General features: G+C 35.1%; 3 protein-coding genes, 1 long non-coding RNA gene and 2 other non-coding genes across 7 annotated transcripts; 4 read left to right on the top strand and 2 right to left on the bottom strand.

The window, feature by feature from the left end:
• The first annotated feature begins 17,706 nt into the window (after positions 1 to 17,706).
• Positions 17,707 to 17,813, top strand: LOC144999039 (small nucleolar RNA R71). The gene has a single exon (XR_013660566.1). It is a non-coding gene; the product is annotated as a small nucleolar RNA R71 (small nucleolar RNA).
• Positions 17,814 to 22,892: 5,079 nt separating this feature from the next.
• Positions 22,893 to 22,965, bottom strand: TRNAA-UGC (transfer RNA alanine (anticodon UGC)). The gene has a single exon. It is a non-coding gene; the product is annotated as a tRNA-Ala (tRNA).
• Positions 22,966 to 22,992: 27 nt separating this feature from the next.
• On the top strand, positions 22,993 to 24,405 carry LOC145044901 (uncharacterized). Its single transcript, XM_078993251.1, has 2 exons — positions 22,993 to 23,480; positions 23,929 to 24,405. The coding sequence occupies exons 1-2, from the start codon at positions 23,084 to 23,086 to the stop codon at positions 24,279 to 24,281; spliced, it is 750 nt and encodes a 249-aa protein (XP_078849377.1). The 5' UTR covers positions 22,993 to 23,083; the 3' UTR covers positions 24,282 to 24,405.
• A 5,489-nt stretch (positions 24,406 to 29,894) lies between these two features.
• LOC144998855 (uncharacterized) lies at positions 29,895 to 32,131 on the top strand. The gene is made up of 2 exons (XR_013660459.1): positions 29,895 to 30,092; positions 31,270 to 32,131. It is a non-coding gene; the product is annotated as an uncharacterized LOC144998855 (long non-coding RNA).
• A 4,130-nt stretch (positions 32,132 to 36,261) lies between these two features.
• Positions 36,262 to 39,853, top strand: LOC145045682 (uncharacterized). Its single transcript, XM_078994003.1, has 7 exons — positions 36,262 to 36,688; positions 36,805 to 37,103; positions 37,595 to 38,222; positions 38,301 to 38,977; positions 39,171 to 39,422; positions 39,505 to 39,603; positions 39,794 to 39,853. Exons 1-7 carry the CDS (start codon positions 36,262 to 36,264, stop codon positions 39,851 to 39,853), a joined length of 2,442 nt encoding a protein of 813 aa, XP_078850129.1.
• Positions 39,854 to 54,029: 14,176 nt separating this feature from the next.
• On the bottom strand, positions 54,030 to 62,570 carry LOC145047635 (uncharacterized). Of its 2 annotated transcripts, none has more exons than XM_078995959.1 (17): positions 62,359 to 62,570; positions 61,145 to 62,263; positions 59,752 to 60,639; positions 59,471 to 59,586; positions 59,270 to 59,354; positions 58,914 to 58,985; positions 58,644 to 58,742; positions 57,161 to 57,202; positions 56,989 to 57,069; positions 56,852 to 56,902; positions 56,684 to 56,765; positions 56,498 to 56,592; positions 55,786 to 55,857; positions 55,555 to 55,677; positions 54,699 to 54,767; positions 54,488 to 54,554; positions 54,030 to 54,359 (listed from the first exon to the last, which is right to left on the bottom strand). In XM_078995959.1, exons 2-17 carry the CDS (start codon positions 62,042 to 62,044, stop codon positions 54,256 to 54,258), a joined length of 2,946 nt encoding a protein of 981 aa, XP_078852085.1. In that variant the 5' UTR covers positions 62,045 to 62,263; positions 62,359 to 62,570; the 3' UTR covers positions 54,030 to 54,255. The 2 variants fall into 2 exon arrangements, with proteins under 2 accessions (XP_078852085.1, XP_078852084.1); XM_078995958.1 differs by having other exon boundaries at positions 62,384 to 62,570.
• Between the last annotated feature and the right edge of the window lie 9,519 nt (positions 62,571 to 72,089).

Below are 72,089 nucleotides of genomic sequence, written 5' to 3'. Positions count from 1 at the left end.
TAACTTTAAGTTTCTTTGAGAGACAAGCTTATAATCTCCGATTTGACTTCAAACAAGCTTCTAGTTCTCCAGTTCTCTCCAAATCTTTTGTCCCTCTCTTCTCTTTTTTCAAAATTGTTGCTAATAAAGGAGAAGAGGGGTTTAAGGGGTGTAAGTCCAAAGTTTAGTGATTTAACAGATTAGGTCCCTTAAGTTCTTAATTAATTAATTTAGCCCCAAATTAACCCTAACTTCACAAGTAGCTTTTGTTTTAGAGAATCGCAACCCATTAAGGCTCATCTGTGATTTCAGTGGTTAGATTGGTCATTTCTTAATTTTTTGCTTTCTCTTTGGAAAATATTTAGTGAATTTGGAGATTTATCTTAAATTTTATCATTTCAACCCTAACTAACTTATGCATTAACATATGTAGTCATAGAAGAGTAAAATGGGTTACATAGAAACCGGACATAGATTAATTTGACCACAAATAGGTGCTCTTTGTTTTATCATTCCCTTTCCATAACTTTGAATCTTCTAAAAAACATATTACAACACAATCACACTAAGTTTAATGAATGAGTTGCATGCAACTAAGATACTTGAGCCATATTTTGTTTCTGATTTAAGCCATATATGATTTCATAAGGACAAGATGCCATTCTACAAGCTTTTGTGGCTGAGAAAATTCTTGGATATTAGACAAAGTATCTCGGTTTTGAGTTTATCAAAATATTATGAGTAAGTAACACTACAACATATATGTTTATCCACAAATAATGCATGAGTACACAACATATTGTATAAATTAATGGAAACTGAAAACATATAGAGCATTTAATACAAATGGAAATATTGTTGTTCAAACCGAAAACCAAAATACAAATACATTTTGGTATTACAAAATTACATGAACTTGAGACATCCTGATTAGTTGAAAAGAGAAACATATGGCATATGAAAAAACATTACATTAAACATAACATGCTTCTCCTTGTTGACAAACATCTAAAGAAGATGAATTAGTTATAGAGAGAGTGAGAGAGAAAGAAACATTGACATTGTTGGCACTGGAAGCTCATATTCGATACAAATATAGTGAGTGGTACCCATTCCTATCCCTTACACTGTATACGATTAAAAAAAACACTAAATAAAATAAAATAAAATAAAGAGCCAAAGGCCTGAAGAAAATAACTAGTTGTCAAAATCATGAGCTCTGCCTCAAAAAAATGTAACTGTACAGGCTTTTGTTTTCGCCATATTAGATTGATGATTGCAAAAAGCAAAAACCAAAAAGAAAAAGGATTTTATATCGTGAATAATAATGATAATCATGATAGTAGTAGTTCCATCAGGCATTCAACTTGGCTAAAAATTGGGTCAAATTGTATTCTTCCGTGTACTGTGATTGGTCCCAAAGCTCTTCCAGCCCACCAAGGATTGCTTTTAGGCCTTTTCCGCCACCTGGCACCTTTGCCAATCCATCCATGTTTTCCGAAGTGGACGCACCCTGGAAATAAATAAAAACATATATATTTTTTGAGAGAGGGACAAAACTGTCTACAAAATGGTTTTCAAAAAGGTTTTCGAAATAAGTAAATGAGGATGCAGAGGGTACGATCAGCAAGAGCCAGTATGTAGACCCCAAAATACCACACCAGTTATTTGATTATGTGATATGTTAGAACAGCATGCTAGTACTAGGCTAGGGATCTTCAGGAATTGCATGATAGAATTGCCTGGTTTCATGATTCCTATTAGCCTAGGGTTTTCCTTATATGGAATTGACATCCTTACTGTAGTTGTTTAGTGTATGCATCACGGATGTGCATAATCAAGATCTTATAGCCTGAGAATGTTTGATTCGACCTTAGGGTAGAATTGGATATTCGAAAGTCTATCGGGTCCAGCGTTATGTGTGGCTAGTATACACTAATGTTGCAGGGTCGATGGAAGTTTCATGGATTGGGTGGTTAATGAGAGGCCGGGAGCCCAGATATGATATTTTTAGCATTCCTCTGGGAGTGAGTATTTAATCGCTCGCTAAATTTATGTATATTGTTAGGGAGTTGTGATGATACTTGAGACAAATATGGGTAGGTGTGGAAGGTAGTATGGGCGCATACTACTGAAAGCACAGGACCCATACGCGTGGCGAGGAAGTCACAACCCCTAGGGTTAGGTTTTGGAGTTGTTTCCCTGTCATTATATAGGTTATTAGAGACCTTTTGGTGTATTGCCAGAATGGTGGTCACAAGACGTCTTGTGATCGGATCCAGGTTAGGATCGAGAGCTGGCAGCTAGGATAGGCCAGCATTGTCAAGGGATCGTGTCAGGGAGATCCTCCGGGAAGAGACGATCGAGATTGTTCGGGGATAAATTCTGAAGATGATTGGGTCTTTCAAGACCACCATGTTTGAGTATTTTATCGAGCGTCATGCAGACATTGCTGATACAGTTGCCGCGACAGCTTTGTTAGCTGTAACGACGACAGGGAGAGGAACTAGAAGAGCTTTCCAGGACCAGGACATGTTATCGGTACATAATCTGATGAGCAGAAGGATACAGTTATCTGGGAGCAAGAAGATGACATGTACTCGTTATATTTATGCGGCTTGAGCGGGAGAGTCTAGTTTGTGGGTTAATAGATTTGAGGCTCGGGGGTTTGCTCGAGGCCGGGTTATGGGTCGTGGGAACTTCGGAAAGGAGCGATGATTATGTCCAGCTGGGGTTTTGCAGCTTGAAGTGAAATGGTTGATTGACGAATTGGATCATCGTTTGGTAGGGCAAGGATTGCACCCTCTCAATTTCCAAGCTCGAAGAAGTGAGCAGGCTTGTGACCCCAGGATCACGCGTATTCCAGATCGGGGTCAGTTGGTTATAGGAATAGGCAACATTATTTCAGCGCCGGTGATCTCAGGATGGTCGACATGGCATAAGTGTTGTGAGGTCCAGTTTTGTATCGGATGGAAAGGATTGATTATGCGGTCTATTGCACTTTTGGGACTGTAGACTATGTCTTGGGAGTGGTTTGTAGCATGGTTTAGGGTAGAGGTTGTTTCAGTTGTTGCCGTTCAGCTGTGGGCATTTGAGTTAGTGAGTGAGTCAGGGTGTGAACCCTGAAGAGAAAATTTTCTAAAGCCCAAAGCGGGAAGCTTGTTCGGAACACCTTTGGAAAAGGGGTTTTATGTGTGAGGACTGTGGATGGAGTCCTACAAAAGGGTAATTCATCATTGTCAGGATTCAGTGGTTAGCAACCATTAGTGGTTGACAGATTAAAAGCGCCAAGAGAAGTAACTTGTTGCTGAGGTATTAGTTGGAGCATCTATATGGTCGTCTTCAGGAAGTGAGTGGGGAGTCATTCACGCATTAGTGGTTGTCGGTTTCACTGGGATTCAAGAAGTGATCATCTGATTCTTAGAAGTGTGTGATGAGTCGGGTCTAGCTAGCAATGGAACACTAGTGGGAAAAAGTTGGTTGTCATCTAATAAATCGTTGGGAAGTGAGGAGGATTGAGAATCCTCCAATATTCATGTATTATGAAGGCTTAGTTGAATCTAAGTGGGGGGTGTTACCCTGAGATGTTGAAGTGGAAAGGTTTTGAAACGGGGATAAGTTTCACAACCCGACAGGGAGAACATAGGCCCTATTGCCTGCTTAGTTGAGGGTCGTGTTGTTTGGGGGTCGGCAAAACTCCCCAGCATAAGAACACGTCTTTTGGATGCTTGATAGTAGAAGTTGGGTAACCATGTTGGGGTCCTAGTCAAGAATCGAGTTTAGTTCGAGTTTTCGGTCGAGGGTGTGCTCGTCTCTGAGGGTTTTGTTAGATGCCAGGGATCAGCAGTGCATTCAGCACGGGAGTGCGGGTTATTTAGCGTGTATGGTAGACACGCGGGCCAGGGAACATACCTCAGATTTTCGAGAAGGTGAATGATTGACTGAAGGCCTGGTAGGGCAGTCCAGTCATGCTGAAGTCTCTGTTTATGTTGTAGATCTATGTTCGGGCATTGAGTAGGATGCTACGCATTAGCACTCAATAAGTCTGTTCCACGTTTTGGGCATGCTGCTGGAGTAGGTTGAGGACTCCGGTGTATCTTGGTTGATCGGAAGTTAATATTAGGGTTCGGACGGCGTTCAAAGAATCTTGGTGATCTCATCCGTTTGGAGTGTCTCGGAGGTTTCATCTTCTTAGATCGGGTAATACTCCAGTTGGGGACCGAGAATGGATCCGAATGGGTGTTTTAATTAAAATGTTGGATCCAGCGGTGTTGTTAGCCGAGAGTGTGGCATGATTGGAGCAAGTGATAGACAAGTGGGGCAGGGAACAAACCATGGTTTCAGGAAAGGTAGTTGGTCGATGTGAGGCTTGGGTTTAGGCCATGGAAAGGATTCTGGGAACGGAACTGGAGTTTGGAACCCTAAGAGCGCTAGAACAGACTGCATGGGAGAGATTCCCAGGAAGGATGGTTCAGGGTGACATACGATAGTTTTGAGCGGTCCAGATAGACTAAAGGCCGGAAGGCATACCAGTCAGGTCGAAGGCTCAGGGAACGGTCCAGACAAGCTGAAGGCCCGGGAGGGCGGTCCAGACATGCTGAAGGTTCTAAGAGTGGTCCAGATAGGCTGAAGGCCTGGTAAGGCAGTCCAGTCATGTTGAACACTTTGTATGTGTTAAGTGGATCTGTATGCGGAGAATGAGTGGATATGTCGCCATGCAATAGTAATCGATATGGTCTGGTCCCAAGTATTGATCATGATGATGGAGTTGGCTGGAGGCCGTGCGTGGACCTTGTTGGTTATGTGATCGGATTCGGGGTATGTAGGAGTTCGAGAATAGCAGTTGTTCAACAAGGATAGTGTAGAGTGGAGTTTAGCTCAGGGGAACTTATAGGTGCGGTAAAAGTTGTTAAGTAGACTTCCTGGAAAGGAAAGGTATGTAGCTCCGAAAGGAGTGTGAGTCCTCTGAAAGGAAGGCAATAGAGTAAATGGATGATCAAAAGTGCTCCAGTTGATGGTGATAAGCACTGAGATTGTACCAGATGTGTGGAAGCATATACGGGTTGGATGCCCGTTGAGATTGTGGAACGGTTAGCACTGACGCAAAGTCAGGGGAGATCGGATGTGATGCACGGGTAGATCCTTGGTTCCCGAATTATGGCTGTGGTCATGAGTTATGTATGTAGTGGTGTTTCATCCTAGGGATGGTTGGACCATCGTAGGCGTGCGTGGTCTTCCAACCCGAGGCTGAGTGGGCCAGGTATGATGTGTATGAACGTTATGGATGGATGTTTAGGAGGGTTGCTCGGAAGCTGTGAAATGTTCCATCATGTCAGCGCGGTAAGGGATTTGATCTAGGGAAGAAACAGGATGAGTTTCCATCGGTGCACGTTAATAGAAATGGCACCAGATGGGCGAGAGATAGCGGGATAATACTGGGTCAAGACTCGGTGGTTTAGAATGGTATCTATTTTTCTCAGGTGGCGAATGAATACGTAAGACGAAAGTAAGGTAGTGTCTTCTGGTGGCACTTAGTGATGAGTGTTGTTATCAGAGAAAGGAAGTCGGTGGCCAGCTTGAAGCAGTTATCAGGACCCTGCAAGGGAAGAGATGGATCTTAGGGATTTGATAGTAGTGTTTGAAGGAATCTGGGTCGGTTTGAGATCAGGTGATGCATTGTGGGAATATCATCCGGAAGTTTGTGTTACACCAGGCTTCGAGGATGAAGCCTAATTTAAGTGGGGGAGAGTTGTAACATCCTGAATTTCAGAAGTATGATTTAAGAGTATAAAGTGTATTTTCCAAGAAGGGACTCGGCGAGTAGGTACACTTACTCGCCGAGTCGGAGCGGGTTCAGGTCGTGAATTAAGTGACTAACTCGCCGAGTCAGAAGTTGGACTCGACGAGTTGGTGATGGGATGAGAAAAACCCTAATCTTAGGGTTTGCACCCTATTTAAAGGACTTAATGTCCTCCCTTCATCTCCCTTAGCCCTCTTTGAGATCCAGTAAACCCTAGCCCATGTGTATAAGGACATTGGAGGGAGATCGAAGCTTTAAGAGGTGTTCTAGTGGAAGAAACTTGAAGATCAAAAGGGTTTGTATCAAGGAAGTAGTGTAGATCCAGAATCTACTACAGTTTTGGGAACATCGTGGAGGTAATGAGTTGTTACCTTTCCTTTGTTGCTTCTAGATTATTCTTGAATGAGATTTGGGGCCATTCTAGTATGATTGAAATCCACACCGGGTTTGGAGTCCAGATCTGAGGTTACTACTTGAGATCTAGACTTGTATTGGTCCAGAAAGTCATAAAGCATCAGTTATTGAACTGTTGGTGAAGCCCTTTTGTCTAAAACCCAAGCCCTTGTGTGTTTGGGGCCCATATCTCTTTGGTTTCACGTAAAGTTTGTGACTTTATGTGAAGGATAGATTGTAGAAGGGTGGATCTACGGATTGGAGCCTCAGCATGGCTCGAAAAGCCTCTGAATGGATTGAGAACTGGAGAGACTCAGCGAGTCACATGGGTGTACTCGACGAGTTGTATGAACACGTGCATGGATTCGACGAGTTAGAAGAACAACTCAGCAATTCTGTTGAAGATTGCCTTGGACTCAGCGATTCTGTTCTTGGACTTGGCGAGTCAGGTCGCAAACCCCAACCTCTTTTGGTTAAAGCCTTGGCTCAGTGAGTCGGTTGGCGACTCAGTGAGTTGGACAGGATGGGACTCAGAGATCGTTGGACTCGGCGATTCTTAGGGTGACTCAGTGTGTCAAGTTGTGTCATGAGAGTTTTCTAGGTAAAGGAACTCAGCGAGTCAACAGGGTAACTCGACGAGTAGAGTCAACCAGGAAGGTTGACTTTGGCTGAGGACTTTGACCTTGACCAATAGTTGACCAGTTTGACTTCCAAGGGTACTTTGGTAATATTGGTATTTATGGAATTGGTTCTTTGGTAGTGTTCAGTGGCGGCGATCGTGTCGGAGGTCGGAGCAGCTTGGTCTTATCTATTCAGTCAGCAATTTCAAGAGAGTTATCCTCACTATATCGACAGGTTCTAAGGCACCAAGGCCGACCCTTTATCGGATGGGAATCCGGGTAGTTGTTTGTCATGTTATTGCTTTGCTATGTCTGCATCCTGGTAGTTAGGATGGTATATGTTAGGGGCCTGGTTAAGGTCGGTATGCTAGTAGTTAGGATGGTATATGTTAGATACCTGGTTAAGGTCGGTATCTTGGTATATAGGATGATGCTATGTTAGTGACTGGTTAGGTCAGTATCCTGGTTAGGATGTTGCTATTTTTTGTGATCTGCTAGATCGGTTGATTAGTTGTGAATTGCTATATGATTATATGTTTATGTGCACATGGTTGTTGGACTAGGGTTGGATTGAAGCGGGTCCTGCTTTGTGCTGTAGGCCAACATACCTAGGGCGGACCGGTTAGACCGAAGGCCCGGCGAGCGGTCCGGATAGGCTGAAGGCCCCAAGAGGGCGGACCAGACGTGCCGAGGCTAGGAGAGTAGACCAGACATACTAAAGGCCCGATGCGGGCGGACCAGTCATACTGTAGACTTAGAGAGTGGACCAGGTGGACTGAAGGCCCGGTGCGGGCAGACCAATCATACTGTAGACTCGGAGAGAGAGTGGACCGGGTGGACTGAAGGCCTGGTGCAGGCGGACCAGTCATATTGTAGATTCGATATGCATGACTGTTCTGTTTATGATATGATATGATATGTGTATGGTATTGTGGTTGGTATTTTGGGGGTAACTGATGTGTGTAAATTCAACTAGTTTTATCCCTACTTTTTATTAATGATTTGAGCACACAAAGGCAGTGAACCTGTCTTTAAGTGGTATAGATTGATAAGTAAGGTATCGAACTCAGGGAACGGAAATTAAACTAATAGCTAATTTTATCTAAACAAATAATAAAAGTAAATGGTTTTTCTCTAGTTTTGCAAGACTAGAAACTTAAGCAAGCTGAATTTAACTAATTAACTAAAGCAACAACTATTCACCAAATTTGGTAAGATGTTTCTATTTAGGTTCAACCAATTCACTCCTATGGTTATTTAAGTTAAGGTAGATTAATTGCTATTGGTTACCAAGAATAATAGTTAGGTTCATGTTCATTACTCCTAACCCTTAGACAATTAACTAATTTAAGCGTTGATCAAGTGTTTAAACTAATTAATTCCCTAGATTAATTATTTGGATTAAACAAGATTTGTAATGGTCAATTAAGTTATCAATTCAATTAACCTCTTGCTGATGGTTTCTCAACAAGCTCACACATTAATCTTCCTATTTTCTTATTAATCTTAGTTTCATATTCATTACTTCCAAGCATACGTTTTAGCATTCACATAGACATATGAGGTTAGCAATTAGGTGATGTTCATGCAACCTAATTACCTTCCAATTAACAGAAGATAGTAGTGATTAACACATAAGGTTCTTTAACAAACTTAATTTAATAAATCACCAATAGACAATTAAACAAAATTCAATAATTAAACCATAGGAGTTCCTTGGTATTCCCCAAACAGAAACAAAAACGAGTTTAGCTCATAGTTGCAGTAGAAACAAGCATAAAAACAAAGTGTATGAAAGCAAACATGTTTAATTCCTAAGTTTAAGTGGTAGAATCAACCTAGTTACTTGAATTCTTCCAACTCTTGAAGCTTAGGGTTTTCCAACGCCTTCTGAACCTTTTAGTCGCAACTAATCCTCCAAAATTCGCCAGGGGTTCTGTCCCATGTGATAAGGATTCGTCTTATAAAGATATCTCAAAATAGAGGGTACTCGGCGAGTAGCAGAATCAACTCGCCGAGTATGTCAATACTTATCCGTCTTCAGATTAACAGTCGTACATATCTTCTAGCATCTCATCGTGTACTCGCCGAGTAAGGTCGATGTACTCGCCGAGTATGTCTTTCTTAACACCCTTTAATCTTCTCTTGCTTTCCTTTTCTCCTTTTTGCCTCCAAGCATATCTTTTGGACTAAAAACACAATTCAAAGCATTTTAAGTACCTTTTGTCCAAATTATTCTCATAACTGACCAAAAATAACTAAGAAAATATGTTAAATGATTAACTAATTATGCACATATCAAAATACCCCACACTTGACTTTTGCTTGCCCCCAAGCAAAACTATATTTTAAACACATTAAAATCACATTAATAACTCCAATCCTTCCCAGCCATTACGCCAAGACCGCAACGAATGCATTTGTGTCTAATTCCTAAAAACCCCCCATACTCCAAATACTCACAATCCTCATAAACATTCGCCCACTCACCCCGAACTATGCTCATTTTATGCAACCCTCCGAATCCATCCTCAGAAAACCTCTTTACCCTCAAGGTATTTTTAATTGAGCAACCCAAGCATACATAATCTAGATAATTACAATTTATGATACCACATTGGAGCTCTTGGGAATTCTTCACTTGCTTGATAATTTGATCTTGGATAACTTTGAATTCACCACCTTTGTTGTTTGATTTCTTTGGTATCTTCAACTTTTTGAATTTTTTTGAGTTTTTGATCTTCATATTTGACATTTGACTTTGATGCTCCAAAAATTCTTCAAACTTTTTCTTGTAATTCTCTCTTTTTTTTTTACATGTACCTCACTTTTTTCATTCAAATCCCTACATGCTTAAGCAGGGGCGCTCAATCTCAACCTTTATTAGCTAACGATAAAAATCTTCCTGGATACATTTCAGGTTTAGGCTGCTAAACATATTGCATCCCTCAGGCTGAGCAAGGTCGTGTTTTTGTCTCATGATTTCACTGAAATAAGGAAGCCACAAATGCACTAGAACGTATATAGGCTCAACTAAACATTTGGGTTGTCATGCAATTATTAACACAATTCTAACATGGAATCCTATTTTTTACCAAAATTTTCTAATTTAATACCTAAGCATTTTAAATATTCAACAAGTTTTAAAAATTTAGCCTAAATTAAGATTCTAAGTGTTCTAAGATGTGACAACCCCCTACCCCACACTTATTTTATGCAATGCCCTCATTGCATATTATAACAACTAAAAAATAATGAAAATAGAGAGAAAGTTGGAACAAACTCCCCTGGGGTAGCAGTCGCTAGGTTGACAATCTCGTCTTCAACTCCATCTTCTAGTGACTTTAACCATGGGAACAGCTCATCCATGGCACGGGTGTCATATGTCTCGTGTGGTTGATAGCTCGAAAACTCCAAGGAAAATTGGTTGTTGCACAAGTCTCAGTAGTAGTGCATAAAGAATGTATATATGGCGCATAAACAATAACCAGAACGAATCAATAAATCCTCCTGCAGTAGGATACTCGGCGAGTAGGCGAGTAAACTCGGCGAGTATGAGGTATCGGACAAGCAGATCGTGCAGAAATAGATGTACTCGCCGAGTAGTATTAGTGCACTCGGCGAGTAGAGCATATAATTCCAGAAGTTTTCTAAATGCTGGCTCTCTTTACTCTAGTGTTGTCATGCAAATATAAATGCACTCTCCAAGAACTCTCTAAACAGCAACACTTTAATAAACTCTCGATTAGTACGGACTCGATCCTAGGAACAAAACTCCATAAGCATTCCTAAAGGCTCTCATTCCTCGCTTGACCATTCCTAAATAGCATGCATCCTAGCTTCAATACCTGAAAAGAAAACTAACAGTAACACTAAAATTGAAACCACTTCACCAAGTTCACAAGTTCATAATTGTCTTTAAAACAAACATCACAAACAAACAAAACAAATAAATTCTTCATTCCTCCTCGTCCATCCCGGCTCCCCCAGCTCCACTTCCTCCTTCTCCACTCCTTCGGTGCATCCGTTCGTCCCAATTCATAATATACGGATAACCGCGTCCCGGCCGCGGGGTAATATGCATTTGTTGGAAAAGATAATCGAAGGATTGATTGGTGTAATTAACCCCTCGGCCAATGTCATCCAAGTAATGTCTATACTCCACTTGGTTCCAACTCTCGTTATCCTCCACCGGGATAACCGGTGGGTCGTCCCGCACCCGCTCACTCCTTTGCCTAACCCGCCTTCCCGGCTCCTCGGGAACCGCCGGCTCATCCTCATTTGGGACAGTAAAGGAATCACCAAATTTCTCCACTATCCGAGCCCTCCTATAAAGTGCAGTGTTAAACGGAGGAGGGTGGATGATCGTCAACGCTTGAGCTTGCGGCAAATCCAGGATCCCAAACGACTTCGCAAGCCGGGTAATGAACATTCCCCCATTTATCTTCGAGTTTATCTTCTCCTTAACCGCCCCCTCCGCAAGAAATTTGGCCATGCAATACGGAAGGTTGCAGAAGACGTCGGGGTTGATGATACTCCACAAGTAAAAAATATCAAGGGTGGGAACTTTGTCCCCATCCTTCCGCATGTTTATTGTGCTTGCAATGAACCGGTGAAGGAGTCGGTGGATCGGAGAGCGGATATGACCTTCTTGAGTAGTAGAAGGTATGTAAACTCGGTTGGCAATTGTACTCCACCATGTCGATGCCTCCACTTCCTCGGGAAGTACTTTGTAGGTATGCTCCAAGAAAGCTTCAAAGTAATCCGTCATCACCATATCTTGATCGTAGATACCCAACCGCCAGGAGAACTCAACCATGCTGCATTGACGCAGCTCCCCACCCAAAGAAAACGAGATCGTGTTTGGATTGTAAAACTCACTACCACCTCGGAATGAGATGGTAGCGAAGAACTCCCAGCACAACTCTGCGTATACTGGCTCTTGAATCTTGAACAATTGCAGCCAACCATCACAAGTGATGTTGGCATAACCCAAATTACAATCTTTCACTAAATATGGGGTGAGTTCCTCCTCCAAGCCGACATTGCCCAACCATCCCCAATCCACTGCATTCGGTAGATGGATTTCTTTCTGTCGAAGTGCTTCCAACCTGTTTAGCGCTCGAGTTTTGGAAGATTTGGAGGTAATTTGTTGAAAGGATAACCATGGCATATCACCATGGCTTCCCCCGCGTGATGATTGACCTCTTCTTGCCATTCTAACTGCATGCACATATCAAAAACACAGCAACAAATATCACCCAGCAATTAAAACAGAAAAATTATAGCCTGGCTGTGACCTACTCGCCGAGTACGCTAGCATACTCGCCGAGTACAATGAACACTCGGACAGATCGAAACCGGATCTGTGGAATTAGTGTAATACTCTAATTTGTTCAGTGGGGTTTGTGGGAATTGTGTATCTAACCGTATGTCTTGAAGAATTTTTACCAAACAACATCCAATTCATGCTTAAATTAAAGCCCTAAAAATTGGGAAAAAATTCCCAATCCGAAAATGTATCCCCAATATGGAGAAATCTGTGATAAAGATCGGACCTTTCATAAAATTAAAGAGCAAAAATGTTACCTTGGTGGTTGAATCAAGAGAAAAAGAAGGAAAATTGACTGGATCTTGAAGAACTCTTGAGAGATGGCTGAGAGAAGATGCTCGGCGAGTGTGGGGGTTGAAATGGTGAATAAAAGTAGTTTTTTACAGATTTGAATTTATTGAGTTTTAACCGTCTACTCGCCGAGTATAATGGTTCTACTCGCCGAGTAGACACGCGTGTCATGCATTTTTGGCTGTACCCGAGCATTTACTCGCCGAGTATATCCGATGTACTCGCCGAGTAGATGTCTCAGGTTGAAAATTTTTAAGTTTTTAGCAATGCTACTTTGTGAATTTCTTTATTTTAGCCTTTCCACCCCACACTTTCAGTAGAGCTTGTCCTCAAGCACTTAGAGAAGTAGAATGAATGAAGAGAAATGAAAAAAAACAATATGAAAAAATAAAGAAAGGGAAAGAAAATGCAAACGTGAAACCCGGGTTGCCTCCCGAGAAGCGCTTCTTTTGATGGAGTCATTAGCTGGACTCCGCCCCTTCTATTTCGTTGCACTTCCGCACAGCAGGAGCTCCTCCATTCCTTCATTGCGGGGGACTCCTTCTTCATATTTCTTCACTCGATGGCCATTGACTTTAAAAGGCGTGCCATCTCTTGAGATCAATTCAATAGCCCCATGAGGAAACACCGTCTTAACCACAAATGGACCATCCCACCTTGATTTGAGTTTGCCCGAGAAAAGTTTTAGGCGGGAATTGAAGAGTAGTACTTTTTGGCCTTCATGGATGTCTTTGCTTTTGATTCTTTGGTCATGCCATCTCTTGGTCTTTTCCTTATAGAGCCACGAACTAGAATAGGCCTCATTTCGAAGTTCTTCAAGGGCATTCATTTGCATTAAACGGTTGGTCTTCAATTCTTCCATGTCAAGGTTGCATGTTTTTAGCGCCCAATATGCCTTGTGCTCGATTTCAACCAGTAAATGGCATTGCTTTCCATAAACCAACCTATATGGTGTAGTACCAATAGGTGTTTTGAAAGCGGTACGAAACGCCCATAGCGTGTCATCCAATTTATCCGACCATTCCTTGCGATTGCTTCCCACCGACTTCTCCAAGATACGCTTCAAAGCTCGATTGGTGACTTCCGTTTGCCCACTCGTTTGCGGGTGGTATGATGTGGAGAACTTATGGGTCACCCCATATTTCTTGAGCACCTTGTCCAATTGATCATTGGCAAAGTGTGTGCCACGGTCACTAATTAGGGCCTTTGGAACACCAAACCGGGAGAATAATCTTTTCAAGAACCGTACCACTACCCGTCCGTCATTTGTAGGTAAAGCTTGCGCCTCCGCCCATTTCGACACATAATCCACCGCCACGAGGATGTACTTGTTTCCTTTGGATGTGGGGAATGGCCCCATGAAGTCTATGCCCCACACGTCGAACACCTCGCACACTTGAATGCTATGTTGAGGCATTTCATTACGGGAGGAAATGTTTCCCACCCTTTGGCACGCATCGCATTCTTTGACATATTGGGCTGCATCTTTGAAGATTGTCGGCCAATAGAACCCAATGTCAAAGATCTTCTTCGCGGTATAGTGTGCTCCATGATGTCCTCCCGTGGGTCCACTATGGCATTGCTCTAGTATTTTTCGACTCTCCTTTCCGAGCACACATCTTCTTATAATCCCGTCCGCGCAGCTTCGGAAGAGGTATGGATCGTCCCAAAAGTAATATTTGATCTCCGAAAAGAATTTCTTCTTTTGCTGACTACTATAATCCTTCGGGACGTAATTAGTAGCTAAATAGTTAGCTATATCCGCATACCATGGCTCCTCTCCCACGGACACCATAATGTATTCATCCGGGAAGTCGTCTCCATCCTTATCTTCTTGCAATGTCGGGTTCTCGAGCCTAGATAAATGATCGGCCGCTACGTTCTCCATTCCTTTCTTATCTCGTATCTCTATATCGAATTCTTGAAGAAGCAGCACCCATCGTATTAGTCTTGGCTTGGCATCCTGTTTGGAAAACAAATACTTGATAGCCGAGTGGTCAGTAAAAACAGTGGTTTTAGATAAAACCAAATAAGGGCGAAATTTATCGAAAGCGTAAACTACGGCTAACAGTTCTTTTTCAGTAGTGGTATAATTCTCTTGGGCAGGATTCAAGGTCTTGCTGGCATAATAAATGGGTTGAAAATGCTTGTCAACCCTTTGTCCAAGGACCGCTCCTAGGGCATAGTCACTCGCATCACACATGATCTCGAAGGGTAAGTTCCAATTCGGTGCTATAATGATTGGGGCATTAGTTAATTTTTCTTTTAAAAAGTCGAATGCCTCTAAACACTCTTTATTGAAATTAAAGGGTGCATCTTTTAATAATAATTGTGTTAGAGGTTTCGTAATTTTGGAAAAATCTTTAATAAAACGCCGGTAAAAACCTGCGTGTCCCAAAAAACTTCTAATGCCCTTCACATTAGTTGGTGGGGGTAATTTAGCAATGGTGTCTATCTTTGCCCGATCCACCTCAATTCCTTTTTTAGAGACTTTATGTCCCAATACTATACCCTCTTTGACCATGAAATGACACTTTTCCCAATTTAGTACCAAGTCAGTTTTCTCACATCTAGCAAGCATCGAGTCCAGATTTGTGAGGCAGTCATTAAAGGAAGATCCAAATACAGAGAAGTCATCCATAAAGACCTCCATGAATTTTTCCACCATATCATGGAATATGGCGGTCATGCACCTTTGAAATGTCGCAGGTGCATTGCATAGGCCAAATGGCATGCGTCTATAGGCGAAGGTCCCACTGGGGCATGTAAAGGTGGTCTTTTCTTGGTCCATTGGGTCTATGGGTATTTGGAAATACCCGGAAAACCCGTCTAAGAAGCAATAGTAGCTATGGCCCGAGAGTCTCTCTAACATTTGGTCTATGAAAGGAAGGGGAAAATGGTCTTTGCGAGTGGCATCGTTTAGCTTGCGATAATCGATGCACACACGCCAACCGGTTACCGTTCGCGTTGGAATTAACTCGTTCTTCTCGTTGGTAATGACCGTCATTCCTCCTTTCTTGGGCACCACCTGGACCGGACTCACCCATGGGCTATCGGAGATGGAGTAGATGATTCCTGCATCCAAAAGCTTTACCACCTCCTTCTTGACGACTTCTTGCATGTTCGGGTTTAATTTTCTTTGATGTTGCACCACTGGCCTGGCTCCTTCTTCTAAGTTTATTTTGTGAGAGCAGTAGGATGGACTTATTCCCTTTATGTCGGAGATGCTCCATGCGATGGCTTTTTGTCTTTTCTTCAATACTTGTACAAGCTCTTCCTTTTCTGTCTTGGAGAGATCTGAGGCTATAATTACTGGCTTCTGATTTCCTTCTTCCAGAAAGGCGTATTCTAGATGGTTAGGCAGTGTTTTGAGCTCCAATTTAGTGTGCATAGTGGTGGACTCGCCGAGTGCAGGTATGGTACTCGGCGAGTTCATGGCGGCATTCGCGACTGCTGACTTTTCTTCAGGTGTACTCGGCGAGTAGATCGGGTCTACTCGGCGAGTAGGGCTTTCAGCTTGGTTTTTGAGTTCTTCATATTCTGCTTCCTCCAACAGTCTTTCAATCTCTAATAAGTCTTTTTCTGGATCAAACACTTCTTCCAAAGCTGCAAACTTGCTGGAATCTTCAGGTATGTCTTCTTCCAATAACTCGTCAAGCATGTCGATTGAGAACGTCGTGTCGTCACTACTCCTTGAGTACTTCATGGCTTGGTCTACCCCGAATGTTACTGATTCATCCCCAACTCGCAATGTGAGCTTTGAGTCTCTCATGTCTACGATGGCGCTAGCGGTGTTGAGGAAGGGTCTTCCAAGGATGATTGGTACTTGCGGATCCGCCTCCATGTCGAGAATGATGAAGTCAGCCGGGAAGACAAACTTGTCTACTTTCACTAATAGATCTTCACATATGCCTCTTGGGAAAGTAACCGTCTTGTTTGCTAAATGAATTGCCATCCGAATTGGCCTTGGCTCTGGGAGGTCCAGTTTTTTGAAGAACGAGTATGGCATAAGGTTCACACTCGCTCCAGAATCAGCTAAAGCATGAATGGCAGCCAAGTTGCCAAATTGGCAAGGTAGAGTTAAGCTCCCCGGATCACCCTTCTTCTTTGGTAATTTGTTTAGCATGGCGGCGGAGCAATTCTCATTCAATACGACCTTCTGCACCTCTTCCATCTTTCTTCTATTAGTGAGGAGTTCCTTAAGGAACTTTGCATACTTGGGCATTTGCATGACGGCTTCGATAAAAGGAATGTTTATTTGAAGAGTTTTAATATGATCAAGGAATTTCTGATACTCCTCTTCCTGCTTCTCCTTCTTGGCTCGGGCTGGGTACGGCATTGGAGGCTGGTATGGTTTTACGGGTGGCTGATCATTCGTTTTTTCAGATGTACTCGCTGAGTACATCGGTCCTACTCGGCGAGTAGGTTTCTCAGATTGTGAATGTTGGTTCTCAGCTTGTGCTTCCGTTTCTTCCTTCTGTGAGTCCTTATTCGCTTCAGTACGAATGGGGGCCAGGGGAGTAATAACCTTCCCACTTCTTGTGGTAATAATGTTCACTTGCGCGCCTCGTGGGTTGTTCTCGGTTTTGCTAGGAAGTTCACCCGGTGACCTTTGGTTTAATTGTTGAGCGAGTTGCCCAAGCTGAGTTTCTATATTATGGATGGATGCTTGCTGGTTCCTGAGCATTGTTCTTGTTTCTTGGATAGCAGCATCGTGGTCACTGTGTCTTTTCTCAGAGGCAGCTACAAATTTAGTTAGCATCTCTTCCAAGCTTGGCTTCTTCTCTTGCACCGGCTCCTCTTTTTGGTAGAATCCTCTCCCTTTTTGCCTATACTTCTCCTCCTTGGCCTTCTTGTACTATTCGTAAGGCAGCCACTCCTTCTTTTGTTTTCGCCAGTCTTCATCATACCGGTCACCGCTTGAATAGCATGCTTGTGCCTTTTTGTTGCCGTGCTCATCCAAATCACAATCTCTAGTGAGGTGAGGTCCATTGCAATTCTCGCAACCCACCCGTATGGCATGGATAGTTTGATCCATTTTATCCATTCTTCTATCCATGGTTTTTAACATGGCCATGACCGCGGATAAATCTTCAGTAGCAGCGTACGCGGCTCCCCTCGTGACATCATTCCTTGGGTTGTGGTATTCTCTAGAGTGTTTAGAGAATTCTTCAATTAATTCTTTGATCACCGGGGGTGGCTTCTTCGTAAGTGGGCCTTGTGAGTCTAACAGCTGCCGGGTCGTGACATTGACTCCATCATAAAAGATGGAAACTTCTTGTTGGCTATTTAGATCATGGTGTGGGCAATTTCGTAGCATACTTTTGTACCTCTCCCATGCTTCATATAACGACTCTCCAGCTTGTTGTTCAAAATTTGCAATGGCCTTCTTGAGCTTGGCTATCTTTGATGGTGGGCAAAAGTGATCTATAAATTCTTCCTTCATTCTAGCCCAAGTAGTGACTGACCCGGGAGGAAGCGATTTGAGCCAGTCTTTAGCAGCACCCTTGAAGGTTACCGGAAGCATCCGAAGCAGCTGAGTTTCGCGGGTGACATTTGGAATGTTAAAGTAATCAGCAACATCATTTACTTCATCCAAATGTTTGTAGGCATCTTCATGATCTTTCCCGTAGAAAGGTATCTCCTTGAGTGAAGCTAGGATATGACCTTTTAGCTCAAAGGTGGCAGTTGCGGGAATTGCGGGTTGCACAAGTCCCGGGCCATGGTCGTCGCGCATCCTCTTCTTCCATTCTCCCATGGGAATTTCATCAATGTTAGCCATTGTGAATGCTAACTCTTCCTCCGATTCGGTGTCTTGTTCGTAATTTGCCTCGTCTTCTTCCTCGGTTTCGTATCTAATCTCTTCTTGAATTGGCTCTTCAATTATTAAGGAAGCGCTTGAAGCTCCTGATTTGCTGCTCTTCTTCTTCCCGAAAACAGTCTTCAAGTTGGACAATGGTGATTTCCTTGGTGTGCTTGAACTCTCCACGTCCTTCCCTTTGTTTCTTTTCAATTCGGATTCGGGGTCTTCAAATGGGGGTACCAGTGGTGTGTTTGCTCCTCTGGTCATGAAAGTCCTGAAAATAATCAAAAAAAAGAAAAAACGTAAAAAGAACAAAAAAGATTGCAAACAACTAAAAGAAAAAAAAATCCTAAATAAGCTGTTACTCGCCGAGTAGGTGCGAATGCACTCGGCGAGTATCAGTGATTTTTCAAAAAAATTCTAAGTTTTAAACCTAACTAAAACAGATACTAAAACCTAATTACTAGTTACTAAACTGCAATAAATGAACTTTATGCAAGTAAACTCACACAAAGGATCGAAAAAAAATTAGGAATTAGCTTAATTATTTAGAACCGTTCCCCGGCAACGGCGCCAAAAACTTGATGTGTGTAAATTCAACTAGTTTTATCCCTACTTTTTATTAATGATTTGAGCACACAAAGGCAGTGAACCTGTCTTTAAGTGGTATAGATTGATAAGTAAGGTATGGAACTCAGGTAACGGAAATTAAACTAATAGCTAATTTTATCTAAACAAATAATAAAAGTAAATGGTTTTTCTCTAGTTTTGCAAGACTAGAAACTTAAGCAAGCTGAATTTAACTAATTAACTAAAGCAACAACTATTCACCAAATTTGATAAGATGTTTCTATTTAGGTTCAACCAATTCACTCCTATGGTTATTTAAGTTAAGGTAGATTAATTGCTATTGGTTACCAAGAATAATAGTTAGGTTCATGTTCATTACTCCTAACCCTTAGACAATTAACTAATTTAAGCGTTGATCAAGTGTTTAAACTAATTAATTCCCTAGATTAATTATTTGGATTAAACAAGATTTGTAATGGTCAATTAAGTTATCAATTCAATTAACCTCTTGCTGATGGTTTCTCAACAAGCTCACACATTAATCTTCCTATTTTCTTATTAATCTTAGTTTCATATTCATTACTTCCAAGCATACGTTTTAGCATTCACATAGACATATGAGGTTAGCAATTAGGTGATGTTCATGCAACCTAATTACCTTCCAATTAACAGAAGATAGTAGTGATTAACACATAAGGTTCTTTAACAAACTTAATTTAATAAATCACCAATAGACAATTAAACAAAATTCAATAATTAAACCATAGGAGTTCCTTGGTATTCCCCAAACAGAAACAAAAACGAGTTTAGCTCATAGTTGCAGTAGAAACAAGCATAAAAACAAAGTGTATGAAAGCAAACATGTTTAATTCCTAAGTTTAAGTGGTAGAATCAACCTAGTTACTTGAATTCTTCCAACTCTTGAAGCTTAGGGTTTTCCAACGCCTTCTGAACCTTTTAGTCGCAACTAATCCTCCAAAATTCGCCAGGGGTTCTGTCCCATGTGATAAGGATTCGTCTTATAAAGATATCTCAAAATAGAGGGTACTCGGCGAGTAGCAGAATCAACTCGCCGAGTATGTCAATACTTATCCGTCTTCAGATTAACAGTCGTACATATCTTCTAGCATCTCATCGTGTACTCGCCGAGTAAGGTCGATGTACTCGCCGAGTATGTCTTTCTTAACACCCTTTAATCTTCTCTTGCTTTCCTTTTCTCCTTTTTGCCTCCAAGCATATCTTTTGGACTAAAAACACAATTCAAAGCATTTTAAGTACCTTTTGTCCAAATTATTCTCATAACTGACCAAAAATAACTAAGAAAATATGTTAAATGATTAACTAATTATGCACATATCAGTAACTCACTAAGCTTTCGGGTTTACAGTTTAGTGTATTATTTCAGGTACTTCAGGAGATTGTGGCAAGTTGAAGGCATGATTGTACCGCTCCTCATGTTTTATGATTCATGTGATATGGTTCTGGGGGATACTCTGATGTTTAAACTATTTTGAAAATAAGATGTATGAACTTAATGGTTTTTGAATAAAATAAAATGTTTAAAATTGGCTCAAATTTTTGGTCGTTACATGTTTTGCATTTGTTGATATGATATGATTATGGTTATATGAGGATGGTATTCTGGGGTAGCTCACTATACTTTCGGGCTTACAGTTTCAGTTTGTTGTTTCAAGCACTTTTGGTGATCGCGGAGAGGCGAAGGCATGATCATACCGCTCCTCCTGCTGTTATGATTTTATGATTTGATATTGGGATACTCTGATATGTATTATTTTGAAAACAAACTTTGTAATTTTAAATGATTTTAAGTGTTCTGAAAAAGTTTAAATTTGGCATGATTTTTACGGGTGTTACAAGTGATTTCCCAAAATATCCTTACTTGATTATGTGCTCGAGCGGTGATTTCCTAAAATACCCTTACTTGATTATGTCTAGACTTAAACGGCTGTGAAGTCATATTGTCGAATGTGTTAAGGGTAGCCTTTGGCGGTTAAACTTTTGGGTCGGGAGTCGATCTTGTATTCAAATTTGGTGTTAAGCATTCGAAGGTACTTGGGGCTTATGTTTGCAGGTATCAGTGCATGGTTCCGATCGGTTATGGTCATTCAGTTCGGGGTCAGAGCTGAACGGTCCTGGGTTTGGTAGTATAATGGTTCTGTCAGACGGGTGGTCAGACCTAGTGTATAGTTTTGGTTTCCATGCAGATCGGCAGGTCATTCTTTTAGTGTATGAGGGATGAGTATTGAGGCTAATTCTTTAGATGGCTTCTGATAACAGTATCGGTGGTTGGTCTTCGGTATGAGGTGACCCCTCCGTTTCTTTTAAGTTTCGGTCAGGATCGATTGGTATGTCAAGCATAAGTGTTCAACAGCTGATTATGGTTAACGGTTTTTTTTCATCAGTTGCATCAAGATAATTAGGTTTGGAAGTGTTTTGTCGGGTCTGTTATTCGATGAGCGATTGACATGGTGATATTCTACATGTGCGGTATGTCGGGGGGACAGACCAATATAGATTCCAGGTTTTGGAGAGATTTAGCCACAAAAGGCTTATTATTTGTGTATGTGGTATGTTGGGGAACTCACTAAGCTTCGTGCTTACAATGTTGATTTAAATTTGTTTCAGGTAATTCTATAGATTCCGGGAAGGCGGATGCATGATTGTACACATTCGCCAACTTATAATATCTTATGGATTTTGGGATAATCTGATATTGTTTGATAAATATTTATAATTTATGTGATGACTTGAATTTACGAGTAATATTTAGTGAATTAAATAAAAAATTTGTCTTGAAATTTGAGGTGTTACACTAACCTAAATATTTTTTAAAAATACATTTTTCAAAAAGCCATAAGCCAATAAACATTTTTCTCAAAAGCACTTTTGAGATTAAAATCACTCTCAAACACGTCCTTTAAATAATATCTATACTAAACTGCTTATGCACATGGATTTGATTTTAAATTAAGATAATGAAGCTAATTCGGTTAAAAGGGAAAGCAATATTGTATAGCAAATTCAAAGTAAACCAAGTACCAAGAATGTTGTTCATCATTTGTATTTGTGGGAGGTGTTTACATTACCATTAATTCAATGGCTAATGTCATAAAAATCCTTACATTTTTAGCATTTTGTTGGTTTTTCCCAAAGTTGGATTTTATGTTCATTTATGCTTCAAACTTGCATTAATTTGTTCACTTTTATCCCCTGACCGATTTTTACCTTTAATAGTAGGTGACCCCTTAAGCTGACTAGACGAAGTTGTTGAGTTGGAAGCCAAGTCAGCATCGCTGACTTTTGTCTTCAAGTGAAAAGGGAAAAAGAATTAATGGGAGCAATGGGGATTTGAACCGAGGTCTACCACAAATATAAGTGGATGATAGAAACAAATGCGCATTATTAATCATGGTTATAAAAGACGGGTCACGACGCACACCATTACGTGATGTGTTGTGTAGTCGTTACGAAAACGTCAATGTCGGGTTTGTTAAGTGAGACGTCAAAATAACGTGTTAATGTGTGCCTTATCGCGTTATGATTTGAGTTTTTTTTTCATTGCACGAGTTTTTTTAATTTTTATTTTTGTTTTTTTATTCGAACTAAAACAGTTGAGATTTTGTTAACTTTTTTATACTAAATAATAATATATAACTCTAAAAATTTGATATATTTAATATAATTCTATAAGTCTATGATTTATCTTTTTAATATATATAAAATTGCTATAATTTGAAAAACGATATGACTTGTTAATGCTCACCATGATTTAGATTTGATATTATCATCGTACTAACGTCTCATATTATTTAAAATCTTGTTATTTAATAGACTCAGGACATCGTGTACCAATCCTGATTATTACAATTTGTTTTTTAAAAAGAATTATCAAATTCTAAAAAAAAAATCAGGTACACGTTTTAGTCGGAAAAACTTAATATCATAGATTATAATAATCATATTAAAGTAAAAAAAAAAGAAAAAAAAGAAAAAAAAGAAAATACTAAAATAATCGTAGTTTAAGAGACAATATTATTTCTAATTGTATATTGTCGTTTACAAAATGACATAAAAAAACAAAAATGGAGATGCGGGGGATCGAACCCCGTGCCTCTCGCATGCAAAGCGAGCGCTCTACCATTTGAGCTACATCCCCATTTTGTTCTTACATTCGATATTTTTCTTCAAAACAAAACGAGAAGATAAAATATGATATCAACACATCTCTATCGCGTATTCTAACATCACACTCACCATACCACCATACCAATACCATGGAGCACGACGGCGTTGGTGCCCTCCGTACTCGGTCGAAGGTGGCACCCGATTGGACAGTGGAGGAATCCCTAATTCTGGTCAACGAGGTATCTGCGGTGGAAGCTGATTGCGGCGACACCCTCGCTTCCTTCCAGAAATGGAAGATCATCGTCGAGAATTGCAACGCGTTGGGCGTGAATCGCAACCTGAACCAGTGTCGTAGGAAGTGGGACTCTTTGCTCTCCGATTACAAGAAAATCAAACAGTCTGGATCCAAAAAGGTGAGTTTCAATTCCGAGTTGTTTAAGGTGATTGAATGGTACGTGAGGGACTACGAAGGTGGATATGATACGGATCCCGATAGTGATCCTGAGGCGCTGCCGGAGCCTGTTCTTGCTTCCTTTCTACAATCTGGTATGTAATTTATGCATTTCATAGCTTTTCCATTAAGTAATTGGGCTTCAACTTTGAATGTCGAAATCGATTTCTATTCAGTTATGTTATGATGATGAAAATTGGGAATAGAAGTATACAACAAGTAGACCAATATCCGCCTCACTCAAATCACCAGAAAGTTCGTATGAATTCTAACTAAATTAAAAAAGGATTAGGTTTTGTTATGTTGCCATTCGTCGTAGCTCTTTAAATTAATTCTTCTTTTTGATAATCCCCATTGGGATCTTCAGTTTGAGCTTCTAAAACGGAATTGTAGCTCACTGAATTCTAAATTTGAACTGATTTTGCTCCAATTTTGCATTCTAATCTGCAACTAAACAAGCCTGTTGGTAATTCAGGGAAATGAGATTTTCCCATTTAGTCCCAACTTTTTACATTTTTGCCCTTTTCTTTTGTTTCCTTGAAGCTTCAAAGAAACAAAGATCAAAGATAATACCTCAAAAACGCCCCATAGAAGAGACACCAAAGCCAAAGAAACCCATCAAAACTGAAGAGAGGAAAGTGGAGGAATACAGTTCAATACCTACAAACAACACTTTGAATATAATCTCAAGACCCAAAGAAATCAACCAAGAGGATCAAGAACAAATAATGGCTGAAAATCTTAGAGAAAATGCAGAGGTAATCGAAGCTATTGTGAAACAAGATTTAATCAATGGTGGATCTAATGAGGAGTTGACTAGAGTCAATGGTGATAAGTTGATTGTTTGCCTTAGTAATCTTGTTGTTGCCCTTGATCGCCTTTCTAAATTTGTTTGATAATCTTTTGGTTTATGAAAACTTGTGTTTAGGGTTTACTTGTTTAGGTGTTGTTTCTTTTTTATTTAATGGATTTAGTATGTTATTGTTAAGTTATAAATATGGATCTTTCTGTTTTACTTAATGGATGGAGAAACAACGACTTGATAGAAAAAATAGGGATAGTAGATTTTTACATTAAGTCCTATTTTTTACATATTTGTTCTCATTTATCTTTTTTCCTTTTGAATTTCTCAAGTATGCTATTATTTTTCTTAAATATGTTTTAAGCATGATTTGTTAAGACAATATGAAAATTGTGTTGGAATGGTTTTATTATCAAAGCTTGTAAGTTTATGCCAAGGAATTGCCTTGCTTATTGTATGCCGAGCTTAGGAAGTAACACAACAAAAAAATAAAGACTAAACTGCAAATTTGGTCCATGTGGTTATCAAAAAAATGTAGATGAAGTCCAAAAAGTTTTCAACTTGCATCATTGGTCCAAAATCATAACTTTTCTGTGGATTTGGTTCATGATTAATTTGAAATGATTTTTTTACCCCTTTAATTTCTTTTTTACATTTTTTATATTTATTTTAACTATTTTTAAAACAAAATTAATAATAACAAAAAATAACCAACCCAACCCACCCACCCCTCTACCGTACCCCTTCCCATACCCCCCTCTCTCTCACACACAAACACAAAAGATCAAAAAAATCGATCGATCAAGCCCAATGTCTTCTTCATCTGCCACACCTTCTTCCTCCGGCATCCCAATTTTCATAGTTTCCCACCAATATCACAACAGCTAAACCACCACCAATCAAACAAAGTTCACAACAGTTAAAGCACCACTAATCAACACCAAGATCACACACACAAACACATCATTGATCAAACCCAGAAGGCCATAACTTTCTCTAGCATACCCCGTACCACCAACAACAACCTTTCACACACACATCCTCATAATCTTTCAAACTCAGATTTCTCCCATGTATATTAGAATTCACACAAGCATTGCATATTAGAATACCTACAACCCACCAAGATATCCTAATCCCCTTCTTTTGTGTTGTTTCTTGTTATTTTCATTCTCCCTGTACAGATAATTACTAATCACACACATATAACTTACGAAACCTACATACAAAACTATTTGTCTTTTATTTCTAACTAAAAACCTCAACAGCCACCAGATTTTTCACATCTTTCTCCCAATCTAGTAAAAAAACCTCAAATTCTCATCAAATTAACGTTTAGATGAAAAAAATCCAGCAAGCGCTATATCTGGGAATCAAATTCTTTCCTTTCTGCTTGCAAATGATCTGTAAATGGTGTAAAAATAATGTGTTATTTCTTCACTGGAAGAAACATCGCTAGTGTAGAACATACCTGGAAGAACAAAACCATCCGATCAGAAACTCCAACTATGTCGTCGCCTCTATTGGTCACATCCACTTTTTCTTGGAGTTCTTTTGCCTTGTGCTTCTCCGGCTTCACTTTTCCTAACATTAGGTTTCGATTGAATGAAAATGAGAGAAAATGGTAGATGAGGAAAATGGCAAGTTGGTGAATAAAAGAAATAGTCAAAGAAGAAAAGAAAGAAAGTCAAAGGAATATAAAAAGAAAAAGTATGGGGTGGGTACGGGTGGATGGTAGGGGTAGTTTGATTTTTTTTATTAGTTTTAAATTAAATATATATTAACATACATATAAAAAATGGAAAAAAGAAAATTAAAAGGGTAAAAAGGACTTTTCACTTTTATCAAGGACTAAAACCACAAAAAAGATTCAATTGTGGACTATTAGTGCAAGTCAGAAACCTTTTGGACTCCATCCATAATTTTTGACAAACCACGGGGATCAATTTTGCAGTTTAGTCAAAAATAAAAGACAAAATTGCAAGAATGGTCCCTGTGGTTAGGTGGAAATTACCACTTTGGGCCAAACAGCTTTTAACTAGCACTAATGGTCCAAAAGTTTCCATTTTGTTGTGGGTTTGGTCCAAAACGATTTAAAATGACGAATTTGCCCCTTTCTATTTGTTTTTTGCTTTTCCTTTTGTTATTTAATTATTTTCCTAACAAAAAAATAAAAAATAAAAAGAAGAAAGGAATCTCTCTCTCTCTCTCTCTCTCTCTCTTTCTCTCTCTCTCTCTCTCTCTCTCTCTCTCTCTCTTCTATCTCTCCCCAGTTTAAAGAACGTTAGCATCCTCACCCTTCCCCCAACCTTCACTCCCGCTAGGAAGCTTAAACACTACCGCCGTAAAAAGATAAACGACACCATATCGAAGCTCTGGCAGCGAAACCCTAACCCTAAAAGTTTCAGGTGGCGACATACAGATCGAAACTAAGGTTTCTAGTAGCGGCGGCCTCTAAAAACCCTAAGATTTAAAGAAAAGAGAATGACGACAACCTCTAAAAACCATAAGGTCTCCTTCTTTCCTTCTTCAAACTCGATTGAAGCTCACCCGAGGGTCATTTGGCATTCTTTCCTTCTTCAAACTCGATTAAAGCTCACCTGAGGGTCTGATGGAGCCAGGAGAGTCGAGAGACGGTGGGGATGGTTGGAAATGGTGGTGAAGAGGGGTGGCAGTAGGTGTTTTCAGGGGTTGTCGGTGGTTTGGTCTTCATCGTTGTGCTTCGATCTGTAAAGAAGGAGCTCTTTGATTCTTAGGATGAGGCGGATCTGAAACCCCCATTTACAAACCTTCGTTTCAGAGTTAGAACAACAATTAGGGTTCTCCTCTCTCTCTCTCTCTCTCATAGAAGCTCGTCTGAAAACCATTGGATCTTGCTGAGATACAGATTAATGGGCAAAGTTGCTTTTGATAATGGAGATTACATTTAGGGATTCTTTTTTCTGCATATCCTTAAGAAGAAGAGGATGATAAAGATATGGGGTCTGCAATGAAGAGAGAGAGAGAGAGGGGGGGAGGGAGGGAGGGAGAGAGAGAGAGAGAGAGAGAGAGAGAGGGGGGGGGAGACGGGTGGGAGAGAGAGAGGGATTTTTTTCTTTTTCTTTTAATTATGAAACTGTTTAAATAAATAAATAAACTAAAAAAAGGGCAAAATGGTCATTATAAAAAAATTTAAAGTAAATTGGACCAAAATGGCAAGAAAATGAAAACATGTGGACCATGAGTGCTAGTCCAAACGTGTTTGGCCCAAAATAGTAATTTTAACCTAACCACAGGGACCATTCTTGCAATTTTGTCAAAAAAAAAAGAAAAAAAAAAGACAATAGCCATTGTAAAGAATGTAACGGTTCATTAAGCAATTCACTTTATTTTTTTAATTTGACATTTCTAAGGTTTTTGTGGTCACACTATTTCCTTCATATTAAACAAATGGAGCATTTATCGATTGCATCAAGATATTAAAATTAGTTTGGTAAGCATTGCCGACTCACCAAAACATATTAAGGAGTTCAATGTAAGATTTTAGTTTATGGATCTAATTAACATGTCGTTAAATGGTTTGATTGGCATTCTAAATGATTGATTTGCAACATTGAGAAGGTCCAACACCTCTCATTGATATAAATCACATTGCTTAGCAAGGAGTCGGACAACATTTTTCAAAAGTGAGGTTGAGCCATAAGCGTCATATGATTTTCTTTTTGTTTAGGTCATTTACTTTGTCACTATCAAATTTATTTCTATATTTTCTTGTCATAGGATAAGGATATCACACATATCATATACAAAGCTCTCATTTTTGTCGAGCAACCAAAACCACATTATACTATCCCTATTAATAACCAAAACCAAGTCGACTAACTATAAAAAATTAATTTCTCTCTCTTCTACATATACAATCGGCCTCAAATTTTTACACCAATTAGCAACTTTATCCAATCAAACCCAATTCAATATATTATATGAAAAATATATCAATAGTGATATCGTTTTGTAGATAATTGTTTTCTACAAATTTTAATAAAAAATTTTATTTATTTATATTAAAAATATATCATTTAATTATTGATAAAGTAAATATATTAAAAACCTAAATTAAAAAAAAAAAATAATAATAAACAAGTAAGAGAGAGAGAGAGAGAGAGAAAGCTCAACTATATGTTTGGTGAACCAAACCATTGGTGGGTTTTTGTGATTATTTAATTTCTTTTTAATTGTTTCGGACAACGAACCAAACTTTTAATCGTCATGAGAATGGTCTTATAACAAATATCATCCACAACTAGAACTATAACTAGAATTGGAACACACAAGAATACAATTCACTACATAAAGGGTGGGCATTACATAATACTATTTTAGTAGAGAAATTATCTAGTTTTGTTATATTTTTTTCCCTCTCTTTTAAAAATCTAAGTATGATCGTGGGGCGGAATCAGTATCGATCGGTATCGTTCCTGATTTTCCAAATATCAAGTTCGATCTAAATTCAATACTAAGTATTGTACTGAATTAACGTTATTGGCACCGATACTGGGAATGATACAGATTTTCGGTACTAGTACCTAATCACAAATTTCATGATTTTGGAGTACTGAGTATCGTCCTATATTTTTAAATTCGGTACCTGCTTCAGTATAAAATCGGGATTTGATATAAACTGCTTATCCCTAGTAGAATCTAGAGTCATATGGTAGAAACTATTAAAATAAAAACATGAAATTATGTCTCAAACCAAAAATGAACCGGTCTAGTTCCGACACCGACCCGATATCAGTCTAAAAAACGACTTGAAGCCAAAGTATATACACACATCATTTTTGTGTTAACCAAAAAGGCCGAGAATAATCTCAACAATACTCGTTTGAAAAAAGTCCAACGAGAAGAAAACCTCTCAAGACCGATATTGGTCCATAAAAAGACATGATTGTTCCAAGAACGGTTCCAAAAATACAATACCATATTACAAATGGACCCGAACCGATCCATTTCCAAGACTTACCCAGTCCAAAAACAGTCTAGATGAATGTGTAGACTTGCAAAAAAACACCAGTCTCGGATCAGACCCAAAAAAAAAAGACCAAGATCGAACCGGTCTAAAACGAGACCAGATCGAAAAAAGACCAGCTTGAGACCGTCCCGTCTCGGATCAGATCGGCCCGAGACCGGTCTGGAAAAAAAGACCGGTAACCAAACTTTATAAATATATAATTTTTGTGTTAATTATACAAATTTTAATCACAAACTATCTAATTTATTTCATTTTTCATTTTATTAAATTTAAATTATCATTTTTAATAAATATTCATTTATCATTTTGGTGATAATCTCATATTGGCTAATAGAAAAAACTCGAAACCAAAACAAAAGAATCGAAAAATATTGAAATCGGACAAAAAAAAACCCATAAATCGATCTGAAAAAAGCACACAGAAAGACCGAGAGACGAGACCGAAAAAGAACGGTCTGAAAAAAGACCGGGCGAAAAAGATCAATCTAAAAAAAGAGAGGATCGATAAAAGACCGAACGAGACCGGTTCGAAAAAAGACCGGACCGTTCCAAGATCAACCTAAAAAAACATAACATTTTCGAGACCGACTCAAGAGTGGTTAGGAACCTCAAATATAACTCTATGAATGTGTATGAAATTTATTATATAAAGAATTTGGGCCAAAATATAATTTAATAATTTATGCATAAGGCCCCGGTGCTTTTGGGCTTTTGGCCCAAGTTAGCAAAAGAGAAAGCGTTACGAATGGAGTTACGCCTATCGCTTCTCTTCTCTCCCGTTACCATCTCTCGATCGATCTCTCTCAGTCTCGGTCTCTTCATGTTCGATCTATCATCTATGTGCAATCACTGACTCTCACGCTCGCCTTTCGCCTCTCAAATATCAACTCTCAAGTAAGTTTAACCTAATTTCATGTTTTTATTTTGTAAACCCTAAATACCTTTCATCTAATTAGCTGTTGTTGTTGGCTGAGGCTCCCATTGTTAAGTATCGTCAATGTGTGGATAAGCTCTAAATGCTATTAAATTTTTTAATTTTTTACTTTGTCAACTGTTTGAAAGATCATTACGCGTATGAATTTGGAAATTTTGTGTTTTCGATTGTTATTTTGTTGATTACTTGTATTTGGATGATTAGTAATGTGTATATAGCTGCTCTACATACCTCTTCCCCATCAAATGTGGTTGAATCTAAACTTAGATGTTATTAGAACTATAACAAACAGATACAAGACATTATATTCTATAAAATCATTCTTTTATTATGCACTTCCAACTTTATTTTATTGTAACGTTACTTTTTGTAAAATTTACTCAACTATAGCAGTGAAATTATTTTGTATTTGGATGACACTTTTATGATTGGATAGATTTTTTCAAACTACCATGTTGTAATAGGAACTTAGGAAGAAACAAAAATCTGATGGTATATTAAAATAATCAATAAAGGCATATTGTTATAACTTGCATTTAACCTTCAATTTTTATATTATAAACCAAATGAGCCTAATTTGGAGAGTTTTTTGCTAATATTATTTCAAGGTTTTGTTATAGTTAACTAGAGGAATAAAGATTTTGTGTCCCATGAAACTTTCAATCTTTTATTTTTTCGGTATCTCATCAAATTTGCTACATTTATTCTTTAAAAACTTCAAACTATTGTAATCTTTTACAAATTTTGTATGGATATGAAACGGAGTTAGGTTTTTACGTATATGCGTTAATGCTAAATGCAAGAAATAACTTTGTAGTTTCATTTATTTGTATATTATAGCATCATACTTTCAATTTTTTTTAATTACAACATTGTATTTTCAATTATTTTGTTCTTATAGCATTGTACTATGAAGAATTGAAAGTAGGATGTTATAATAAAATAATTAAATCAATGAAAATACATTGCTATTTCTTGCATTTAGACTTAAAAGCTATATTTGTTACTTGTTAATTGCTATTTTTTTTTTGTTTCTTATTTGGCTAATATCAAGAAATAACAACATATTTTCATTTATTTGTATAATGAAAGTACATTGTTATTTATTGTATTTACAAACTACGTGTTATTTTGCAGGAACTTTATTCTCGACAACACCATGCCTAGATTTTTAACTAATTTAGCAACAAAATTAAAACTTCCACAACCAAATTCATTAAAATTCACAAGTCCAATTCATTCCATCACCGGAAAGGAGTTCGAGAGAGGCCCCACCACCGGCCCCACCGGATTCCCCAACACTCAAAATCAACAACCCCCAGTCAACCCCAACCGAACCGGTGGTGGCGGCTACTTTGACGGTCTGAGCCGAAGATTCTCCGGCTCAGACCGTCAACCCCCGATTGAACCACTTCGGTTCAATCGGGGCACTCGTGACATGAACTTTGTCCGAGGAATAATGAAAGACAATCCATCATCTGGAAGCGAGCAAAATGCGGATATTGTCCACATCAAACTAATGAGAAACAACACGTTTGTGACTGTGACCGATTCGAAAGGGAATAAGAAAATGGGGGCGAGTGCGGGATGTTTGGCGGAAATGAAAGGCGGGCCCAAGGTTTCGAAATATGCGGCTGAAGCGACGGCTGAACATGTGGGACGTGTGGCAAAAAGTATGGGGTTGAAATCGGTTGTTGTGAAGGTCAATGGGTTTACTTTTTTTAAGAGGAAGAAGTTGGCGATTTTGGGGTTTAGAGATGGGTATACGCATTCAAGATCTGATAGGAATCCGGTTGTGTATATTGAGGATACGACTAGGAAGCCACATAATGGGTGTAGGCTAAGGAAACAACGACGTGTGTGAGGTGTTTGTGTTTTTTGTGTTGATTGGAATTTTGATTTAGCATCGATGTGGTGTTTTTCTTTTGAGATGTTTTTTGTGTAATAATTATGGGTTTGATGCAAATTTCAATTGCAAGATTTTACTTTTTAGGAGAAATTTTGACTTGAATGATTGGTGACTTTATGTATATTTTATTTTTTTTATTTATTTTAGAAGTTCAAATATATATTTTTTTAAAAACTCTATTTTGTGACGGTATAAGTAATAAACATTTTTACACAAAAATATAAGTTGTTTTAAATAAACAATCACAACAAAATCAGGAAATAATCAATTATTCTTCATCGTATACTTTCTTTTCCCGCAATATATCAATTTACTGTTAAAATATGATGTATATCGATTATATTAGATGGTATAGATCCCATAAAATCAGGAAATAAATTATCTTCAACTCCTCAACTTAATCCCAGTAAATCACGATTCAAATCTTATCTAATTTTGAATCCGATAATGAGACTATATAAACGAAATTTAATCTTTAAATTCACGTCAAATGATTTCTTTCTCGTCGATTTCATTCAAATAAGGTTCATCAATATTAATAAGGTTAGTGTAGCTTTAATGTTTGGTTATTTTTTCAGTTTGATGTTTTTATGGTTTATTTTTCTTTACATGTTACATGTTAAAGCTCTGTTTCAAGTCCGTTTCATCCAACCATTGTTAATCAGTTTGGAGGTGATTTTTTTAGAGTTCCATCTTTGTGCTTTTTCTAAGTTTTGATTAAAAAAAATTAGCATATTGCTCAATACAGTCATACAAAAGTAAAAACATAAGATGGTTGTTAAACATATACAAATCAAGGGCATTTTAGTAATTTGACTGTCGCTTCATGTGACCTATGTATTTATTTGTATGTAATGGTAAAAATGACCCATTTGATCAAAAATGTCAAAATGATCATTTTAATTTCTGTTTCAGTGCTTTGATATCGGTATAAGTTTTTTTTATTTTTTATTTTTTAAAGTGGTTCAAATAACAAACAAGGTCAAAACTGTAAAATTTTTACCAAAAAAAAACTTATATTTGTTATAAGATTTTCTTAACAATTATGCTCCATCTCCACTTTTCAATCAACTACAAACAACCCCCCAACAGGTGGGGGGGTTTTTAGTCATCCATGGATACATCCGGGATATGAAGATTGACAGGTTTTTACTTTTACCCCTTAACTTTCTCATAATGATAAAAACGACCCCCAAAACCAAGAACTTATAATTTTAAGTTTCTAAAGTTACCCCTTTTAATCCCTCACCTAAAATATATTTCTTTTTAGGTTATATAATTTTTTTAAAATTTTATTTAATTTCTTTAAATCTTTTATAACTCCTTTTTATTTATTTAACTTATTTATTTCTGTTTTGTCCAGTTTTAATTGTCAAAATGACCAAACTGACCAAAAAGGAAAAACTAGTTATTTTCAAAAAAAAAAAAAAAAAAAATCCTTTCTACTTTCTATTTTCAAAATTTCATGTCATTATAAGGTTTATTTTTTGTTCGGATTTAAGTGCTACAAATTAGGGCTGTGCAAAAAACCGTACAAACCGCACAAACCGTCCACACCGCATCAAACCGCACCGCATAATGCGGTTTAGAATTTCGCGGTGCGGTTTGCGGTTCATCATTTTATCAAACCGCATTATGCGGTGTGGTTTGCGGTTTGTATTTATAAAACTGCGGTTCAAACCGCACCGCACCGCATGTTATATATACTTTTTTTTCTTTATTTTGTTATAACTTCAAATCACGATTTAGAAATGATGTATATAAATATATTTCTTACAATAACCAAATATCTATAACGTAACATTAAATCACTATTAGATCAAGATCTCATAGTTTATAAGAATATATAAATTATAACGGCAATATAAAGCAATAACAATGATACTTACAAAACTATAGTAACATGAGTCACAATTTATTAAAAAACGATTTAACTCGAAAATTGTATTTGTTTTTATAAAATAAAAACAATCATTTTTTTTAACCAGGTCAGGTTTTTAGTTTTTTGATAGATTTAATGTTAAACAACACATCAAACCGCACAAACCGCAACTAAACCGCATAAACCGCCCGCATCAAACCGCACCGCATCATGAGGTTTTGAACATCTGTGGTGCGGTTTGCGGTTTCTAAAATATTCAAACCGCATATGCGGTGCGGTTTGCGGTTTTGACTCGAAACCGCACCAAACCGCACCGCGCACACCCCTACTACAAATAATCAAAACATTAACAAAAATGGTGAAAATTACCAAATTGACCAAAATAGTTCAAAATGGTCATTTTAACTAAATAAACCTCTACTTTCTGATTGAGTGTTTCATACGTAACGTTCTTTTTTTTTGTTTATTTTTAAGTGGTCCAAATGGCCAAATTAACCGAAAAGATCAAAATTGTAAATTTTATCAAAGAAAATTATACTTCTTTTTGTAAGAGTTTTTTTTTTTTTGTTCAGTTTTAAATCGTCAAAATGACAATTTCAAAATTTCATATCATTGTAAGGTTCTTTTTTGTTCGGTTTTAAGTGCTACATTAGAATATGTAATTAGGAAAAATAGTGAAAATGACCAAAGTGACCAAAAAGGCAAAAATGGTTATTTTCACCAAAAAAACTTCTATGTTCTGTTTTCAAATTTTCATATCATTATAAGGCTCTTTTTGTTCCGTTTTAACTGCTACAATTGACTAAAACATTAGAACTTATAAGACTTATAATCGTATAAATGTATAGCTGTATGATTGTATGTAATATATATATATATATATATATATATATATATATATATATATATATATATATATATATATATATATATATATAATTGTAAAATGTACATGTATCAAATTATCAATATCTATAATCATGTGATCACTGATTCACTTATCAGTTTTAATAGTTAAAGTGGTATGCTTATGACTTTATATTGCATGTCTGCATGATCATTGATCAACGTTGAAGTTTAACTTTATAGTTGTATATATATCTAATATCTTGTATAGTTTGTTCTGACTTACTAAATGTATATGATTATATGTATGTAATATTACGCTTTTTAAAACCAAACTTCTATTTATCACTACTACACAAGTGATTTAATAATGCGATCCATTCTTTATTTTTGAGGCGGTTGATAGTAAAAACCGCCTCATTAAATGTATAACGCATTAAATAATCAAAGAACCGCTTTAAAAAAGTACCGGATAAATTCTGAAAAGCTTTTGTTAAGGCGGTTAAAAATAAATAGCATCAAAAAATGATTTTTTAGTGCTACTTCATGTAACAGCATCATTAAATAAGGATTTTTTGATGCTCTTTTTATAAAAGAGCATCATTAAATCTTTATCTTTTGATGCTATATTTTAAAAAACGCATCAAATGAAAACACTATATTTTTTAGTGGTACTTCATTGTAAAAGCATCATTAAATAAGGATTTTTTGATGCTCAATTTATTAAAAGAGCATTATTAAATCTTTATCTTTTGATGTTATATTTTGAAAAAAAAAAGCATCAAATGAAAACCATCTATATCCGTCTTTTAGGGTTTCTGTAAACTCTAACATATTTCGAACTTTTGGAACATGGAGATTCTCTGCATTTATGAAACATAAACATAAATGCGTAATAACTCAAAATACCCTCATTAATTGTTTTGCTATCTTCACTAAAGGTAATTTTAATTTTATTGTACTTTTGATTTTATTCTAAGTATTTATTTATTAAATGATTGTTTATTGATATTTTTTAAATTGATTAGTGTAGATTGTGAACATGTGAAAATTTTCATAACTTGTTTGTTTAGAATCAATATATTTTCCTTCTTTGAATGTTTATTTTAATTTTCAGATGAATTGTGATTATTGGATGTACAACACTTCACGTTTTTCTCAATTTTATATAGAGGGTGTTCAAACTTTTATTAGGGTTGCCGAAGAAAATCGCTTAGAAAAAGGAAGTGGATCGATTTGTTGTCCTTGTAACGTTTGTAAAAACTTTAAAACGTTTAATTGTACCGAAAAAATAGAGTATCATTTGTTGCAAAATGGTTTTGTGCCTAATTACACTTGTTGGTCAAGACATGGAGAAACACTACTTGATTGTAGTACATCCTCGAGCAATTTACATATTAATAATAGTACATGCAACAAAGATTCATATGTTGTTGATGATGATCACCATTCAAATGATTCCAATGACAATTTCAATGAAATGTTCGATGACATGGAGGCTAATATGGGTGATGTTGAACAAGAAAAATTGCATGGCCTATTTGAAGAAGCAGAAACACCGTTATATAGCAGTTGCACATTTATGAAACTTGATGTTGTATTGAGGTTGATGAACTTAAAGTCGAAAAACGGATGGAGTGATAAAAGTTTCACAAGTCTATTAGTGCTTTTGCATGACATTCTTCCGGAAGACAATGAATTACCCATTTCTACATACCAAGCAAAAAAGCTAATGTGTCCGATGGGATTGGAAGTTGAAAGAATACATGCATGTCCAAATAACTCTATGTTGTATAGAAAGGAGTTCGAGAATAAACATAATTGTGTTTTTTGCGGTGCATTGAGGTATAAACGGAAAAAAGATTTGGATGAAGTTGACGATGATGTGAAAAAAATGGACCACTGGCTAAAATGTTGTGGTATCTCCATATTATACCGAGACTGAAAAGGTTATTTTCAAACGAAAAAGAAGCAAAGTTACTTTGTTGGCGTTCGGAAGAACGTGAAACTGATAGAAAACTAAGACATGTTGTAGATTCACCTCAGTGGAGAAACATTGATAAGAAGTATCCTGGATTTGGAAAAGAGATGAGAAACATACGGTTTGGGCTTAGTTCAGACGGGGTCAATCCTTTTGGGAACATAAGCAGTCGTCATAGTACGTGGCCGGTTCTTTTGTGCATTTACAATCTTCCACCGTGGTTATGCATGCAACGGAAATACATTATGATGTCGTTGTTGATTCAGGGGCCGAGACAACCTGGTAACGATATTGATGTGTATTTGTCTCCATTGATTGATGACTTAAAAACTCTTTGGAGTTCGGGTGTAGACGTATATGATGCTTATAAAAACAACACTTTCAATTGCGGGCCATGATTTTTTGTACTATAAGTGATTTTCCAGCATACGGTTACTTGTCAGGATACAAAACAAAGGGTAAGAAAGCGTGTCCAGTTTGTGAAGATCAAACAAGCTCGATATGGTTAAAAAATTGCAAAAAAACTGTATACATGAGACATCGAAGATTCCTTCCGAAGGCTCACCGTTTTAGGAAGAAAACTATTGAGTTTGATGGACGTATCGAGATCAAAACGATGAGGAAACGATTTGATGCATTTTCACCAGTTGCAAGTATAAATGTTGTGTTGGGAAAAAAAAATTGTGTTGATAAAGATGCCCTTTGGAAAAAAAAAGTCAATTTTTTTTTAATTGCCTTACTGGAGACATTTGGATGTTAGACATTGTCTAGATGTTATGCATATTGAAAAAAACGTATGTGAGAGCTTGATATGCTTATTATTAGGTATGATGCATAAAACTAGAGTTTAATATCCGAAAGGACATGGTCGAGATGGGGATACGTGAAAGATCTTGCTCCCGAACAGAGTGCTAACCGTGTTTATCTCCCAACTGCTTGTTATACTACATCCAAAGAAGAAAAAATAAAGTTTTGTCAATGTTTACATGATATTAAGGTTCCATCAACTTATTCTGCAAACATTAAAAGATTTGTGTCGATGAAAGACTGTAAATTGTTTGGAATGAATTCTCATGATTGTCATGTTTTGATGACACATATGATTCCTATCGCAATTCGTGGAATTTTACAAAATGATGTACGACATTCTATCACTAAGCTTTGCTTGTTTTTTAACAACATTCACTCAAAGGTTATTGACGTAGAAGATTTGGATAAATGGGAGAAAGACGTTTATGTTACACGTTGTGAATTAGAGATGCACTTTCCACCCTCATTTTTTGATATAATGGTTCACTTGATATCTCACATCGTACAAGAGATTAAGGCTTGTGGTCCCGTATTCTTACGGTACATGTACCCTTTTGAAAGATACACAGGTATCCTAAAAGGTTACGTAAGGAACCGTAATCGACCTGAGGGCAGTATTGTTGAATGGTATACTTTTGAAGAGGTGATTGAATTCTACCAAGGTAATCCTATTAATAATATATTACAATTACAAACATTTATAATATATTACATATAATATAATAATTTATTTTTTATAGGCTATATGAAAGATGTCGAAAGTGTTGGTGTTCCTAAAACTCGTCATTCAGGTCGACTTGAAGGTAAGGGAGGAGTCGGTTTTAAAATAACCATGCCAACTTATGAAGAGTTACAAGTTGCACATTTAGTGGTCCTAAAACACATGAAATGTCTTACTCCATACATTGACGAACACATGGACATGTTGAAGTCGAAATACCCGGGCAAGGAACAAATGTGGTACATAAACAATCATAATAAAGAGTTTTCAAGGTGGCTGAAAAATAAGGTAGCAGAAACTAATGTTGATGAAACTGTGAAAAGATTGGGACATGGGCCAGATTGTAGAGTTAAATCTTATGAAGGGTATGACATTAACGGGTATACCTTTTACACGAAAGATCAAGATCAAAAAAGTACAATGCAAAATAGTGGAGTTACAATGATAGCATCAACGACTGAATTCGACAGACGGGATCATGATACTTTGATAAGAATAGCCAGAGATTCTTATTACGGTGTTATACAAAATATTTGGGAGTTGAACTATTTTGACTTCGTTATTCCCGTGTTCAAATGCAAGTGGGTGAATAACCGTACAGGTGTTCAAGTCGACAAAGATGGTTTTACACTTGTCGACCTTACAACTAATGGCTATGCATTTGAACCATTAGAATATGAGAAGATGTTTTATTCTGTTTAATAAATGTAATATTTGGCCCGCATAAATGGGTCTACCAATTTCATTGGATCTGTAACTTTTATGTTGGATTATGTTTTTGTTTTTCTTGTAATATACTATTGTATTGGAATATGTTATGCTCTAGTGTTTATCATGTTCTAGTGTTTATCATGGATAAAATTATTTTTAATTTGTATAATGTTGTTAGGTTATAAAAATGGATGAGGTAAGACCAATAACAAGAAAAAGAGGTCAACGTGGTATTGCTGCATTCAAGAAAAATTATCGTCCTAAAGAGTATAATGTTAAATTCAATGAGAATAATATCCCAAATGGTGGCATGTCAACCCAATTATTTATGTCTTGGTTTGGCATGAATGTTCAACATAGGTTTCCGATAGATGAAGATCCGGGTAAAGTTAAAGATAAATATTTTGAAGATTTATGGTTGGAAGCTAAGGTATTATATTTTAATTTATTACAAATATGAATAACTTGTTAGTTAGTTATTATGTTTAACATTTTTTGTTTTGAAATTATAGAAGCAATGGAATATCGAGTCTGATGACATGAAAGATTATATGAAGAGGAGAGCTGTGAAACTTGCATTAAATTTTAAATCAAGGCTAGTTTCAAAATTTGTAAATAATGAATTAGACGCATATATGTGCTATATATACCTTTATACCTCGCGATGTTTGGGATAGATTCGTTGCACAAAAAACTACCCTGAGTTTTTGGTATGTATTAATTGTTTATTTATTATTATTATTGATAATATTATTAGTATGTTTACAAATAATTAATAAAATTTTGTTGATATGTGTGTAGGCAAAAAGTGCAAAAGCTAAAAAAAAAATAGTGCTAAAAAGAAATCCCAAAACCACGTAGGACGAGGTAAATGGCCGGGTCTTGAAAAAAAAACACCTATTATATGGCTTCAACTTGTAGCAAAATATGAGTTTCTAGAAATCATACAAAATGAACGGTCTAAGTTGTATTTAATGTCTTTTGCAATAAAAGACAAAGAAACCAAGATGTATGATCTTCCACAAACGGCAATTGAAAATTTCAAATTTTTGGTAACAATTATGTTTTTTAAATAATGAGACTTTGATTATTTTAGTAAATAAATGTTACCAAGTACTTTTTTTATATAGGAACGAGAAGAGAAAAATATGATAGCCGATGGGAGTTATTATCAAAATGAGGAAGACCCGTTAGTTAGGCTTTTGGGGCCCGAGCACGGGGGGCGATCACGGACAGTATCCAATATCATTGGGCCTACCAAGGTTTCAGGTGGATTGTTTAAGAATGTGAAAAAAAAGTCGAAAATTGATACCGCGGGTCGACACGAACCAAACATTCCTTGAATCTAATGGTGTGTCCGATGGACGATTGGTAGAATATCCGCCTATTAAGGTAATATATTTATAGTTTTTACATAAACTTATATTAGATTTATAGTTTTTTTGGTATGATTTGTAGGTTATGACAGCATGTGATTTGTTATTAAAAGTTGCTGATACTCAGTTGAAAGTAGCTTCTGGTATGGCATGGCCAACCTCAGAAACGGTTATACATTCAAAACCAGTAAATGAAGGTTGTGTTAAAGTTCAAGTTGATGAGATCGTAGAAATATATGAGAACTTGCCTGTGCATGCCGTAACACGAACGGATGAAGTTGAATTTGTTAAACATCTGCTTCATAGCATCGTTCAGTGGCCGAGATATGCATTAAAGATATATTTCTATTTAAATACAAAAATATATTTTAATATAGTTTTATTTAAATATTGCAATCTATTTAGCTTGCGAACAAAACACCGAGTAAGTCAAATAGTGGCACAAGAATAGGCTCGAAACACTCCTCTCCACAGATACACGTTGATGACACCACAACCTCATTTTATCGTCCACAGGTAGTCGTAGTCGACCGGTTCACTCTTATAAAATGTTGTTAATTTAGTTTTATTTGTTAATATTATAACAATTTGTTTGTTATTTTAGTTTGAGGAAAACCAATTTCCTTATCATCATCAAATGGATGCTAATGAACCTTTTCAAGGTGGTTTGGTTGATATGGCTAGTCTTAAAAAAACTTGTTTTATGTTTGTTTTTAGATGTTTAATGTTTGTATACAATCATATGTAGTACTAATGCTTTATGTTTGTTTTTAGATATTATCTATGAATCCACAACAAATTGTTTAAATGCACTCGGATCCGGGCCCGGACCCAGGCTAGAATGTGAACGCGATCCCGATCCTAATCCTGAACTCGAACCCGAACCCGAATCCGAACCCGAAATCAAACCGTTTACATGTGTAGATGATGCTCTTTATATATCCTTGAGCAAAGTACAACAAAAAAGTCCTAAAATTCAAGCTATTGCTTTTCAAGTAGCAGACTTTTTTAAGAATGCACATGGCACTTATATTTTTTCATCCAGAGGGATGTATCGCGACAAAGTTCGACTTCCCATCCTATATAGCGAGGTGTTACAGTTATTTTTAAGGGGTTGGCTTGATTATAGCATTATACATTGGTTTGCGATGTAAGTTATTATATTTTTAATATGGTATAATAACATTCAGATATAATTAATTTTACTAACATTGTGTAGTATATATAGGTGTTTTTCTAGGTCTCCCAATTCCGAATGCGCTTTTTTTGATCTGTTATGCATTGCAAGATTAGATACGCAAATAAGGTTGACGGCTGTTGCCAAACATATCGAAGAAGTATTTTCGTAGCATGAAGGCAAAAAATATTTTATTCGTATCATGAAGGCAAAAAATATTTTATTGCTCCATATTTACAGGGGTATTTTTTTTCTTTCCATAATACATACGCATACATATACACACTACACATATATGCTTACCTGTTCTATATATTTTATTTTTGTAGTGACCATTGGGTTCTTTTTATCCTATATCCGAATAGCAAATCTGTTTATATTCTGGATTCTTCAAAAAATGATGAAAAGAAATCACACGAATACCTTTTTGCTCCGTTGATAAATAGAATTTTTCCAGGACAATTTGATAAGTGGGAAACGGTAAAGGTATGTTTTTTGTTGTTGTTTTTTTTTTATCAATTTATTTCAAATGGTTTGAAATATTTAATTGTGAATTAAATGTGGTGCTATAAACAAAAAGGTAGTTGGGAATGTGGATATATAGTGATTAAACACATGCGAGTGTTTGTTGGTATTATATTTTTTTGCTGCCATTGATGGCAACCAAATTGTGCTATTTAATAGAGCATTTTTTTTTGGCCTAAGGTGGTTCCATTTTCTAATGATGTTTACTGTAAGCATCAACAACTGATTTATGATATTTTATGTTGCCATTATTCGCAGCATCAAAAAATAACTCTATTTTCTAAGGCTAACAATATCAAAAAATAACTCTATTTTCTAATGCTAACAACATCAGAAAATAACTTTATTTAGCATCAAAAAATAACTCTATTTTCTAAGGCTAACAACATCAAAAAATAACTCTATTTAGCATAAAAAAATAACTCTATTTTCTAGACGGTTTAATAACAGTATCAAAAAATAATTGTGTTTTTCCAAGGCTGTTTAAGAACTGCCTCAAAAAACAAGTATAATTTATGAAGCTATTTTTATGAGGCGGTTTTGGACATTTTCTAAGGCTTTAAACCGCCTCAAAAAACAAGACGGTTTTATAATGTTATATTTTTTGAAGCGGTTGAATAACCGCATCAAAAAAATAAAATAAACCGCTTTATTAAACATCTTCTGTACTAGTGTATTGTGAGATAGATTCTTATGTTTTATTCAATGCCAAGTTGTGAAGTGATTGGTTATGCATTACACTTTCTTCTTACTATACGCATATTATTTATTGAGGGAACTATTGCAAGTATCTACATTATCCTAAAATATTAGAGAAAGTATAATACGTAATTATTATTATTATATAATAATATAAAATATATTATTTGCAGAATTCTTCAGTTGCAATCATGCAAAGGGGCTCTGGTGCAATCTTCCACCTTTCCTTGGGCAGTTTCCAATAAAAGCAAGATCCATTCAAAGCAATCTGGAAATACAAAAAGACAAGTCAAGATGATGTGCACCTTACAAACTCCTCCATTAACGAAAGCTACGACTTTCACTGGTTTAGACACCATGGTCAACAGAAGCGATGATTTCCACACCTCAGTTAGGAGAGAAATGTCCATGATTAATGAGACAATACCCTTTACAGAGGACGCTAAAAAAAGTTATTAAGTTTGCACAAGAAGAGGCAAGACAACTTGGACACAATTTCGTGGGTGTAGAGCTAATTTTATTAGGTCTTATTGGCGACTTCAACAAAGTGTCTGCTGAAGAAGACGTTGACATATCAGCAAAGGTCTAGAAATCAATGGGGATTTTTTTTAAAAGATGCACGTGCTGAGGTAGAAGAAATAATTGGAAGTGGTAGTGGAAATGTATCCGATGTCTTTCCATTTACACCACGTGCAAAACATGTATTCGAATTTTCACTAGAGGAGGCCCAACAACTTGGTAATTTTTTGTTGTTGAAACGTTAATAAAGTTAACTTAATTTAATTAGTACTATGGCTTTATTTTTATTTTTTCAGGTCGTAATTATATTGGATCCGAGCACTTGCTTCTTGGGTTGCTTCGTGTGGATGGAGGTGTAAAACATGTTCTTAGGAAGTTAGGTGTATCCCTAAATGTTATTCGCACAAAGGCAAGTCTAGCTAGGTGTCCAAGTTAACAACTTAACATATAGTATTTTTGTATGAAAAAAAAGACTTTTTATGTGAAATCTTGAACTCTTTGAGTAGGTGATGGAAATGGTTGAGAGTTCAAAAGTTGTTAATGATTTGATCTTTGACAACAAGATGCCAATTCATGAGGAATATGGTATTGACTTAACAAAGCTAGCAAAAGAGGTAACTTGTGTCCAACATATATATATATATATATATATATATATATATATATATATATATATATATATATATATATATATATATATATATATATATATATATATATATATATATATATATATATATGCAAGTGATTTACCATTGAAGTGTGTTTCTGTTAGAATTAGTTTATTACATTTTTTTCAGCTAAAGCTGGATGTTGTTGGAATGCAATCAGAAATAGAAAGAGTTACTCAAATTTTGGGAAGGCTTACAAAAAACAACCCATGCCTTGTTGGAGAACGTGGTGTTGGAAAGACATCTGTTGTAGAAGGCCTCGTCGAAAGTATTTCATACTATAATAACGTTCCAGATTGTCTCAAGGATAAGAAGGTGTGTTGTAAGTATTCAGTTAGTTATAGTTAGTTATGCTCAAGGGCTTTTTAGTAACTATGCATGTACACTTTAGTCAATAAATGCATAGAAAATTCTTTATTCTTGCTTTCGTATTCCATTACATGAATTATTGCAAGTAATAATATGAGACTGTATGATGGGTCTTGCGTTAGGAGAAGGGTTGTGAACACAAGATTTTAGTGAAGAGAGTTTGAAGTTTCATTTTTGTGTTACTTTTTCTTTTTAGATAAAAGGGTCATTTGAAATTTACGAACTTGTTTTCCAGGTGATTAGTGTAAACATGCGTCAATTTGATCATGAAGAGATGCATTAGAAACTAAAGAAGCTAATTGTAGAAATCAAGGAAAGTGGTGAAATTATTCTCTTTATTGATGATATCCATACAGCGATTGGAGTAGAGGGGCCTATTGGTGTTGCTAACATCTTGAAGCAAGCTCTTGTTAGAGGTGAATTACAGGTAAGTAAGACCTAGTGCAACCCAAATGGACCATGCCGGGTCGGGTCAAGTATGTACCAAATAAGTTATGGACTTAGACACCTTATCCAACAGACTCCCACTTGGATAAGTCTAATAACTATATTTGCGTATGTTACTTCGGGAACCAACCAGCAATCGTAGCTCTCGAAAACTCTGTTGAACTATGAAGCGCCATTTTAGATAAGTGATCATATAATCCTCTGTTCTAATGATATCAGCCAGACAAATACATGGAACAACGTCGTACTTATTGTCCAGCAGTTTGTTTCCCGATTTTCGATTTGTTTGACAAGGAACTTAATCGAACACATCAATTTAGTTCTGACCGGCCGGTACATAGGTCACAACAAAATCATCGAGGGGCCCAGATATCGCTTCTATTTCTAGAAGGAACAGATAAACTTCGACTCATATGCTTGTTCTACTACTTGTTGAATTGTACACAAAGGCACGTTTTATAACATCAAGTTACTGATGCGTTTACGTGCAATCAATGCACAACCAACTCATAGGTAACAACTCATATCTCTAGGTTTGAAGATTTATATGATATTACCGTCTCACGATCACTCGAGATAAATTCCATGAAGTGATACAAGTGAGCGTGGGTTTATTCCAATACTCATAACTTATGAGAACTCATGAATGTTGTAGCAACCATTGCTATGACTAAACCCATTTAGCCATCTACAAACTCGATTCATGACAGTCTTGATTCATACCTACTTCCAACATATGAACGTCTGTGGAGTGTTTAAATAACTTAGTCATTCAGAAAGAATAAACTAGCTATTTTGGAAGTCAAAACATGCAAAGTGAAACACAATAATAATCGAATCCAATATGGTCTCTGAACCCTTTTGAATATAAATAGAACCACTTTTTATTTATCACCATATTGATTACACATTATTCATTGTATAATGTTTCAAACAACCAACTTAAGACTTGAATAAAACAACAGTTGTCCCATGCTCCTAGCATGTACACTTTGTTTTCTAAACAATAGTTATGCCATACTCCTAGTATGCACACTATGTTTGTCTATGATCTTTACTTTGTGAAATAGATCAATTGAGCATGATTCCAATGATACTCATTTCACAAACCCAAACCCTTATTGTAAATGTGAGAATCCCCGATTCCTATCATTTACCAAAAAATCTGTTAGATTTTAAACTTTTATGTAATGTTCCTCTTGTAATGATTATGCACAAAGTCACCAAAACCTTGTCACCAGTCATTACAGAGTATTCCAAAGAAGGTCAACCTCTATGGAACAGAAGTCTCACATTCAAAGTACATTGCTTTAAACATTCTTCTTGCATTAAGGTTTTCTAATCTTACATAGATTGAATAAATTCCACCTACGGAGACATTTCCATAGTCCCATTTTGACTATCACTTCCGAACAAGAGTTACTTCTTTTCAGAATATGTCAATATGGTCCTTTCCGACAACTTACATCATACTTCCAACTTTCCGTGAGCAACCAATCTTTGGCGAACCTCAGATTGTCCTCGACAATTGCTTAATCACTTTAGTCATATCCAGTTCTAGACTTTTCCCTTCTCAATGCCTTAAGCATTTGGAAAATTTAGAAAAGATGAATATTATAGCACATGCAATCGATCCTATATCCGAAGCATATGGGACACGATTCATGATGTTTGACATAAAGACATGATACTAGACAAGTCTTTTGCTACAATATTTTTTTATTTGCCATGTTTTCAAAATTTAACTATGAAGAGGGATGCCGTAATCATAATCAAATTTTGAAAACGCAATATATATAGAATTTCTTCAAGTTGAACCATTCCAACATAAAACTCATATATATATATTCTTGACTAAAGATGATTAAAATCTCAATCTAAGCTTTAGAATTGAAATGAAGTATAATTTCCTCTCCCTTAATTATAGCAAAACAACTTTTCAACCCCTGCAACTTCACGAATTGAAACTTTGTTTTCTATAAGTAACATTGCTAGCTTGCAACACTAAACGTAATAATCATGCTCCCACTAACATGATGATTATCAGCATAACACTTATGCTCCCACTAGCTCTGACATATTTCCAGAAATCTGTTGGACTTCTGAAATTTAGATTCATACACCCTTTCTTAGATAGCTCACATGTGTGTCTAAACAATTTTCAGAACGATGAAAAGGGATGCCGTAATCATAGTCTCAATTGCTTAGACCTTTGCCATTTCTCACAAGTCTATGTTGGTGTGCCGGTTAACCACACACGCTCCACTAACGACTTTTGAAAATGCAAATAACACAATTGATATCTACGTAAAAAATCTACTTAGTGAAAGCGTTTCCTCACCATAATTTTCATGAATCGGAGAGAAACCTTATGACACTTAGATTTTATAGTGTATGAGTTCCTATCCATGTGAATTTGTCAAAACCATAATCACAAGATAAGGTTAGTGACAAATTCAGCCTTACATGGATTAAACTTGTTCAATCTTAGTTTCTTGTCACCTTGGTAGCACAAGGCCCACCAATGCTTCCAAGTTGAACTCTGATAACTCACATGTAAATTCAACTTATTTGAAGTAGGTACAAAAATAAGAATTATGTCAACACGATAGGTTGCAAACCTTAAGTCGTGTGCTAGTGATAAATTACAGGTTTTACTCTTGATTAAATCTTGAAACTCTTTTAGGATCTTTAAGGCTCCCACAGTCCCTTTGACATATAAGTTTCCCCAGTCAAGAACCATTCCTTGACAAAACAAATATTCAAGGGATAGTGCGGATTCTTATCAAGACTAACACTTCACACAATCAGTCTTAGTTGGTCTTTGTCTCATCCAAGACATCACAACTTACCAATCTCAAATGTACAAGAGTAGAAAACATTTTACTCTTACATTTGACTAGTGTTAATAAATCTTCCTTTATGTCACTCAAAGTTACAATCTTGGAGTATGACTCTAAGAATTGTTTTGGAACGAAGTATGACTCCTCTTCTTGATTTTAACCAATCCAACAATTCATGACCTCTCTTCTTAGCCATAACAATGCACTAAGACGTCCTTAGAGTATGAATTTATGATATGGTTTCATAATCATTAAGATGATCATGAAATATGATACTAAAGTACTCTCCCATCCTTTCAGATTTGAGAAACTTTTATCTTTCTGCCTAATTTGATTCTTCTTATTTGTTTTGTCATACATTGTAACCTTTCCAATGTTACAGAATTATACATAACCTCATAAGTATAATCATATTTACTAATCTTTAGTAAATCATGGTAAATCAATCTTTGTGGTGGACCTTGACCAGCGCACACCCAGTGTACCTAATTCCTTAGTCCTTCAATTGACTCACATATACATGTGATCAAAGAATTAGTCTTAATTTTCAAAGATGAAAATTCTCATTCATCATACAATACAACTTGTATGATTTCAAGTTTCTGTCCAATTGAAATTTGGGTGATGAAAAACTTTCTTCATTTGGTAAATTCAGACACTACCACAAATGAAGGAATCAAATCCACTTTCCAATATTGCTATTACTGGAAACATATAAGCAACAATTTTCCACAGATGCCATTGTAAGGATATTTTTTAAAATAAATAAAATTAAAACCTTTTTTTTTCTTTTTTTTTTTAAAACTTTGCGGAAAAACTTATCCTTACAATCCATATGAAAACCTTGTTGTTATCTATTCATAAGCAATATATTATAACTGTTAAGCGACAGCTCAAAATTCTGATTGCCGAACCATGCGATCGAAACCCACCTTCGCAATCAGAATCAACATATACTTACTTTAAGCTTCCTATCTTTTCTTTTGATTCTTAAAAACATCAACATGTGACCCATTCACATTATGTGATAAGAATCTTCAAATAGAAACTTAATAGAGTTAGTCAGTGGACTTTACCCGAAGTAGATTCAAACCTCTTGACTTGATCAACCTTATGACCTTTCAGGTGAATAGGGCAGCTTCGCAACCAATGCCCCTTCCTTTGGCAACAAAACACATGGACCCTTTGGTAATGGCACATGAGACTATCTCAGACTTAGCCTTTCTCTTTACCATTTGGTCAACCGAGTTGACTATGGCCGATCCCTTTCCATTGGGAAGAGAAATCTTTTTCTAGATATCTAATGCTACCAATGTCAATGTCCATTTAAGACTTGGGAAGTTGTTCTTTTAATCAAATTTGCTTTTACTGGTGTTCCAAATCATTGCTGATTCCACAACACCAAGCAAATAGATAAGATCATTAAGGGTCATGTCATAGTCTATCTCATAGTAGTCCCAAAGAGACTCACTATGTTACTAAGAAAGTGATTGAACATCCAACTTTCACAAGACTTTGACACCCAACTCTCCCGGTTTGTCAATATGTGACTTTATCTCCAAGATGTAAGCACACATAGACTATGCTTGCCAATAGGGATTGAGTGACTTTAAACTTTTCAAGAACTTTTGGGTGAGGGAGAATAATTGGAGGAGGTGGAGGAAGTGAAGCATGATGTTGAGGGACACCATCTTCAAGAGTCCTTAATCATAGTTGTCTGAACTAGACATCTATAATGGGAGAAAATCAAGTTAGTTGATTCAAAGTCCTTAATATAAAACCCAATATGAAATATTAAGGCTAGGACCCAACACAATATTTTATAATTTGGAAGAGGGATGCCGTAATCCAAGCTATAAAATATTTGAAGGTAGGCGAATGACGATTCACCAATTTCCACCATGAAAAACGAAATAATTTATTAGGTTTTAATTGGATTTGAAATTCCTAGATCTTTTGAGATTCATTGAACTTTTCAATGGCATGTTTCAATCTCGAGTGTGCCCTCTCAAATTTTGTCACTGGGATGCCGAGGATCACAAAACAAGGTGTGAATAACCATACCAATTCACTTGGTACCCTTAATATTATCACCCAATCAATGTGCCGGTTAACCACACATGCTCCATTGATCTATGACAAACATTAAGTCACCCTTCGTGATCCTTACTAGTCCAAGTTAGTGTGCCGGTTAACCACACACGCTCCACTAACGACTTGGTAAGGTACAAAGTGTGAATTCCATGGGCTAGCACCAAATTCACATTTTTCCTAAAGTAACTAAGATTGGGAATTAAATAAAAAATATTTAGTTACTTTATAATAATCATTATACTTTTAATGAGAATTTAAAGTCATTGTCCTACCCGTTCGGCTAACGACCCTCCACCAGTCAAGCAAGCGGTGGGTGAAAGTGGACACCCATTAAGTTGTCATTTTATAGGCAACAACCTTATACCCACCTTATAGACCGGCTTCGTGAATGAGGCCTACTAACGGTAAAACGACTTGTTCTTATACATATATATAATAATTAACCATTAATCTTATAATAGTATAAGGGTAGAATTTTAACTTTTAAAACTTCTAGGGTTGGAATTAAAGTTTATTAAAGTGTGTGAAACTTTACAAATTCCAAAACTTGAGGGCAAGTTTTGTAACTATCCAAGACTTTTCATTTTATAACTTATGAATTAAAGGTTCATAAAAATGAACACTCTTCATTTTCATGTAACTTATGTGTTTAAGTGTGTGTTAAAGAAAAGTGACCTTTGGATATCCATAACTTGAGGACAAATTATGGACTCCATTAAAACACATAAATGATCAAGAATTAATTCTAAACAATTCAGCAAATAATTCCTATATATCATCTTCTAAATTCATAAGAACATGAACATGATCATCAAAATTTCAAGAATTATATGAACACATAAAAAAACATGGAATTTTGATATATGCTATTGTAAATGGATTAGAACAACCATTACACCAACTAAAACAAGTTTTAAAACACCAAAACAGTTTAAGGTAATGTTTCTAGTCCATTTCCAGCAGCAAAAGTCGAAAATCTGCATTCTGAACCTTCTACTCGCCGAGTGCACGAACCTACTCGGCGAGTAGGATGAATTTTGCCTTGGACTCGGCGAGTCCCCCCATGGACTCGGCGAGTCCATCATGCAGACAGCAATTTCGACTTTTTTCACTATTTTGCATCAAGTATCAAACAAGCAAGCCTAGGCTCTGATACCACTGTTGGGTTTTGAGCAATCTAACACTTCCTAAGTGTGCATGCAACCCTAATAAACCTTGGATCTATGTTTGTCTAAATACATGCAAAATAATAATTTTCCAAGGTTCATAACCTATCTAACATGGCATGGGGTACTTTTAAACATAAAAGAATTAAATGAGATTACATACCTTTTTGATGAGTTTGATTCTTAAGGAGTTTGAGGGCCAAGCACCAATAGTATGAATGCCTCAAATGGAATCACTTGCTAGAGATGAACTACACATGATATGTTTGTACTTTGTTTATTTAAATATTTTTTATTGTAGTGTATTGAAGCAACAACCCCTAATGAGTACCAAAAACTCATTGAGAAGGACCCAACATTTGAGAAACTATTCCAGCCTGTAAAAGTGCCCGATCCAACATTTGAAGACACCTTAAGAATTTTATTCAATCGTCTTTGGAGGTATAAGAATCACCACAAGGTGTGTTACACTTCTGAAGCATTAAAAGCTGCTATTAATATGTCCTATGACTCGATAAGGTATATATATATATATATATATATATATATATATATATATATATATATATATATATATATATATATATATATATATATATATATATATATATATACCTTATCGAGTCATAGGACATATTAATAGCAGCTTTTAATGCTTCAGAAGTGTAACACACCTTGTGGTGATTCTTATACCTCCAAAGTCTATCTAGTGTATATTATCATTGGTTAATTACTACAACTTCAACAAGCATAAACTACTACTCATATAAATATAATACTAATTACTTTTCTTTTTCATGTATATATCCATATATATAGTAACCGCTTTCATCCCGGAAAGGCTATTGATTTAATCGATGAAGCCGGTTCATTTAATGGTAATATTGAAGGACTAGTAGGTGTAACCTACACTGAGCTTCTAAAAGAGCTTGAATTTATGAAAGGGGTTATACTGAAAACAAAAGAGGACATGGATGCATTTCGTGATAAGGACTTTAAAGAGGTATATATATATATATATATATATATATATATATATATATATATATATATATATATATATATATATATATATATATATATATATATATATATATATATATATATATTAATTTCTTGTATTTTGTTAACTAAATTTGATAATTTTACTCTCAACAGGCTAGCAGGTTATGGGACAGGGGAATTGATCATAAGATTTACATGTTGGAGATTGAGGAAAGAATCGAGGAGATTAATAATGTCGGAAGAATCAAGGGGATTACTATTGTCCCATGGGAGGGTGTTACCATAACCAAAGCAGACATTGAAGCTATCGCCAATATGCACTTTTGTTAAAACCGATTATTTGGTTGTGATTATTTGGTATTAGGAGTTTAATGTTTGCAGTTTTTACATGGAACATCTATTCTAATAAATAAAACCTATTTTTATCACTTGTCAATTTCTACTTCAATATGCCACATATAAATTTGTTGTTTTTTTTATTATTATAAAAAAATCTAGATGTCAATTTGTAGTGTTTTGTAATTAATTGATTTACTTAATGTTTTAGTTCCATTATAAATCCGTATTAAAGAAAATTTCCTATGTTGCCGTTTCTTTTGTTGATATTACGCATTTTATCATATATTCGCATTCTATCTACACCCTTTTTTTAACTGCCAATCACATGTCCTTTCCTAATTGATTGATTATTTCTTTTATGGTATATCAATTTACCATAAATTTATTCACGCCCATTGTTGCAATCATACAATTACAAAGCTTTGTAAATCCGTGTTCAATATCCCTCATTATAGGAAGCCGCTACACAAAAAAAATATTATTTCAAGTCTGCTTAAAAATAATGACATCATTTTCAATTATATATAGGCAAATTGAAAGTACATTGATATCACTTGATATGAGTGCATGTAAAAAAAATGAAAGTTTGTTGTTATTAGTGTTATGAATGCAGGAAAAAAAAGGGAAAAAAAATTAAAAATAAATATTATGAGTGTGTTACTATTTGTTGTTGTGAGTACACTTTAAAAACCAGAAATAAATACAATTGAATTTTTTTTTTAAAGTGTCCCTGTTATAATGAATTGCCAAATTCCCCCTTTCAAATAAAGTTGAAGGAACGTACTTCGATGTGTGTGTTATGTGTATGCAATAAAAAAAAATGTCCACGTAAATGAAATAATTAAAAATCTATCCACTTACAAAAAAAAAAAATAATAATGAAAATAAAAAAATAAAAAAAATCCAACAATATAGCAATTTTATTACATGTGTTTGTCCCTCTACTAAAAACAAATTCAAACAGAAATGGTCCTATAAAGCATCTGTATTGAATCTAATTGTATCAAATGGTGTTAATGACAGTTACAAAAACTCAAAACAAACCTACAAATTACAATAAATACATCTTTAAGCATTTAAAACAAATTATGATGTGTATTTTAAGTGCATTGTTGGTTTCATACTATTTCAACTTTGGGTTTTTGTTTGTGGGTTTGATTTGCTTTGATGGTTGGAACTATTTGACATAATTTTATTGGGCTTGAACTACCTATATGGAGTTATTAGGATATTTTTGGTGAAAATTGCATTTCGTTTTTTATTTTCATTGACGTTTTGACTTTGTATTTAGTTTTCCAATATTTTCATATCTTTGTCACATATATAACTACTTTCATTATTAAAATGTCAACTCCATGATAACTACATTATACATAAATACAAAAATTTAAATGTTTTACCCCTACTAAAAAAAGTACTTTATAATAAGTCACATTTCTACCATATAATTTTTTTTTCTACATTTTTTAGAAACATTATATTAGACAATGAAACATTAGAAAATATCCAAAATATAGCATTGTACTTTATGGAAAGGATATATAATTATGTATTGTATTATGTACTAATCCATTGTTATTACATGCAAGGCAATGCACTCTATTTTATTGAGACTCTTTTTTCCTAAATTTACTTACATTTCTTTACCAATGAGAACAATGTACTTTTTTTAACAACATACTTATATCTACTTACCTATATTAGCAATATTCCACTTATATTTCATTACCAATATGGACTTATTTACTAGTTACTATACATAAAGAAACATTAATACCTTGTTATGCGAAAAGAACCAGAAACTATGTTTTTATCAAGTGTAAAAAGGTAAGTATATTGATATATCGTAGGTTACATATTGCTATGATCCATAAAGAATGATGTTATAACAGGTTAACATACATATTTTTGGATTGCATTTTTTACTTTCATTGTAAGTAGACTCAATATCATTTAAATAGCCTGTGAAAAACAAAGAGAAACAAGAAAATAGGAAATAAAGTAGGACCTAACTTTACTGGACTTTGACAAATTCAAACATTTTCCTCTAATTTCTTCTTTTCAGTATCTGCCCACCGTTTATTCTCTATGTGTGCTTTCTTAAATTTACCAATAAAACGTACCAAAGAACTTATAACTGCAAAAACAAACCAAATAAAGCATAAGTTTTCCAAAAATGGCGTACATGTTTGATTTCTTCTTTTCATGCTTCTTTGAGGAGTTTGGAAACAAAGAAATTGATGAACATGGAAACGAAAAACAAACCTTGCTCCCAAGGACAACGACTGGGATCCTCTGCAAAATATACTGCAAGTGAGTCTGCATATTGATCCTGAAAAAAACATGTAAGCTTGTTAGAGAGTAAAATCATATATATAACTTTCTTTTTTTTTTTTCTTTTTTTTTTTTTAAATGGTGTTAATTTAACCAATATAATTAATAATCAAAGGACTAAAAGGATTACTGAAACCCTAACCACTTCATCAAATAAGGAGGTCAGGCGTTGGAGTTTAGCACCAGCACTATCCAGAAAAAACTTCAATCCCTGGAAGATTGTTTGAGACAAATTTAGTTTTTTTTTTTTTTTTTTTTTTTTTTAATTATTATAAATATAGCCATTATTGATAAAATGAAAAATGAATTCGCTCACTTAAGGCTGAATGTATTTCCAATCTTGTTAAATGATGGGACAGTAATGTCTTCCAAATTTGGAGTTTTGCCAAAAAAGTTTCAGATTTTGGCAGATTTAGTCCCTGCAATTTTTTAATTTATAGAAAAGGTCCCTGTAAAGTAACTTTTATTTTTACAAAAACAGTCCATATGTCTAAGATTTCTGTATGTTGGTACGTTTGACCCTGTCTAGAAAATAAATTACAAAAATTGTCCCCGTAATTTACAGAAAATGTCCTTATGTAATTTTTTTTTACAGAAACGGTCCATATGTTTAAAAAAATTACAAATACAGAGCCCGTAATTTACACAAAATGTGATTGTGTAATTCTTTTTATAGAAATGGTCCATGTGTTTAAAAAAATTACAAAATAGTCCCTACCGAACAGAAAATTTGCAAGTTTGGTCCCCCCACCCAAACAGTGCACACAAAACATGAATTCCGAAATAATCTTTTTTTTAAGAAGGCATACAACGTTTCCCAGTAAGAGATGCTTTAAAAGCAATTTTTAGAGATACAATCTTTCACAAACTCTAGGCAAACTATGATCATCACTTCAACAATTTCATCCCAAATTATAAACCAAATGATTAAACCAGGTCAAAAGTCATACTGAGTTAACTCAGCTGTTTAGTTATCAGCTCAATATATATTTAGTTACCTTTCTGAATTGAGCAGATACAAAACCATCATTGGCTGAAGCATGGAATTCTTGTTGAACCTCTTCAAAACCACCTACTATTGCATACTTCAACTGACGCACATTTCTAATTCTTGTCTTATGCTTTTATTGTTGATATCCCCAAATGGAAAAAGAAGATTAAAAGTCAACTTTAAGCATCCACACTTTCCATTAACAGAACGTTGACTAGTTTTAAGGTATTCAATTTACCATGTAAGCAGCTTTCAAGTGAATCAAATCCTTGTCAAAATCCAACAACTCTGGTGTTTGCTCAGCAACCACCTAATTAATAATCCATGTAATATTAATTAGGGAAAACTCCATACAAGTCCTTATATTTTGGTCTCATAATCGATTTAGTTCTTGTATAATTTTTTTATTCAATTAAGTCCCAAAAACCAGCAATTATATTCGTTTTGAACTTTTGATCCTTTTACTAAGGCAACAGGTCATCCCACTTTCAAAATTTACACTTTTGGCTCAAATTTTAAATTTTATTACAAATTTGGTCCAAAATTTACACTTTTGGCCCAAATTCAAACTCTTGTTTCGAATTCGTCCTAAATTTAGTTTTTTTTTTTTACTTGTTCATAGAGTTTTCCTAAATTAAAAAAGCAGCAATTACATTTCTAAGAATGCATTCCCTGGGATCGAAATATCATTTTTTTTCATTCACATCCTTGATTTGTATCAAAGTTGTTTCCTTATTTATGTAGTGAAACAAATTCAACTTGACCTACAATGTTCATGGAAGAAATTAAGGTCAGAAGTCTATAGGTTTGAAAGGATTGAGCTCATAGAAGAGTTGCATATTACATATGCTTGGTTTAGTTCCAAGTGAATATCAAATTTTAAACCTTGTAGTGAAAAAGTAACTAATAGCCAATGTGATAAAAAATTTGAAATTTAGGTAAACTTTTACCTTGCATAGAAAATGCAACAATGTGATGTCCTTGTCTGTTGCATATGTAGTACCCAATTTCTCAAGACTATCTAATCTAAATCCTCCAGCAAATCCTACAAAATATCAATGACTTACCTTAATACATAGAAAGGAAATATAACCTCTAAAATATGAACAAAATTCATAAACGGTTTTCTACTCTACCTCCAACTGTGCCTGTATTTAATTTATTCCCCATCATGAGAATTATCTGCATTATCTTTACAAGCTTTGTTGATTCCCTGATCTGAATTATGTAGATTGTGAAATTAATTAGACTTTGAGTGAAATATGAAATATCAAATTGAAGAATACATTCTAGACTCAACTCACCTCTTTAGTAGCATCATTGATTTTATTCAGGCTGTCTGTCAAATAGTTAACCTGCAATTTTATTGAAGGTGAGGCATTAAAAAAAGATAAGATAGAAAGAAATCTTTAGTAAAAGAATTGTGTAAGAATATTCTCACCTGACTATTGAAAGTAATTGTGAATGCAAATACTCGTAGTTTTGACTTTATCCTTGGGATCTTTGCACATTCCAAAACAAACTAAAAAGCCATGGACCAAAATTGTGTTATGTAGGGAAGTTTAATTTAATTATATCCTTCTGCAATACTTCCAATCTACCATTATAAATACCTGTTCACGTTGTCCAAGCTTTTCCATGTCTCCTGTATAGCTCTGAGATGCAGAAACATGTTTAAGTCAAAGCACTATAGTAGCAGATTTATATTGTGAATAAATCAGATTTTTAGAATATATTTCTTGTTTTTGATAGAGAGGTTAAACTTTAAAGCCTCAATTTGTCAAACTATCTTCTTTTGTATTGTAATAATTTGGCCGAGTGTTCTTAAATCGATACAGCGAGTAGTTTTTAGTTGTTTGTTTGATTTCCAAATCCTAAATCAGTTCAGAGCAATGACCCTGAGAACTCTGGATCAAAGGTTGGATACAGCAGAAGAAGGATTGAGAGAAGTGGGTTCTTCCATGGTTGGAATGCAAAAACAAGTCCCTGTTAGTTGAGAAAATAACGGAGAGAATAGGAATAGGGTTGAGATGGCATGTGAGTTTGTGAGGGTTTTTTGTTCAAATGTTTTGAAGAAAACCAACCAAGGAAACAGTTACACACCACCGTCACTACCGCTGCCATGCCCTCTCCGTCCACCGCCACCACCACCACCGCTGACATTGGAAGCAAATAATGGGAGAAAGTTGAACTCTAATTCGAACCAGAAAGAATCGAACAAGAAGCTAGATACACCCATCCTTGACGGGATGAATCCAGATAGGGGGATTCCGGCATCGGAAAATTCTTCAAAGGCGGAGCTATGGCGATCTCGCAACGGAGGCTTGTTGTGACTACGACGCCGTTAAACGGCGAATTGGGAAGACGTCTTCTCCGGGGTTTTGCAAAATTGGGCGTAAGAAAATTACTAGGACTGGAATAGGAGTTTTGGGCCCCGAAAAAAACGGAGCAGCATATGAATTTGGGCTATCTGGGAATTAGATTAGAAGATACTTTAAGCCCACATCCAAATAAACCAATAAAACCCTAAAACGACCAAATCGCCTATTCCAACGGTTTTCTCACGAGACCATTACCTATTCCGACGAATGCAATTTTTAGATACACAACAGTCGCTACATACTCTGTATCTCTGTGACATTCGAAGGTCGAGTTTAGTGATTAATTGAAGGAGATTTTCTTAAACAAGAAGTTGAAGATGTGAAGCAACAATGGCGTTCATCTCCATCTTATTGGAGTAATCCATCCTCAAACTACCACCCAGGTTTCATCTCTTGAGCAGGAGAAAGACACCACTGAACTACAACCACATGTTCTTCTTCTTCTTCAAAGATGATAATCTCCAGATCGAACAACCAGATAAACTGATCACAATTGATGATGATGAAAATGGTGGACCTTCTTCGGCTTTTTCATTGAAACAAGGCGATCCAAAGGGGTGGATTTGGGATACTTACCGAGATATGAAGCTTCGAGTAATACAACAGAATATTTATTAGAAGCTTTGAACTTTTAACATAATTTTCCTTACGTATTTTTTTATAGATGTTATAGAAAGGATAGAAAGTGAGGAAAAGAGTGGAGCAGATGGTGTACCATTAGCATCTCCATCTCTTCTTTTGTAGGACAAAGTTTAATAAGATCATCAGCTTGATCAACAGCCACAGCAGAAGAATCCAATGCAAGGATGACATTCTGAAAATTAAACAAATGCAACTTCTTAAATCTTGATCAGTAGTCCCCTATAAGCTGATGATGTTCACGAAAATCTGTACTGAATTTTTCCTTAGACTAAAATTCGTTAGGTTTTATTTAAGGGTTTCATGGCTCTATAACAACTTTTGCATTCCCCTAAAATGAACTTACAATAATATCAGGTCGAGGAATATTTATGTTCCGAATCATGAATTGGCAATTACTTGCTAAGTCGCGATTAACCTGAAAAGGAAACATAAAGAAAAATCATCAAAATGGTTGAGCAATACGTATGTAAGCATTGAATAGATTTTATCACAAGGATGAAGGAGTTGGATGTTTTCCTAATATTTTGTTTATTGAGCATAAAAATACTTCCTAATATTTTCAATCGTATTGCATCGTCAATATTTTAAATATCCTAGATACCTATTTATTAACCTAAATCAAACAAGATTCATTTCTAGTTTCTGTTGCACTCACTAGAGGCATAAAAAAAAATGCAATAGTACATTGAACCAACTAACCAAATTAATGTCTTCTTGTTTGAGCTTCTCAGAACTTGGTTCGCAAAACAGACTCTCAAGCTCGGTCATATCGATTTGAGGAGCCCTACAAATTAAGAAACTTTCATCAATATTTCTAATAAACCTAAAGGAAAATATGATACATTTTACTTTTGTCATAGACATTAAACAAGTAGATTCCATCCAACAAAGCCACATTACCTTGATTGCTCTCCCTGCTTATCAGACACAGCCCATAAACTTCCTCCGGTTGCACGTGTTTTCTCCCAATGCAGAGGTGGTGACACATTACTGCTCTTTGAACATGGAGATTGAACCTTAACAAGAGGAAATTTAGCTTTTGTTATACAACAAATTCAACCACAGAACATAAAATGTATAAAGTTAAACCCCACATAATATATTATACGCTTTTTATATTAACTATGTATAAAATATTAGAAAAACAGGTTGATATATAGAGGGGAAAAAAAGTGACCTACTTGATATTGGAGAGCAGTTTCAAGTGCTGTCACGATCTCTTTTGTTAATGGGCGTTGTTCATATTCAAGGCTTATACATTGATAAGCAATTGTTGTAAACGCCTCCAAAGAACCAGGATGTATTTCATCCTTCATATCACCAAAAATAATTTCATTTATCTTGTTATGCCTGTAACAGTTCCGTACCAATGCAATAAGAGAGTTATGTGTGTGGTTGTCGATACACAACCTCCCACACAAAACTTCAAAGAGTATCACACCCAAGGAGTAAACATCCAACTCCTTTGTCAGTAACCCCGTCTCCATGTACAGCGGATCACGATACCCAAGGGTGCCTATAGGACGGGTAAAGAGAAATGTGTGCATTACCATAGATTGAACAAATTTGCTTAGGCCAAAATCTACAATCTTAGCATTCCAATTTTCATCTAATAAGATAGTTGAGCTACTCATATTGCAGTGTATTAATCTTTGTTGTGTCCAACCAGGATTATGAAGGTACGCTAGTCCGCGTGTTACCCCAATGCATATCTTCAGGCGTTGAACCCATGTTAGATGATTGCTTCCGAGATGCAAGTCAAGACTTCCCTTTGATGCATATTCTTGCACGAGAATCTCATCGCCATTCTTATCACAAAATCCTAAGAGGGAGATAATATTTTCATGCCTGTAACCCGATAGCATCATAATTTCTTCCAATTGCTCAAGGTATCTAGCTTGCGTGAATACACTTCCTAAACGTTGTAAAGAAACCATGGTAGGCCCCTTCCAAAGGACAAGTTTTCCTTTGTATACTTTTCCGAATCCTCTTTGACCGATACAGTTACCTTCAGCAAAGTTGTTTGTTGCTGATATTATATCTTCCGGTTGTATTTCGATAGGTTCAAGCTGTTTTAAAACAAAATTCATTTTCATGATCAAAAAATTAATCTGCCTTACCAACCTTTGGTAGCTTGCCAGATGAATTACAGAAATATGTTTTAAATTAAATAATCTAATAAGTATTAACTTGAAAGTTGCAAAAGTCAAATAAATCGTTATGTAATATTCAATACTTTTTAAAATTTAATGCTTTAATATATTTCAACTTTCTCCATTTAAGAATAGTTATAAAAAATGATTTGTCAATATTTTAGATTTTAATACATACATACATTTACAAAATTTTATTTGTCAAATTTCATAATTCAATAGAAAATAAGCAAAAAAATTATGTTTCAATTTAGAGTATCATCGCCCCATTAATAGATTAAAAATTAGAATATATTGTTTTTTTCTTATATAATAAAACCAGAAATTAATCTAAATTGCTAGTTTTGTTCAGATTAATTATAATGAAAAAAACAAATTAAGATGATTAATAGGAGTAAATAAAAGTGAAAAACCAACATACTTGGTATTTGAGTGCACTTTCAAGTTTTAGCACTACATCTTCCATTAAAGGACGTTCTTCACGCTCTCTCCTTAAACATTGATAAGCAATTGTTGTAAACTCCTGCAAGGCACGAGGGTTTATTTCATCCTTTATACCATCATAAATAACTTCTTCAAAGTTATTGCCAAAATTTTGTATCAATTCAGTTAAACGTTGGTGCTCATCTTTGTTATCAATACACAACCTCCCACACAACACTTCAAACAACACCACGCCGAATGAGTAAACGTCAGATTCCTTTGTTAGAAACCCTGTCTCGGCATATAGTGGATCGCAATACCCAGCAGTACCACAAGCATCAGAGACCATAAATGAGTATTCTTGCTTAATGGGAACACGTATAGATAGACCAAAATCAGCAATTATGGCATTCCAATCATCATCTAATATAATGTTGGAGCATTTAATGTCACGGTGCAATACTCTTTGTTGGTTCAATATAGGATTATGAAGATACGCTAATCCACGAGCTGCCCCAATGCATATCTTAAGGCGTTGAACCCATGTTAGATTCTTGCTTTTGAGATGTGAATCGAGACTCCCCTTGGAAGCATACTTATACACAAGGATCTTCTCACCTTTCTCATCACAAAAACCTAAAAGGGAGACAATATTTTCATGTTTGTAAAGGGAAAGGGTCATCACCTCCTTCCAAAACTCGGGCTCACCTTGCCCTCGAGCAATTTCTAAACGTTTTAAAGCAGCCATGGTATGCCCCTCCAATTGGAGGAGTTCTCCCTTGTACACATCGCCAAATCCTCCTCTCCCAATGAGATGGCTCTCATCAAAGTTGTTGGTTGCTGATTTTATAAGTTGTATTGGTATTTCGAGGTGCTTAAATTTTTTTCTGACAGACATTTTATGATGATGGGTGAAAAATAGGAAACAAGACAAAAACCTCTAAAGAACTCGAGTTGAATGGTTTGAAAACACTGATATTACTTGGAATGGGTAATTGATGAAGTTACTCATCAACATATATATAGAATTTTTAGTCAACTCTTCCAAATACCGTGTTGCCGGCTTGCGGAATGAACATTATCAAAACCAGCATGCTCTTTACCGACCTTTTCCAGCCTGCTTTAAACAAACTCTCCTCAAATTAGAAAAATTACAGGTCGTGATTGATCAAGCAATAAGAATAAGATCACATCGCAGATTAAAAAATAAACCTCTATCATAACATTGAAGTACGACCTGTTACAGAAAGATCGAGATGCAGGGATGCGATGAAATCCCAACAGCTGTTGAGTTAGGGTGAGAACAGAGCGTAATTTCTAGCGAATTTCTTGAGTTGAGGGAGTTGGGGACGAGAGCAGAAACGAGGCAAATTTTATGGCGAATTTCTAGGGTTAGCGGTGTATTGGTCCCAATTGGATTGTTATTTAAAGGTTTAGAGCTTATTGCTTAAGCTTAAGTAAGTTGAAGTGTTTGAATAAACATTAAAAATCAGATTATCCTGGTTGAGAGAAACTAATAAGTTTGGTAAGCATAGCCGACTTACCAAAACATAATAAGGAGTTTAATGTAAGATTTTAGTTTATGGATCTAATTAACATGTCGTTAAAGGGTTTGATTGGCATTCTAAATGATTGATTTGCAACATTGAGAGGTCCAACACCTCTCATTGATATCAATCACATTGCTTAGCAAGGAGTCGGACAACATTTTTCAAAAGTGAGGTTGAGCCATAAGGGTCATATGATTTTATTTTTGTTTAGATCATTTACTTTGTCACTATCAAATACATCATTTACTTTGTCACTATCAAATGTATTTCTATATTTTCTTGTCATAGGATAAGGATATCACGCATATCATATACATTGCTCTCATTTTTGTCGAGCAACCAAAGCCATATTAGATTATCCCTATTAACAATCAAAACCAACCCAACTAACTATTAAAAAATTAATTTCTCTCTTTTCTATATATACAACCGGACCTTAAATTTTTACACTCATTAGCAACTTTATCCAATCAAACCCAATCCAATATACTATATAAAAAAAATTTCATAAAACTATATCAATAGTGATATCGTTTTGTAGATAATTGTTTTCTACAAATTTTAATATATTTTATTTATTTATATTACAAATATATCATTTAATTATGGATAAAGTAAATATATTAAAAACCTAAATTAAAAGGAAAATTAAGAAATAGACAAGTGAAATAGAGAGAAAACTCAACTATATGTTTGGTGGAGCAAACCGTTGGTGGGTTTTAGTGATTATTTAATTTCTTTTTAATTGTTTTGGAAAACGAACCAAACTTTTAGTCGTCATGAGAGTGGTCTTATAACAAATATCATCAACAACTAGAACTATAACTAAAATTAGGCCACACAAGAATACAATTCACTCAACAACTAGGATTATAACTAGAAATGGGACACACAAGAATACAATTCACTACATAAATGGTGGGCATTACATAATACCATTTTAGTAGATAAATCATCTAGTTTTGTTAGATTTTTCCTCTCTTTTACAAATCTAGGGATGATCGTGGGACAGAACCAGTACTGATCGGTACCGTTTTTGATTTTCTGAAAACCGAATTCGATCTAAATTCAATCTTAAGTATCATACCGAATTAACGTTATTGTTACCGATACCGAGAATGGTACAAATTTTCAGTATTAGTACCAGTACCGATGGTACCGAAATTTCATGATTTCGGAGTACCGAGTATCATCCCATATTTTTAAGTTTCGGTACCTTTTCCGGTATGAAATCGAGATTGGTACAAACTGCTCATCCCTAATAGAATCTAGAGTCATGTGGTAGAGAGTATCGAAATAAAAACATGAAATTAGGTCTTCAACTGAAAATGAATCGGTCTAGTTCTGACACCGACCCGATATCATTCTAAAAAACGACTAGCAACCAAAATATATACACACATCATTTGTGTGTTAATCGAAAAAGACCGAGAATAATCCCAACAAGACTGGTTTGAAAAAAGTCCAGAACGAGAAAAAAAATTCTTGAGACCGACATTGGTCCATAAAAAGACAGGATTGTTCCAAGATTGGTTCAAAAAATACAATACCATATTACGAATGGACCCAAACCGATCCATTTCCAAGACTGACTCGGTCCAAAACAGTCTAGATGAATGTGTAGACCTGCACAAAAGATCGATCTCGGACCAGACCCAAAAAAAGATGGTGCAAAAAGTCCAGCTCGAGATTGTCTCGAACTTGTCCGAAAAGACCGGACCATTCCGAGACCAGTCCTAAAAAAGACCGGATCGAGACCGAACGAGACCGGTCTGGAAAAAAAATACAAATTTTTGTGTTAATTATACAAATTTTAATCACAAACTATCTTATTTATTTCATTTTTTCTTTTATTAAATTTAAATTATTATTTTTTATAAATCTTGATTTATCATTTCGGTGATAATCTCATATTTGTTAATGGAAAAAACTCAAAACCAAAAGAAAAGAATCGAAAATATTGAAATCAAACAAAAAAAACCCATAAATCAATCCGAAAAAGGCGTATAAAAAGACCGAAAGACGAGACTGAAAAAGACCGGTCTGAAAAAAGATGGGTCCGAAAAAGACCGGATCGGAAAAAGACTGAATGGGACTGGGACTGATCCGAAAAAAGGCTGGACAGTTCCGAGATTCCGAGATTGACCTCAAAAATACTGGACCGTTTCGAGACACACTCAAGACTGGTCTTGGATCGTTAATATGCAACTCTACGAATGTGTATGAAATATATTATATAGAATTTGGTCCAAAATACAATTTATGCATAGGGCCACGGTGCTTTTGGCCCAAGTTACCAAAACCAAAAGCGTTACGAATGGAGTTACGCATATCGCTTCTCTTCTCTCCCGTTACCATCTCTCGATCGGAGCTCTCGAGTAAATACCTTTCATCTAATTAGTTGTTGTTGTTGGCTGAGGCTCCCATTGTTAAGTATCGTCAATGCGTGGATAAGCTCTAAATGCTATTAAATTTTTTAATTTTTTTTACTTTGTCAACTCAGTACGCGTATGAATCTGGGAATTTTGTGTTTTCAATTGTTATTTTGTTGATTACTTGTTGTTGGATGATTAGTAATGTGTATATAGCTGCTCTACATACCTCTTCCCCGTCAAATGTGGTTGAATGCAAACTGAGATATTATTAGAACTATAACAAACAGATGCAAGACACTACATTCTATAAAATCATTTTTTTATTATGCACTTCCAACTTTATTTTATTATAACGTTACTTTTTGTAAAATCTACTCAACTATAGCAGTGAAACTATTTTGTATGTGGATGACACTTTTATGATTGGATAGATTTTTTTCAAACTACCCTGTTGTAATAGGAAGAAACAAAAATGTGATGGTATATTAAACAAATTGTTATTTCTTGCATTTAACCTTAAATTTTTATATTATAAACCAAATGAGCCTAATTTGGAGAGTTTTTATGCGAATATTATTTCAAGGTTTTGTTATAGTAAACTAGAGGAATAAAGATTTTGTGTCCCATGAAACTTTCAATCTTTTATTTTTTAGGTATCTCACATTTATTCGTTAAAAACTTCAAACTATTGTATTCTTTTACGAATTTTGTGTATGGATATGAAACAGAGTTAGGTTTTTACAAATATGCGTTAATGCTAAATGCAAGAAATAACTATGTAGTTTCATTTATTTGTGTATTATAGCATCATACTTTCAATTTATTGTAATTACGACATTGTATTTTCAATTATTTTGTTCTTTAGGCTTTTTTTTTTTTTTTTTTTTTTTTGGAAAATCTACCTAATCATAGCATTTTACTATGGAGTGAAAGTAGGATGTTATAATAACATAAATAAAACAATGAAAGTACATTGCTATTTCTTGGATTTAGACTTCAAAGCCATTTTTTTTGTTTCTTATTGGGCTAATATCAAGAAATAGCAACATATTTTCATTTATTTATAAATTGTAAAATCCTACTTTCATTTCATTTTATTATTGCATTGTATTTCCAATTCTTTTTTCACCAAGGCATTTTACTTCAGAAAATATAACATATTATAGCATTGCACATTTTAATTTTATCTTATTAAACATTATACTTTGAATTATCTACCCATTTAATATCACTCAAAATTTGTTTTGTATTTAGATGACATAGTTATAATTGTCTAGATTTTTCAGAGTACAGTGCTACAATACGAAGAAATGAAAATAGGGTTCTATAATAAATAGGGCTAAATGCTAGAAAGTACATTGCTATTTATTGTATTTACAAAATTCGTGTAATTTTGCAGGAACTTTATTCTCAACAATACCATGCCTAGATTCTTGGCTAATTTAGCAAACTATCCAAGAATTCTTAAAATTTCATGGAATTGTTGCCAAAGTTACTGACTAGAAACTTCTTGCTAGAAGCATCTTTAGTCATGTACCTAGTTTCAAGAGAATCTTATAGTTCTTTTGTAGATTCGACATTTTGATAGATATAAAAAAAATAAAAAAAGCCAGACATACCATTGAGAATGTAGCCACGACATATGTAGCTTCATTATCCAACTTGGATCTCCTCCTTGTTGTGTCCAAAGTTTCATCTTCGGCGAATTTAGGCATGGGTGTACTCAAAACATACACAACTTTCAAAGTATTTAGGAGAAATTTCATCTTCTTATGCCATCTATGGAAATATTGGCCTTGAAGCTTCACCAACTTGTCAAACTTGTTTGTCATGTCCTTCGCAGAATCGCTACTTGCCATTTTCACATAATTCTTCAATTTTTGTTAGAGATTTGGTGTATAATATCACTTGGAATTCTGAGAATCGTGATGACACTTTCAAATTGATGTATTTCGGTGGTACTCCTGAAATCAACAATTGGATAAGACTCAAATTGAGAGAAATAAGAACAAAGAATGAGTTGATATAATTTTTGTGTGTGCAGCAAAATTGATGACCAAAAACTAGTATAAACCTCTTTGTCTGAAAACCATCACAAAATAGTTTAAATGTCTAAAAACTTTCCAAACTGTTACAAGAGAGTTTCTAACAATCACAAGCTGTCACAAAAATTGGGTTTTCAATAAGAGTTAAGAAAAAAAAATCAAAATCGTGTCATTTTCAACAATTCAGATTTTTCTGCCCCTTGGACCCCACTAAGGGTTGTCGCCCCTTTGACCCCGTTTCTAGAAGCAATGCCCCTAGACCCTACTTCGTTCAGAGGTTTTTCCATAAATGACAGTTTATTTTGAATCTTAAACAAACTCAAATAAGTGTGTAGTCTGCATATCCTTTACTTGCTTAATGTTTATCAAGATTATATTTGCTCAACAAATTAATCAATTACACTTATATATATATATATATATATATATATATATATATATATATATATATATATATATATATATATTATCATAGCCCCAAACCAGACGGCAGAAACGTCCGGGGGTGGATGATTTCATTTTGTAGTATCACAACACATGCATTATAGTAATTAAAGTACAAACAACTATTGCATTAATAAGTATAAGTTTTTACATGTATTCAATCATTGTATATTGACACCAAATTAGTTATAGCAAAAGACAGAAGACATGACTCAAAACAGCTCCATCTTTTCAAAAGCTCGGGGAGTACCTGTCTACTGATTCCCTGATAATACAAGTAATTTGAAGAGATAGTATCAACAAAAAGATTAGTGAGTGCATAAGTATTTATGTTTGAAAGTATGTTTCTTGTTCTTTGAATATGTAAACTGATCCAGAAAATCCTATATTTTCGGTTGTATATGAAAAGTAGTTTTAATCTCATAAAACCGTTATGTACATAAACCAATGTTCTGTATTTGTATTACTTTGTAAAATCTGTAAAAGTGAGTGTGCCTGGTTCCACCGGCTGTTATTGTAAACTGTAATGTAATATTGTAAATTGTATCATGTAAGCTAGTACTTTGAAAATGTACTCATGTTTAGTTAATTATACACTAGCGTATTGTTAATATCTTTTTAATGGGTTATTATAACCATACTATGACTAGATGGCCTAGAAAAACGATTTGAAGGCGTTAAAACTGTTGATAACAATTGTCACTCATATGCGTGTATGCCTGTAGCTAGCAGCCTGAGTGCGGGGTTGTCAATCCTAATATAGATCTATACACACTTGTTTCGATCTCCGACTGGAGATTCTGGTATAATATCAGGACTTTAACTATATTGTTTAAATGGATAAACAACTTGAATCTATTGACTCATAAAAAGCATATAGACGTTACGTGTATAACAGTAATGAAAACCCAATTATTATGAAATAAATGATTGATAGTATGTTCCTTGTTTAGTATACTTGGAATATATTTGTAAGTTGTACACCCTTGTTTACTATTGAATCAAATCCTTATTTTTGTAAAATAATATACTCTTGTATACTTGACTCGTGAGTTAGTGTTCTTGAATCATAAATTATACCTATTATAATTTATATGTACTTTCTGTATTGATACTAACTGTTCATGAATGCAACCCCTTGTTCGACATGTTACAAAGGGTATTTGGAACTGAATGAAATAACCTTTATATTTATATACAAATACAAATATATATATATATATATATATATATATATATATATATATATATATATATATATATATATATAAAGTAAAATTTAAACGACATTAATAACCGATACCCTAAGCCCACATCCAAATAAGGACGTGTAATAATTAAAATTTTAAGATACAATACTTTGTATAATGTATCCGATCGTAAAAAACGATGGATGTTTTATATTAATCTTATGGTGAAGATCATAAAGTTGGTATCCTTTATTGATAATATTTGATAAAAGTTTTTCACAGTCAAGTAGAAAAATAGCATTATAAGACAATTTTCTTTTATTGAATATGTCATTTGTTTATGTTCGATTGCAATAGAAAGTTATATTTGAAAGTTGATAAAATTCAAATGGTGTTAAAGGTAAATTATGATATACTAGACTTTAGATATTGAAAGTTATCATATAAGATTGAGTTAAGTTGATCAAATTATAAAATGGTAATTATAAATGAAATAATATTTAAAAAAAGGTATATATATATATATATATATATATATATATATATATATATATATATATATATATATATATATATATATATATATATAAAACGTTAGATTATAATATAAATGTCATCTAGTGTGTGGTCGTAATGATAACTTTGGACCAATAGATAAAAATAAAGAATAGATATGATTTGAGTGCAAAGGTGGAGCAAATTTTTTTTTTAGGGTGTAAAGTGGTTCCGCCCTTGTTTGAGAGTCTATGATATTACAGTGGATTAATATGTATTATATAATCACACTAAATTCATTATAAGAACATTTTACTCATTTAAACTTTATTTTAAAAAAAAATTCATTTTGCAAGGAATACTTAATTCTCTTAATTTTTTTAAATATAACTTCTTAAATTAATTTAATTTCAATTCTAATATAATTTTTAATTATAGTTGAGTTTATTATGTTAGAATAATAATATTTAAGAATGTCAATCGTGACTAATAAAGAGCGTTGAATCTTGAAAGTTTGATGTTTTGATCGGTAAAAACAAATATCAAATTTTTTTTTCAATTATTCTTGAAGAATGAGTTGGATAACATAGCATTTGAATGATAAAAATATTAATGTCAAATGTATATGCTTATAGAATCTCTTAACATTTATAAAAATGATCTTAAAATACAGTTTGAAACAGAAATACATCAAAAGAATAAACATCTTATATAAAATATTCTTGAAATTTTTGAAAGAATCTCCCTTTCCTTCTTGATTTTTGTCCAAGATATGTAATAAAAAAGAAAAACAAAACTTCATTATTGAAATAATACCCTATCGTTCTTGAAATTTTTTGCCAAATATATTGTCATTCTTGAAATACTCCTCATTCTCCTTCTTGGTTTGTACCTAAATATCTTTGCACTATTATGTATGTTTGACCCCTATGCCACTTCAAATTACTTTGAAATTCTATGAGAATGATATTTTGCGGTAATAACATTCTATAAGAATGACTTTATGTTCTATTTGTGTTTGTACAACTCTCATGCCCATTTAGTTGATCAGCAATACCAATTGTCTTTACAAAGAGTCTCCAACGCCAATGGAGTATAAGTCAACGACAAACTATTTAAAGATACTACAATCAACTTTCATCCAAACTTGTATTCTTCTAAAGATACTACCATCAACTTTTCATAATTTCATTAATATAAATAACAAAGCACTTAAATACATAATCAGAATCAAAGAGTTGCAAGTTTTTTTCATCATATATAAGAGAAAATTGAAAAAAAAATGACGGAACATAAAAAATAGGACTATATCTTATAGGAACGAAATTATCACTTTCACACATTCCAAGTTTATCTAATTTCTAGGCAGCAATGAATTTATATCGAATGATCAATAATAAGAAGATTAGTGAAGGATCCAAAAAGTATAATACAAAAACACAAGTTTACTTAATTTTCTACCATTAAAATATGAGCAAAAAACTGTGTTACTTTTTCACCAGACCATTGTTTAACTAGTAACAAGAAGATTGGTAGCCTTGTATTTTTCTTATAGGAAAAAATCACCCGAAGAAATTTTAAGAGTAAATTACACGAATGGTCCTTATGGTTTGGGGTAATTTGCGCGTTTGGTCTCTAACTTATTTTTTTAACTAGGAAGGTCCTTACTATTTCTTTTTGTTACATGCTTGGTCCCCATTGTTTGTTTTTGTTACGAGCTTGGTCCCTGTATTACCTAAAAAGACTAGACAAAATTGCATGAATGGTCCCTGTGGTATGTCAAAACTAGCAAGTTTGGTCCAAACAAGTTTGGAATCGCAAGGGTGGTCCAAAAGTTTGATTTTGTTGTGACTTTGGTCCAAAAATTTTGAAACTTTTTAAAATGACGGATTTGCCCTTGGTATTTCCCATTTTTCAATTTTTTTATTACATAAATCAAAAAAGAAAAAGAAAAAAGAAAATAGATCTATCTCTCACTCACACACACACACTCTCCCTCTCTCTGTATTGGAACTGTCCACCACTTTCTTCTTTAACCACCACCTACAGCTACCATCACCACCCCTCGCCGCCACCACCGCCACCACTACCACCACCACCAGATGCCACCACTATAAAAGAATCAAAAATCAAAAATCGTTTTTGTTTCTTGTTTCAAATTCTTGAAAAAGAAAAGTTGATTCGATCGAAATCATCAAATATTTAGCATTCATAACCAAAATCTAATTCAAAACTCAAAAACACCTATCCATCTATGAATGTTTAGTAATTTTTAAGTACATAAACAGTCAAAACCAGATGAAAGAACCTTGTATTTTGGGGGTCTCCTTGTTTGGCTAATCTGGTAACAAAGAATAGAGATAAACTGACCCAGCTGCAAATCTATCTTCAAATAAATTGAGTAAATCGAGACCCACCATTATAAAGATTCAGACAACAATTTAATCGCCTAAAATCGATTCCATTAGATACAAGTATGTAAAATGGTCTCCCCGTTTCCTCTTTTCTCTCTTCTTTTGAAACCTACAAGTCGATCGGAACAAAATTCTGATAACAATTTTCATCCCCACCGCCGGAGCCATAACATCGCAACCAACCACATCCTCCAACCTACATATCCAAACCCCTGCTTCTAGTGACATGATCCAAAACATGACCGGTCACCCACATCTTCTTGATGGTCGCTGACAGCTACTCTTCCACCATTGTTACCACTGGACAAACCCCACCGATAGTCGTAACTCAACCACCACCAGCCGTCTACGGCTAGCAACCGCTGACCCCAACAAAACACCTCCAAGATGTCACTTCCCCCATAAAGCACCTCCAACGAAACATCGTCGA

The sequence above is a fragment of the Lactuca saligna genome, chromosome 5 (genome assembly GCF_052625555.1).
Source record: "Lactuca saligna cultivar CGN05327 chromosome 5, ASM5262555v1, whole genome shotgun sequence".
Lineage (NCBI taxonomy): Eukaryota > Viridiplantae > Streptophyta > Magnoliopsida > Asterales > Asteraceae > Lactuca > Lactuca saligna.
Note: the sequence above shows the minus strand (reverse complement) of the source record. Positions and strands in the feature narration are given on the sequence as shown.

Bases quoted from the DNA above. Each gene is read 5' to 3' on its own strand.
- LOC145047635 (XM_078995959.1), bottom strand. From the start codon at position 62,044: ATGTCTGTCAGAAAAAAATTTAAGCACCTCGAAATACCAATACAACTT. The intron at 57,203-58,643 runs GTACACCATCTG...TCTGCATCTCAG, and splicing joins AAGAGATGGAGATGCTAATG to AGCTATACAGGAGACATGGA. The intron at 55,858-56,497 runs GTAAAAGTTTAC...ATTATTAATTAG, and splicing joins TGTTGCATTTTCTATGCAAG to GTGGTTGCTGAGCAAACACC.
- LOC145044901 (XM_078993251.1), top strand. From the start codon at position 23,084: ATGGAGCACGACGGCGTTGGTGCCCTCCGTACTCGGTCGAAGGTGGCA. The intron at 23,481-23,928 runs GTATGTAATTTA...GTTTCCTTGAAG, and splicing joins TGCTTCCTTTCTACAATCTG to CTTCAAAGAAACAAAGATCA.
- LOC145045682 (XM_078994003.1), top strand. From the start codon at position 36,262: ATGGAGGCTAATATGGGTGATGTTGAACAAGAAAAATTGCATGGCCTA. The intron at 38,223-38,300 runs GTAATCCTATTA...TATTTTTTATAG, and splicing joins GGTGATTGAATTCTACCAAG to GCTATATGAAAGATGTCGAA. The intron at 38,978-39,170 runs GTTTAATAAATG...TAATGTTGTTAG, and splicing joins ATGAGAAGATGTTTTATTCT to GTTATAAAAATGGATGAGGT.